Genomic DNA, 60,948 nt, shown 5'->3' on the forward strand with positions numbered 1-60,948 from the left:
GTAATGATGCAGAGCCCCAGAATGCTGTTGGACCGAGTGTCCCTGCAGGGCAGCTGGATTAAATCCGAGTGAAGAAAATATGAGTGGGAGAGGACACTGTGGCCACAGACAGGCAGATGCTTCAGGAGAAAGGGCAGTGGGAGCATGAGCATCACATTCTTCAGCCCAAGAGTAGCACCAGTACCCACTATACGCGGTGGGGCCAGGAAAACCATGTACCGCAAGAGGTTGTAGATGGCCACAAAGCAGACATGATGAGCAGAACTCCTTATTCCATGATGGAAAATGAATGTATGCAGAACATCTGTAAAAGACAGGCTGCAAAGTAGATCTCCCTGGCACCAAAAAGGAGGATGCCCCGCACAGTGGGCAGTGTAGAAACAGAGACACCAAGCTCTGCAAAGGCCAGCATAGTGAGAAATAAGTATATTGGTTGGTACAGAGAGGTGTTTTTCTTGATTACTGCCAATATCAGACTATTGCCCACAAGGGCCACAAGATATGCAGACCAGAATGGGAAGATAAACCAAGTATATAGGGCCTCTAGCCCAGGGAGACCAGTCAGCAGAAAGTATTCTGAGGTGAGTTGACTTCTGTTGAACCTTTTCCTATGTATAGAGTCTGAGAATGTCAACTTATACAGATGCCAGGGCTACAACCTGGAGTGGGACACACAAAGCTTATTGGAGACTGAGAAGGACCTACAAATTCTCCTGTCTACTACTACATGCAAACTTTTATACCTCCTCCCATTCATGACCTCTTCCATTTGGTATTTAATTTTAAATAAAAACGTGGAATCATGACATGCAAATAAGAATATGTCTAGAATAAGAGAATCTGGTAGTTTATTATTCAGAAATCAAAGTAATGTTTGTACTGATTTCACTGTGTGTATTTGGTAGAAAGTGAATGATTCTCATATCTCTATGAAGAGAAGGTATTTTGTTGTTTAAGGAAGACACTGATATAAAGCAGTAATGTATTAGGCAGTCTATAAATCCCCTGTTAGAGCATGTTAGTATTAAGCAACTGATGGGTACAGAGGCTAAAAATAAAATTACTTCAATGTTAGAATAGGAGATAAAGATTTGAATTGCCATTCCTGCCACTCTAAACATTATCAAAGGCTGTTCTCCACTATCAACACAGAATTATAAAGCTTTCTCTAGATTAAACATCTCGAAAATGGGGTCAATTTTCTATGTTCATTCCACAACCTTCAGGATGATCACTTTGGTTTTTACATATGGTGGGGGGAGTGTAGAAGAAACTCACTGCTCTTAAGGTTAGTTTAAAGAAGTATTTTTTCCCCCACTGGAATTTTCATTAATGGAAAGAAGTATTCTGCCCACTGGAAAATTCCTCTCCTTTTATCAACCCACACATTGCAGTGTGGTTAACCAATGCTTACTGTGTGCCTGAGCACAGCGGGCAAGAGTCCCAGAGCATGGTCCCTCAGACCCTGTTTCTTTAACTGCACAGATAATGACAAAAATTTTTATCCGGGATACCCTACCTCAATAGTGCTGATGCCTTCTGAAACCCTGCCTGGAAGAGCAAACCGAGTATTTATACATGAGCTAAAAGAAATAGAACAATTAAGGAGAGAAGAAGAAACTTCTGCATATAAAGAAACTGCATCTATGTGGAAACCATGACAGCTTGGATTGGATGGTCAATCAAAATATCTTCATTGGAAAAAAACATGACAGAAAAAAAATTCTCATTAGAAAAAAAAAAAGATCTGATTCATTCACTGGAAACAAATATCATGATCTAGGGGAAAACGTATTGGAGATAAGGAAGCTAGAGGTACTGGAAGGTAGGATTACAGTTGAATCTGTAGACATTTTGAACATTGCTACTTTGTACTAAGTTATTCTTTGAACCTGACTTTCCATACCTGTAAAAGGGACATAATCATGCATATAATAAATGTAATATTATCATATTAATAATATAATAAAGTGTATAAAAAAGGTTTGTAAACTCTGCAATAATCACCAGCTATAAGAAAGTAATACTGGCCATTATGAGAGACAGTAGATCTCCAGTGAAGACCCACTTCTCAGAGGGATAAACATTAGTGATGATATAAGGGCTCTTTGATAAGGAACTACTGATGATGCTGATGTTGTGGGCTTGATTTTCTTTCTAATTAATATCTGAGGTATAGTTTTCCTTTCAACTCAACCCTTCTGTGTCTCAATTCAGCATTTCTATACTCTAAGTCAATTGGTACCTGTTTTTAGTGTGAAGACTTTAATAGTTCTTTAGCAGTTTCTGTGGATTACTTAAAGTGCACTTTTCATATATAAGTACAGGGGGTGCTTGGATTATAGCACAATTCCATTTCTATGACAGTGACATAACCCGAATTTTGGTATAAGTCAAAACACACCCGAACCTAAGTTATTTACTTATCCTACACAGTTGTAAAATCATAATACATAAAATATAAAAATACAACCAAGCCATATGGAAAAGGACATAAATATACTGCACTGTACACTGTACTGTAGTAACAGAAAAATTTACCAAAAAATGAGTGTAAAAGAAGTTCTTTACCTTTATTCCTGTGGTTGGCTTACACATTTGAAAGGCCATGCAAGGTGGGAGAGAGTGAGTTATTGGGATGAGAAAGCTGGAGAGGCAGGAGAACCTGCAGAAGGTGCTGGAGATACTGGGTCAGGTGAATCAGGATTGCCTAAGGAACATGCAGGAGATGCTGGAGATGATTCTACCTGTACTACAGGCGTTTCATCTCAGGAAGCAGAGGACATAAAGGATACAGGATCTGTTGCAGGCCTCTCTACCTTCTTAAAGAATTGTTCCAGGCTAGTCCGAAAGGTTGATGACTTCTTCTCTTCCAAAATCTGCCTATAGCGTTGCAAGGCATCCATAACAGCTTTGCAGACCTTACTGAATCTATTATCACTGGGGTCTTCAGCCTGAAATTTCACCAACCCATCATCTACCATAGAAAAACCTTCTGCCAAATGCTTGATAGTAAATCTCTTGGGTTCTGGGGTTTCTATCTCTTTGTCTTCAGTCAGCTGCTTCTCCAGCTGAATGAGATCCTCAGCAGACAGCTCTTCTCCATGTGATACCAGTAGCTCTGTGATGTCCTCAGCCTCCAAATTAAGCTGTTTACCCATGGCAACAACCTTCTCTGTTACAGCATCCACAGACTCCTCAAAGCCATGGAAGTCATACACAAAGTGAAGACACAGTTTTTTCACACACCATTTAAGTTTGTTCGCAATCTCAATTTTTTTTAAGTTTTTATGAGAGTGAACGTCGTAAACTCAAAACTTCATATGTCAAGACTGTCGTAAATGAAGACCTCTGTATGTACATTATTTATCAATCTCAGATTTCATATTATGAAATTTGAAACTTCAGAGCACTGCTCATGAAAGATAGGTCTGTAAACTCTGGGGATGATTGCCACAGTTAGAATCTGGGCTCAGTTACTTTCTGTCTGGCTCTTTATTTCTCCTACGATAAAGCAGAAATAATTAGAATATGGAGCCCTATAGGCTTATTTTGAGGTTTAAACAAGTTAATGCGTATGCAGAAGTTAACACATAATATATTTTCAATGAAGGTTACTAATATTGCTGAAATAATAACAATTACATCCTCAATCCAAATCAGGCATTTAATTTTTATCTAATTATTTTTCATTCATACTTTTCTCTCCCCATTCATATGAATAATAATCATCTTTTTTCCAATTAAACCATTTTTCATTGCTTAAAATTTTACATTTTGAAATTATTAACTTTACATTTTTATTATACTGAGCCATTACAAGAATTTGGACTAAAAAATTATCTGATCCTGCTTTCTGATTCATAAGGGACACTGCATCTTACACGTATTTAAAAGTCTGCCGCTTTCCACAAGGTCTTCTGATCATTAAAAAAAAAAAATTTGCCCTGGCCGGTTGGCTCAGCGGTAGAGCGTCGGCCTAGCGTGAGGAGGACCCGGGTTCGATTCCCGGCCAGGGCACACAGGAGAAGCGCCCATTTGCTTCTCCACCCCTCTGCGGCGCTTTCCTCTCTGTCTCTCTCTTCCCCTCCCGCAACCAAGGCTCCATTGGAGCAAAGATAGCCCGGGCGCTGGGGATGGCTCTGTGGCCGCTGCCTCAGGCGCTAGAGTGGCTCTGGTTGCAACATGGCGATGCCCAGGATGGGCAGAGCATCGCCCCCTGGTGGGCAGAGCGTCGCCCCCTGGTGGGCGTGCCGGGTGGATCCCGGTCGGGCGCATGCAGGAGTCTGTCTGACTGTCTCTCCCTGTTTCCAGCTTCAGAAAAATGAAAAAAAAAAAATTTACGGGGGTAATGTGTCATCACGTGAAACTGTCAGTACTGAATACCCTCTGCAGGGTGAACACAGACGAAGTCTGAGAGAGAGTAGGTCTGTCCATGCTCAGGCTGTGGGGGAAGAGGAATGATCTGGGGTTGAACCTAAACTTTGCACTTACCATCTTCATGGACTATTGATTAATGTGTTAATTTTAAAGACATTACAAAAAAAAAGTAGGAAACCAATTCTAAAATATACTGCTCACAAAAATTAGGAGATATTTAAAAATAAATATGAAGTGATAAAAAAGAAGCATTTGATTTTTTTTTTATTAAACAAAACATCAGAAAAGCAAATGACAAGTCAATGAAAGTTGTTCAATTATGCAAATGAAATGCAAAACCAGCTTTTATTTCATTGGTGAAAATGCACTATGCAAAAGGCTGAAAGTACTGGAGTATCTGCACATTCCCTGGTGCCTTAATTTTTGTATATAATATTCCTTGGCATAGCAAAATGGTCTGGTGGAAAGGAAATTAATGGTATCTGAACATCGTCCATCAATTTAAATTAATAAGGGCAACAGTGATTTTGTTCTGTGTGCTACTGTTTAAGATGAAATAAAATTTTTTTATAATCCAAATATGTGTCCTCTTTGAATGTCACACTTCTTAATGTCTATTAAACTCCAATGAGGTTTAGTTCCTTAACTTTATTTCTCTATAAATTCAGAGACACCCTAACTTGTCTTTTCCCTCTTGATCGTTTTTGTGATTTGTTTTGTTTTTGTTATTATAGTTTGGTTTGCTATTTATTTCTTTTCTTTCATAAACACACTAATATTTAATGCAACTGAAAATTATATTTTAAAACAAATATAACGTCCACTATTGTTTTATAACATCTAGCTCAGATGTCAATTCTGTTATGTTAAGTGTAATTATTTTCTCTAGCAGGCTAAATCCTATATTTTAAACATATGACTAGGGCTTAATAAATTTCAAGGGAGAAAGGGAACAGGGTTGACAGAAAAAAAGTTCCACTCTAATATAAAGTGATTTTATTATTTTTTAGTAAGGTAAGGGAGACAGGGACAGACAGACAGAAAGGGAGAGAGATGAGAAGCATCAACTTATAGTTGCGGTATCTTAGTTTTTTATTAATTTCTTCTCATTTGTGCCTTGACCAGGGGGCTCCAGTCAAGCCAATGATCTCTTGCTCAAGCCAGTGACCTTAGGCTTTAAGCCAGAGACCCTTGGGCTCAACCAATGATCATGAAAAGCTGGTGACCCAGAGTTCAAGCTGGTGAGCCTGCTTTCAAGCAGGTGACCTTGGGTTTCAAACCTGGGTCCTCAGTTCAATGTCAATTCTCAATCCACTGCTTGACCACTTACCTGGTCAGACCTTTAATAATTGTTTTATATCCTAAATATGTCAGAGACACTTTTGTGTCCTATGGGCACAGGCAGACATTGCGTTGTGCTGAAATGAGTAAAGTGTGAGCCTTTGAATTTGTACCTTTTACTCAGATCTCAATGTCCTTTTCTTAGGTTAATGATTCAAAGACACACTTTTGTCATATCACCACATTCTTAATCTCAATATTTGAGATTTGATACATTCTCTATCTCAATATTTCTTGCTGTAGTTATAATCTAGGCTTTTAGATTTCTCCTGACTAAATTTTCCTGTTGTTTAGGCTCTGAGAAAGCAGGGACCTTATTTACTGTGTCACCCTGGCTTAGAGTCCAGGTCATGCTGCACTCTGCATTGACTATTCCTGAATCACCCTTGGAACTTTAACTCAAAGCACCTAATTAAACTGCCTGGTTTTTTTTCTGTTTAATTTTACTTGTTCACCATGAATGTAAAAATGGTCTCTAAACTAATTTTCTCTCCTTAATAATCAAAATAATTGTATTAGCTTCAAAGGACAAAAATTTTAATGACAAAACTTAATCTAAAAAATAGTAAGCACTCAAAATATTATTTGATTATACCTCTTTATCACAAGCAGAATCCCATTGTCAAAGAAATCACTTATAGTTTCCTTTAGTATTAACACTTGACCTTCTTTAACTCTCCTCTTCCTCTTGCCTTGTCCCTAAAACTACCTTTGACATTTTGTTTTAGACCAGGAACTGCCTTGGCCATCAGTCTGAGATCTAGTCCCAACTTCATTCTGCATAGATGGTGATCTTGTCCAGCCTTCATTGAGGTAGAATCCCCATATCCAGGTCAGGCTGCACAGTTGCTCCTGTGTTCTGAATTATCACTAAATAATTGAAAGCCTAGCTGTGTAAAACACTCATGGCAGTGTCCTTGACCGTGTTGTATTCTAAGGGCTCATGAGTAGAATACCTGACCGAATCTGGTAGCCAAGGGAAATACTTGTAGATTTCAGCAAATTACACTCATTTAGGTGATGAAAGTATCAAACTTTTCATAGCTTTAATCAACATTGTGTCATGTATGTTCTCTTGTTTCCTAAATATAAAGGTGATAATTAAACAACTACATTGAGATGAGAAAGTCTTTTGTCAAAAATCAAATTTGAGCACAGCATTCAGGTTTTGCAACACACATTTCGAGGTCAAGTTTCCTGTTCTTCCTCCATAGCTACCTCAGCTTGCAGCCTGAGAAGAATTCCATGCTATTTTCTCTGAAATTAAACAAAGATTAAATGGTCTCTGTTTAATAACAGCTTATATGTGTGCAACACTCATGCTTTAGCTACAGCTTAAAATCCTGTCTTGAGTGTATCTTCCTACTTTGTGTAAACATAACAAGCTATTAAACAAGGATTAGAACATATGTTCTATAAATGGAAATCAAAAGGGGATAAGCATGTCATGGGTGAAAGACTAGGTTAAGAGATGAAGCAAACATTTCATAATAGCAAGTTATTTGAACTTATTTTTATTTCTCTGGCTGTTTTCTAATCATCATATTTCAAAGGCCTGGCTAGATAGAGCCATTGTTATTTTTACATTCTGAACAATGCTTAAGTGTCAGTTCTTAGTGATATTTGCCAATGTTATTAAGTTGTTATGTGCTTTATGGGCATCTATGGATAAAGAACCTGGTTTTTAGGATTAGGAAATTTAAAACCATGTTAACTCATTCTTACAATGGTAATAAAAAATGACAATTAAACTATTACTTTATTATTATTGCAGCAATTACACATAGAAAATTTAAAAACGTAGCAATTCAGAGTATTGGATTATGTTATTCTCATCTCAAGAGTCTCTGTTCTGGTAAACTGTGACTCCCAGAATTCCTCTATTTTGCTCTCCAATCTTGGGGGCAGCGTTAAGAGCAGTATGTCTTATGGATACTGGAAGAGTTGCGCATTTTTCAGTTTGTTTGGCTATTTACTTGTTAATATAGAACAACTTCAGGCTCCTTAAATGTGGAATCAAAATGCAGAAACTCTCTTTTTCCTTTGTAAATACTCTTCTCTTGTGAGTTTGATGACCTCATATTCTTATGTAGTTTATTTTATTTTATCCACCTCCCCTCTTCTAACTGTAAATTGCCTTCATTTTTTTTCTGTGTGTGTATGTTTGTGTGTGTGTGTGTGTGAGAGAGAGACAGAGAGAGAGAGAGAGAGAGACAGAGACAGAGACAGAGAAAGGGACAGATATATAGGGACAGACAGTCAGGAAGGGAGAGGAATGAGAAGCATCAGTTCTTTGTTGTGGCACCTTAATTGTTTGTTGATTGCTTTTCATATGTGCCTTGACCAGGGGTCTCCAGCAGAGTGAATGACCCCTTGCTCAAGCCAGCAACCTTGGGCTCAAGCCAGTGACCATGAGGTCATGTCTATGATCCCAAGCTCAAGCCAGTGACCCCATGCTCAAGCTGGTGAGACAGCACTCAGGCTGGATGAGTCCACACTCAAGACTGTGACCTTATGGGTTTGAACCTGGGTCCTCTGCATCCCAGTCTGATGCTCTATCCATTACACCGATGCCTGGGCAGGCTGTAAATTGCCCTCTTCTAACTGAACTTGTAGATGACACGGGCTTTTAGCACTCAGTTCAGAACCATTTTACTTTTTTGTACTTACTTTTCCTACATTTTATTTTCATAAACTTAAACCCTGGCTATATGATGTTGACTCACAAAATTACATTTCTAAGCTCAAAACTTAACTATTCAAATAAAAATGGACCTTATTTTTTGATGTCTTCAGACATTTCAAACCTAACATGCTAAAAACAATATTCTTAATCTTATTTCCTAGTTCTATTTCTTCATAATGCCAATTTTTCTCATTTCATTAAATTGTATCATCATCTGCTACTTAAACTGGAAGTCTATGCATCATCTTTCGTTTGTCTTTTTTCTCTCTGCTCATATTTATATTTAACCCATCAAGTTCTCTAGTTCTATTGTTTTTTAGAAAGTATACATTCTTGTTTTAGATTTTTTTTTATTAATTTTAAGTGACAAGAGGGGAAATAGAGAGAGAGACTCTTGTATGTGCCACAACTGGGATCCACTCAATGACCCCATCTGAAGCTGATGATCTGCTCAGGACCAAGTTATTTTTAGCACCTGAGGAAGAGACTCCACAGAGCCATTCTCAGCTCCTGGGGTGACATGCTTGAATCAATCGAGACATTGGCTATGGAAAAGGAAGAGAAAGAGAGAGAGAGAGAAGGAGAAAAGGACGGAGGAGAAGCAGATGGTCGCTCCTCTTGTATGTTCTGACCAAGAATCAAACCTGGAAATTCCACAGCAATGCTCTACCACTCAGTGTCTTTTTTATTTTTTTTTCCTGAAGTTAGAAGCATGGAGGCAGTCAGACAGACTCCTGTATGGTCTCGACTGGGATCTAACTGGCATGCCCACCAAGGGTGATGATCTGCCCATCTGGGGCATTGCTCCGTTGTGGCTGGAGCCATTCTAGTGCCTGAGGTGGAGGCCATGAAGCTGTCTTCAGCACCTGGGGCCAACTTTGCTCCAGTGGAGCCTTGGCTGCTGGAAGGGAAGACAGAGATAGAGAGAAAGGAGAAGGGAAGGGTGGAAAAGTAGATGGACGCTTCTCCTGTGTGCCCTGACCTGGAATCGAACCCAGGACTTCCACACAGCAGGCTAACGCTGTACCGCTGAGCCAACCAGCCAGGTTCTGAGTGTCTATTTTTTAGTATTGCTCTTTAATGAAAGTATAGTTGACATACAACACATCATTACTTGAGTTTCAGATGTACATTTATACACTTTACAAAATAATTACCACAATAAATCTAAGAACTATTTGTCATTGCACAGTTATTACAATATTAATGGCTATATTTTTCATGCTGCATGTTATATTTATGTGACTTATTTATTTAATAACTGTAAGTTTGTGCCTGTTATTACCCTTCACCATTTTCACCCAGCCCCCCACTACCCTCAAGCGATCATTGGTTTGTTCTCTCTGTCTATGAGTCTGTTTTGTTTCTTTTATTTGTTTTTTTTTTAAGTTCCACATACAGTTGAAAACATAGACATTTGCCCTTCTCTGTGTGACTTATTTTATGTAGCATAATAACATCTGGCTCCATCTTGCAAATGTCAATGTTTTATTCTTTTTTATGACTATTTTTTTGGTTATGTATCTTCAGGCAAGGACAACCAAAAAAAAAAATAGGAGCACATCAAACTTAAAATATTTTGCATAGCAAAAGAAGCCATCAACAAAACCAAAAGCTTACCCACTGAATGAGAGAAGATATTTGCTAATGATATATCTAATAAGGAATTGATATTAAAAGTACATAAAGAACTCAAACAACTCAAAATATCCTGATTAAAAAACAGAGATAGAAAGCGTCGACCTGGAATGCTGAGGTCGCTGGTTCAAAACCCTGGGCTTGCCTGGTCAGGGCACATATGGGAGTTGATGCTTCCTGCTCCTCCCTCCTCCTTCTCTCACTCTCCCTCCTCTCTAAAAATTAATAAAAAAGTTAAAAATTTAAAAAAAAACAGAGATAGGACTTCAAAAGATATTTTTCCAAAGAAAACCTTCAGATGGCCAACATTTACATGAAAATGTGCTCATTATTACTAATCATCAGGTAATTACAAATCAAAACCACAATGAGATGTCACCTCACATATGTCAGATTCATTGGCTGTTGTCAAAAAAGACTACAAAAAAGTTCTCGTGAGGATGTGGTAAAAGGAAGTGCTTGAGCATTGCTGGTGGAACTGCAAACTGATACAACTATGGAAAACAATGTGGAGTTTCCTCAAAAAATTAAAAATAAAACTAACATATAATCCAGCAATTTTACTTTGAGTATCTATCCAAAGAAAAAAATATTAATTTAAAAGATACATGCACCCTCATGTTTATTGCAGCCTTATTTACAATAACTAAGACAGACAAGCAAACTAAATGTCCATTGATTAATGAATAAAGAAAATGTTATGTGTGTGTGTGTGTGTGTGTGTGTGTGTGTGTGCGCGCGCGCGCAATGGAATATATTTCTAGGCCTATTTTTATGTTTCCTCACTTTTATCACACTCTCTCTAAATTTCATCTGAAGTCCTTGAATATCTCAGAACTAACTCCCACCTCTCTTTTCTTCTACCTTCAAGTCATTCTCCACAAAACTGCCATAATTTTTTTAATATCTTATTACTTATCATAAAAATGCAATTTCTTTGCATTGTTTAAATAGTTTGATATTTGCTTACATGGGAACTGTTCATTTTTGACACTTTTCTTTTCTGGTTGTGTTATATCTATTCCATCAAAGAAACATTCTTTCTCATATATTCTCTTTTTCATTCTTAGTACAGGTAACTTTTTACAAATTTTACATCACAGCAAAAATAAGTGATTCCCAGCCATGCAATACAAAGTCATCTCCATTGCATTGTTCTTATTCATTTACACATTTGCTCTATTATCTTATGTGGAAAGGACACCTACAAATACAAAGAAGCCCATATTTTTATTTTTATTGTTGACCAGTCTATCTTGTACATCCCGCATTGTATCTGGTAAGTAATAGTCGTCCAATGGATATTTGTGAAAGGAAGAAATTAATAAATGAACAATTCAACTTAATCCAAATGAGAAAAATGATTTCAATTATGTATAATTCTCTTGATCTCCTGGTGAGTTAATGGGCGCTCTTTGTCACAATCAGAGAACTTTCCTTTTCAAGAGCAAGGCCTATTGAATCACCATATCCAAGGACACTTTTTCATAGTTCAACTTCCACGTATCCAGGAGAGGTATGAAAAATCTAAAAGGTAACAGTATTCTGAAGATCACCTTCATATGTGGCCCAAATTTTTGCTTCATTTTCTATAGATCTGCTGCTTAACATGTGAAACTCAGTTTCAATCCCATTTCATAGACTAGATCCTCTTCTGAGCCCAAGCAAGCCATAATGGAAAACAAGATGGTGGTTCCCGCCTTTGTGGAGCACAACAAACACAGACCAAGCAATTGTGATCCATTTTGCTACAGATTTTAGTAGGAGAATAATAGAAAACAGAAGGAACTATAACATGGGAATATAAAATCATCTTGGAGTCAGTAAAAAGCTTTCTTGAGGAAGCCATTTTAACATTACATTTAAAGGCTTAAAAATATGGTTTTTATCTTTATTTGTTGGCATTTAGGCCCATTCCGTCCTTTTATAGTCTACTGAGAACTGCTGAGCCAAGGTAGGCTACAAATGACATTTCTTCTCTGACAGCTGTCTTCCCAGTAAATTTTATCAATGGAAAACTTTGCCAAAGATCAGAAAATTGAAGGAAGAGAGTTGTGATGGCTGTAAGTCACCTCTGATTGCAGTGAAATAAGGACTCCCAAGCACCACTGCATCTTGGGGTTTTTGATAATGATGGCATCTCTAGGAGTTTAGAAGAAAGTTCAAGTTTATGTGGTCACCCCAGGGTGAAATAAATGTTTTAATTTCTGGATAACATCCTTGATTTCTTTGTATTCTTCTAACAGTCTCCCATTTATCCATTTTGACACCTTCTAAAATTTTTGTAAATGTTGATTCCCTTAAATACTTTTGTTTGAAATACTCAGCATTGGCTTGACCTGTGGTAGTGCAGTGGATAAAAGTGTCGATCTGGAATGCTGAGGTCACCAGTTCAAAACCCTGGGCTTGCCTGGTCAAGGCACATATGGAAGTTGATGTTTCCTCCTCCTCCCCCATTCTCTGTCTTTCTTTCTCTCCTCTCTAAAAAAAAAAAAAGAATAAAAAAGAAAAGAAATACTCAGCATTATCTTCTTCACTAAAATATGACAGAAACAGATGAATAGAAGGTAATTATACAAAGAAATATAAAGAAATTATACAAAGAAACAGATAAATAGAAGGTAATTATACAAAAAATTATGCAACATATTGTGCAAAGATAAGGGTTTACTAAGAAGAAAAGATAATATATGCAAAAAATGAAAGATAAGATTTATTTTTTTCAAGGATATTTCATAACTTCTCACTGAAAAAAATAAGGTCATTGAATGAGAACTCAGCTTTTTGTTCTGTTACCAACATATTTATATCTGAATACTACTCTCCACCTTTCTTCCAGAGACATGACATCATTTGTCCCTATTATTTAGGTATTGAAACTTTGACTTTTTCTTTGTCTCTTGACTCACGACTCTTTCATCTCTTTTCTCTGTCTTTCTCCTCTTCTCCATTTATTTTTTATTAGCATGCGAACACTTTTATCTCATTAAATGTTTTTGCCATCATATTATTCACCTTCTATCATTGTATACATTTTTCTTCTGTTTTTAATGTAAGTTTCTTAGATGGATATTTTATGTTTGTAATTATTATTTTTAAAGACATGAAGATCAGTGAATATAAGAAGGGATAAATATGGATAACAGATACCAAATATATTTTGCACAATTAAACAGTTAAAGAAAAATAAGGAAAAATATGGCAGTGTGCCAGCACTTAATTCTGACTACGATATGTATAAGTGGGTGTCAAAACGCAACATTGTAAAGTTACTCTTAGATCCACAATAAAACAGTGGTAAGCTCATTAGCTAATCCAAAGAATATAAAGAGAAAATACAACTCTCTTTATTATCACAATAGTTTTTCCCTAATGAAATTATTATGGAATTAGAATTATAACAGATCAGAAGAAGAAACAATACATAAATTATGTTGAACATAAAATATTTATGGAAAAATTAAAGAGCATAGTGATTATATATATATATATATATATATATATATATATATATATATATATATATATATATATATATATATTTTGTATTTTTCTGAAGCTGGAAACGGGGAGAGAAGGTCAGACAGACTCCCGCATGCGCCCAACCGGGATCCACCCGGCACGCCCACCAGGGGGTGATGCTCTGCCCACCAGGGGGTGATGCTCTGCCCCTCGGGTCGTCGCTCTGCCGCGACCAGAGCCACTCCAGCGCCTGGGGCAGAGGCCAAGGAGCCATCCCCAGCGCCCGGGCCGTTTTTGCTCCAATGGAGCCTCGGCTGCGGGAGGGGAAGAGAGAGACAGAGAGGAAGGAGAGGGGGAGGGGTGGAGAAGCAGACGGGCGCTTCTCCTGTGTGCCCTGGCTGGAAATCGAACCCGGGACCCCTTGTACGCCAGGCCGACGCTCTACCACTGAGCAAACCGGCCAGGGCCATGATTATATATTTAAAAGCATATACATAAATAGTAATAAACATCAAATTTATTTGATTTTTAACATTGGAGTCAATTCATAATTAATCAAACAAAAAATAAGTAGATGAAAATTGTTTTGTTGTAAAAGAGTTTTAAAAAGAAGCTTTAACACATTCTCTGTTTTGAATGACATTGATAGTCCCAATATGTCACTGTACCTTCCTCAGTGAATCCACTTTGAAAATGGCCTTATAAATTTTCTAGGTCTTGATGCTATAAATAACCGGGTTCATCATGGGCTGGGAGAGCAGAGAGACAGTGCCCATGAGGATATGCACAAGGGACGAGTGTGCTGTCCAAAGCTTTGCACAATGGAAAAGCCTAGCACAGGCACACAGAGGCAGAGCACAACCAAGATGTGTGAGATTCAGGTGTTGAGGGCCTTAAGCCTCTCCCTTACAGAGGCAATGGTCAGCACGTTGCAGAGGATAATAGTGTAGGAGAACAGGATGAAAAGGACTTCAGAACCCATTATCAGCATGATGGTTCACAGCCCATAGATTCTGTTGAAATGTGTGTCAGAGCAGGCTAGGTGGATCATGTCTTTGTAAAGGCAGTAATCATGGGACAGTGCCGTATGGTGACAGTACTCAAATTTCAATAGGTGCAGTGAAGGTGCAGCAATAATGGCAGCACTCTGCATGTCCAGTTAAACCCTTGCCAATGCCACACGATGACCTGTGAGCACAGAGGCATAGCGCAGTGGGAATCGGATGGCCACTAGGTGGTCCAGAGCCATAGTTAAGAGCACAGCTGACTCCATGAAGGAGAAGGAGTGAAGAAAATGCTAATGTAGAACACAAGGCACCAGGCCCACCACCCGGGAATCAAACCACAGCACATCTAGCACTGAGGGCAGCGTGGACATACACAGACCCAATCTATCATAGCCAGGATGGCCAGGAAGTAGCACATGGGTTGGTGGAGGGAAAAATCAGTTTGTACCAGGTGCAAGATGGTGGCATTATCCAGAAGTGCCACAACGCATCCTGCAAAAATAAGCAGTAAGATCCAATGGTGAGCCCATTCAAGTCTGAGAAGCCTTTCAGTATAAATCTAGAGAAGCTCATGTTGGCACTTTACACAGTGGACATCCTCATACTCCATGAGCTTATTCATTCTGACAAAGATGGCAGTGTGGTTGAAAATTAACAGGCCAGTAAGCATGAGCTGCCCTGCTATCACAGGTCACCAGTTCCCTGCTGGCTGGACTGGTCTCTCTGCACACTCTGGAACTCAATGACCCCTCCATGAATAGCTGCCCTCAGAAGCAGCTTGTCCTTTTCCTGCTTTCCCCCTACTTCTCTTATTCCCATCTAATCCTTTTCTTACCTCAATGACATTAAGTCCCAACAAACATATTCCCTACTCTTCTTTTTGACTGCTAGTGAGAGAAGTATTTTTCTTCTCTTAGAGAAAAACCCTATAGTTCAACAGGAGCAGAGCGTGAAGACTCTCAATAATTCTGCTACTCCATATCTTTTTGTATGACCTCTTCAAGCATTTCTTGTAGGAAAATTATCTCTAATTCTTTATGCAAATTGAGGATACCTGCCCCGAGTTGCCTCATTCAGTTTTCTTTTTAAATTTATTTTAGAGAGAGAGGAAGAAGGGGGGTAAGGACATAGATATGTTCTTTATGTGCCCTGAATGGGTAATGAGTAAGCAATCTCTGTGCTTTTGGATGAAGCTTTAAGCAACCGAGCTATCTGGTCAGAGAAAACCTTCCAACCTGCTTTAACTTCATAGTGTCATTATGTTATCCCCTCTTCATGTTCATTCTTCTCTCCCAACTCCACCCTTCTTGAGGAATCTGTGACTCCCTCTCAAGTATCTCACTCCTCAGGCATCTTTTCAGGTTCCCTGGAGATCTCATTCATCCTTTCTCAACATCACACTAATTTGTCCTACAGTCTATATATTTAATTTTTTTTCATTGAATGTATTGAGGTGACATTGGTTAATAAATTTTATAAATTTCAAGTGTACACTTCTATAACACATCATCTGTATATTGCATTGTGTATTTACCACCCAAAGTCAAGATCTCCCGTCACCATTTATCCTCCTCCATACTTTCTTCTGCCTCTCTCCGCCCCCCCTTTCCCTCTAGTAATCACCATAATGTCTGTGTCTATGAGCTTATTTTAATCTTTTGCTGGAAGGGAGGAGTTTAGTCTACATAGTCAAATTTGGTGCCCTCACTCTGATGCTTGAGACTTCTTTCAAGTCTACTTCACAGCATATGGACCTGCCAGCTCTTTTGTCCCCAGAAGTCAAGCCGGAGCCCTCACACAACTCACACACCTTTAACTAACCAAATGAACTTGTGAGAACAATAATTCCCAAACAGGTATTGCAAAAACACTCGTCAGCAAGTTACCATGAAACACAAACAACAATGACAAATTCTGTTCCATGCTCAAACTCACTTATTCAATACTAAAAACATGGGCACAAGAAGAGATGCTCAGAAGATACTCCACTGTTCTGGACCTGAGTGTCTGACACAATATTTGCATTTGTAACTACATCAGTAAAATGAAAATAATAATATTTCCTAATTGAAAATGGATATGTTTTAATTGACATACCATGTGTACAAAACTTTTTGCAAAATTTCAAATATAATAAACAAAAAATACATTTGTTATTGCTGAAAACCCAAAACTGATTTTCTTATAATATTTCCTATTGATCCGATTGAAGAAAAGAGGGAAGAATGGAATAGGAGGTCAAATGAAAGAAGAGAAGGGATTTAAGAAGAAGAGAAATTCTCTGGTGGAACAATAGGAAAGGGCAAACAGGACAGCAGGAAGGATGGTGAATGGAAGATGTAGTCAGACACTGAGGGACTGATATGGGGAGGTATGACAAACGGAGGGACAGTGAGGTGACAAGGACGCTGAGGTCAGTAGCCTAGAGAAGGAGACCTGGGAAACTTCCACAGCTTCTTGTTCAATCTTCTTATCTCAGACACTGGACAGTGAGAATCTATCTAGTGCTGTGTCCCTCTAGACAAGGATTCATCAGGCAGCAGAGTGTGGTGGTTAAGGAAGTAGCTCTGGAATCAGCTCTTCATTCAAACCAGTACTCCCATTTTTATGAACTCTATGATTGTGCACATTCTTGGCTTAATTTCAGATTCTTTACTTGAAAAATTGAGACAATTTCTATACCTACTTTGTAGGTCATAAAGCTATTCATATACAACTCTAAATGTGCAGCCCTACCCATAACCATATTTTGAGACCTGCTAGATGAGTTATCAGAGAGGTCACTGGTTGCCTGCCACTATCCACAAACCAATAAGAACCTTCAGCAACTTACTGGTCCCTTTCTGTCTGTAGCTTCTTTCCTGGTCCCTGAAGTTTTTCTCATTCTTCTCCCAACCTCTTCTGATGGACTCAGGATTTGCTGTACCACCAGCAATTACAAAGCTGTCTGTCTTTCTCCCTTGGCTCTTAGGCCATCAGAGAAAACTCTGTGGTTGGATGCAAACTTGAAAAACACCACAGAGGAATCAATATATTCCCTGAGTTTAGTGATTGAGTACCTGGTATCTTCCATGGAAACTTACTCACTAATAAGTACCACCATGAGAAATTTCACCAATCAGATGATGCTTCATTTTCTTCTCCCAATAGCTGTTGTGATGACAAGAATGTTTATTGGTTGACCCTCGGTCCTTCTTTCTGTGATTCTCCTCTTTTTGCCGGTTTTGTCTCCCTTTGACACTCTTTTCTATCAAGTAGTTGTTCAAGCTACTCATTCAGAAAATATATAGAGACTACTACTGTGGTCCACATGCTTGGATATCAAGAGTAATAACACATAGTATCTACCTTTGAGAATATAATTGTCTTTTTTAGGGCCTAGGAACTTTTAAACTCTTAAATTCATGGTAAGAACTAGAAAATGTTATTGATTAAACAGACTCAACTAGTTTGCTGTTGGGCCTTGGGTCAGGCAGGAAGAGTGTTGACTCCTTTACAAAGTTTCCTCATGGCTGAGCACTGTGAAAAACTATCAGGAAACATTTCCTGGTCACACTAATTTTAAACTTTGGCAGAGGGGAGGGAAGACCCAGAGCACTTGAGCAAAGCAGAAGTAGGAAAATGGGGAGTACACCCCTTTGATGAATGCTACCAGAAAGAGTCTGTCTAGCTTACTCTATGTGAAGAGGAAAAGCTTTCTTAGAAAATAAAAAAAAAATTATTTCTTAGCTTTGGATCCCACTTCATTTATGTGCCCGATAATTCAAATAGTATTTGTTTTTATTATCATTTGGCAGGCATTCTATTTATAATGATATATTGGTAAACACAACATGCATGCTTCCTCCAAGAAACTTAAATTAGTAATCTATTCTGCAGAGAGAAAAAAACTAAACTAAATGGAAACATAATATATAGTATGCTAATATGTACTATTATGTCATACAGCAATCTGTATGTGAGAAATGTTACAATGGGAAACGCAGCGGTCCATGAAGCAGACTGATGAAGCATTTGCTCTAGTACTGGAGAGGGATCCTGTCAGGAAAAATGTCCTGAGGAAACACCTCAGGGCTGAGAGGCCAACATGAATTTCATTTAGTCAAATGTATGGACAATTTTCTCTGATAATTTCAGGTTAACAATCTTTTGAGCAATGGGATTATGACATAGACATGTTTTGGTAGTTTTCTTCCTTGAAGCTTTGCTTCGTTCCATGTGATTGTGCAAGATATCACAGCTAAAAGTGCTAAGAAACAAACACTGACTTTAGGTTAATATCACCAGAGATTGTGGCACTCAGGAGTCCACAGAAATGGTAAAATAAAAAATAAGAAGAGTTAGAGGTGGGGGTCAAAGCTTTCCACTATGTGAACAGGGAGAGAAGGGGTCACATCCTCAGAAGGATCTGGAAGAGTTCTAAATGAATCAACTTTGGGAAGAGTGCAGAAGCAGATTCTTCTGATATGACTTAAGTATTCAAAGGCCATTGCTTAACCAGGGCAAAAACCAAAGAGAAAGACCTTGGCCAGGCAGGGATGAGGGAAGCAGTCATAAGGAATAGCAGCAAGAGATTTCCTAAAGTTAATCAGAACTGGCATTTATCTTTTTTTTTTTTTTTTTTTTTTTTTGGCAATTTCTGTCTTTGGTGCCTTTTTAAATATTTTCCACTTTTTATTTTTGTTTGATTTCATTTTTGTTTTAGTTTGTGCACATTGATGATGACACTTAACAGAGTCATCCTCTGGGAAACTTTTGGTACATTTCAAAATGCTAGTTCTCATATATAAGAGGTAGCATTATAATTTCAGCTCTAGAAGGTCAAGAGCTGAACCCACACTCATGAAAAAAAAAATCATGTACATTTTATTTAGGACAATGGAAAAACTTTTGGGAACAAAGTTTTTGTTTCTTTATTTTTATTTACCTATCAGTAGATATGGAGATTTCAGAATAAAGTGGAGGAAGAGTAGAAATTTGAGAGAGATATTAGCATACAGGCTGGAAGGTGATACCTAAAAAGTGAATGTAGATAGAATTTTCTAGTGTTCAAACCTAGACAAATCTAAAGTTTAAAGGACAAGAAGATAAGGGTCCACTAAAATGGAATAAGAAAAGATATACCAATTAGACAGGAAGAAAATCCAAAAAGTGTGGTCTTGTATGAATTTCAAGAGGAGTCAATCAGCTACATGGAACTTGTGAAGGGGTTAAGGTAATAAGGACTGAGAAGTGACCAAAGGATTTAGCAATTTAGAAGTCATGGCTGATCTTGAGAAGGCCAGTTTCAGTGGAGTAGTTGGCAAGAAAATCTGATTCTAATGTGTTTATGAGAGAAAGAGGGGGAGTGAGAAAGTGGAAGGACCAGGGTGATGCAATAAAATTCCAGGCAGTGATGAAGACCCACATGATGTTTATAAACTTAGAGTGGACCAAGGCAGCAGTTAGGTGTGTTTCCAGTCACTACATTTGTCTGCTTCAATGCAGGAGGGAACTATGTAGAGAGTTGAATTAAACTGGATTAACAAGGTTAGTAAAAGAAGACTGAAATTACATTAAATATCTTTGTCAATTTTCATTCACTGTGCACCTATTGACGGCCTATTCTGAAAATCCCTGAGCGAGGCCTTGAAGATATCCAGGTACATGTGAAATAGACTTGCCTTTATGAAGCCCACATTTAGTAACAAAAATATATTGTTAAACAGAGCTCATCAGTGTGACTATCTCAAGCTAGGAAGGCAGAGTTGGCTCAGGAAGGCTGGCGGCAGGGAACAAGGAAGGAACAGTCAGTCCTTGGCCCCATCTGTCTCCTGAGGTAATGTTGGAATCTTGTGGATATGAAGTGAAATGAATGAGAGTGTGTGATGGTTAGGGAGGTGGGGATACCCATATGTTGATATGAGTCATTTAGAACTGAAATTTGAATCTTAGAAGAATCTATTATTAAATATCTAAATGTATTGTTAAAATTATCAATGCAAGAAGTGTGCCTATTTGTGTATGTGCTAGTGGTTTTTAGTGCATGTAATATTATTTGCACATATATGTCTGTGTGTGTTTGTGTGTGTGTGTGTGTGAGAGAGAGAGAGAGAGAGAGAGAGAGAGAGAGAAATTTTGTTTTTGACTTTGTATGTGAGCATTGTCTTAGTTTACCATCTGCCTACCAGGAGCAATTTTGCAACAGAGATTGAGAAAGCCTATGGGAGAGAAGGACAGGGATTCTTTTAGGGTTCTAGCATAGGCTATTCTTAAGGGACCCTCTATTCAGAATCGATACCTAGCTCTCTGAGCCAAGCTTGTTGGGGAATGAGATTTCTGCACATGTAACAGCCAGGTCAATCTACATGCTGTGTTTTTCCATTGTCAACACCAGGGGGAGCCTTCAGCCCAAAAGTTAGCTTAAGTTCAAACTTTTCCCTGTTCTCAAACACTTTAAGATGAAAGAGGAGAAATTACCACAGATATCATAGATAAACAAAGGATCGTAGTAAAATATTTTTATTTATTTGTTTTTATGAATTTTAATTTATTATGTTAACATGGATTCAAGTGTTCCACACAATATAACACCCTCACTCCACAACAGTGTGCCTCCATTACACCCCTTTGTTCTCTACCATATGACCCAGCAATCCCTCTACTGGGTATCTACCCCCAAAACTCAAAAACATTGGTACATAAAGACACATGCACCCCATGTTCATCGCAGCATTTTCACAGTGGCCAAGACATAGAAACAACCAAAGTGTCCCTCAATAGAGAATTGGATAAAGAAGATACGGCACATATATACAATGGAATACTACTCAGACATAAGAAATGATGAAATAGTGACATTTATGACAACATGAATGGACCTTGAGAACATTATACTGAGTGCTATGGAGTGAAATAAGTAAATCAGAAAAAAGCAAAGAACTTTATAATTTCACATATAGGTGGGATATAAAACTGAGACTCATGAACATAGATAAAACTGAAGTGGTTATGAGGAGGAGGGTGATGTAGGGAATGAGATGTGGGGGAGTGAAGGGGGGAAGGTGTAAAAAGGGACAAACATAAGGTAATTCAAAATGATTTGACTTTGGGTGATGGATATACAACATGATCAACAGTTCAAATGATTGAGAAATGTTTACCTGAAATCGATGTACTCTTATTAATCAATGTCACTGTGTTAAATTTAATTCTCTAAAAAATTTTAAAATGAAGTAGACTTTTTTTTCCAACTCCATCTTCCTATGTCCTTATAACTGCTACATAGCTTTCAAAACTGCCAGCCAGTTCATTTCTTCTTGAACATGAGCTTCTCTCTGTCTCATTCATACATGATAAACATATCCAGTACAACTCAAATCCACATAAAACCGTGAAATTGATGAAGAGAGATTTTTTTATACTTTATCAGGTTTTTATTTTTTATTTTTATTATTTATTCATTTTAGAGGGGAGAGAGAGAGAGAGAGAGAGAGAGAGAGGGAGGAGGAGCAGGAAGCATCAACTCCCATATGTGCCTTGACCAGGCAAGCCCAGTTTTGAACCGGCGACCTCAGCATTCCAGGTCGACACTTTATCAACTGCACCTCCACTAGTCAGGCCTATACTTTAAGGGCAATAACCTCATAGGAGGCAGATCTCTCGGTGAGCCTTTTGTTTTAGTCATATTGACCAAGCTTCAGAATCTCAGTCGCATACCTAAATAAAATCCTTACTCAGCATTCTCAGTCTCTCTAGATTTACAAATTCATTCTGGGGTTCTCTGACACAGAAAATGACTGGAGGCTTAGTTCATTCTTCTTCTATCCCAAAATCTAGGACTGTTAAAGGAAGTCTTCCTTGGATGATTGCCATTTTATTTAACTTTTTTCAGGCTGAAAGAGGTTGGGATTGGCAAAGGGATCCTCTAGCTTGGTCCAGAATCCTTAGGAAAATATTCGTTGTAGTTTACTTTGTCTTTGTCTTGCCACCCTAGTCACCTGCATCTGTGTGACCACAAAGAGCCTCGTATGCTTCCTTAAAAAAAAAAGCCCCACATCTTTTCATACCAAACCTTCCAGAAAGCTCCTCTTCCCTTATATCCTAACCTGTCTCTAGTCATTCTGAATAAGAACCAATTTTTATCCTCATTGTGGAAAATTTTCAGAAAGATCCCCTTTAGAAAGCCAAGGATCAACCCTCCTCTCCCTGCCTTAACCCCACCCTGGGCTAAAGTCAGCCTGTCTTTATTTGTCTGTCTCTACTCATTACTCATCAAGCTCAGAGAAGTTGAACACCTGTCTGTCTCAAACACCTGTGTCACCAAAGCAGGTCGGACATTTTTCAAACTTTTTTTCTAGGCTACTTTATTACCTTTCTCACAAAATCTTACTGAAGAAGAGGGAGTCTTCCTTGGTCTGGTCTCCTTGTTATTCAATCAGTGGCCATGAGTCTGTAGCTAGCATACTGTAACTCACTGTACATTCTGGTATTATGTGTTGTAGGAAGACAACAGACTGGATTTTGCCTACGGTGAGTACATCTTGCAACATGTTGGAGAAATGATGCTAAGATATCAGAAAGCACTTAAAATGTTTTATGAAGTGTTATAAAAACAAACAGTGGTGTTAGAGTACTAGAGGATTGAAAAATATTTGGGAAACAATGATAATTCCAGTGGGAGATGAACAAAATTATAAGATATAGGTAAAGAGAGTAGACCAAGGAGGCACATGTTAAGAGAGTATAATCTATGTAACCTTAAGACTATCAAGGTGAGCCCTGGCCAATTGGCTCAGTGGATAAAGTGTTGGCCCAGCATGTGGACATTCTGGATTAGATCCTCAGTCAGGACAAACAAGAGAAGTGCCCATCTGCTTCTCTTTCCCTCCCTGTCTCTCTTCTCTCTCTCTTTCTCTCTGACAGCCAGTGGCTTGATTGGTTGAAGCATAGGTCCTGGGGGCTAAAGATGCCTCGATTGATTTGAGCATTGAACCCAGACAGGAGTTGCTGAGTGGATCCCGATCGGGGTGCATGTGGGAGTCTGTCTCTTTCCCCTCTTCTCACTTAAAATAATAATAATAAATAAGACTATTAAGGTGTGAATCAGATCTGGATATATGTTCACTAACCCAGCCTTTTCCTTTGTATTTTTATGAAATCTTCATTATATAGCTATGATTAAGTCCTTGGCTATTGACAACTGATTCATCCTCCAAATCCTCTCATCTCCTGCGAGTTCAGGAGCTAGAACTGAAAGTTCCAACCCTCTAACTACATGGCTCTTTTGGCAACCAGACCCCCTATTCTTTTTTTTTTTTTTTAATTTAATGCAGTGACATTGATAAATCAGGGTACATATGTTGAGAGAAAACATCTCCAGATTATTTTGACATTTGATTGTGCTGTATACCCCTCCCCCAAAGTCAAATTGTCCTCCATCACCTTCTATCTGGTTGTCTTTGTGCCCCTCCCCTCCTCCACCCCCTTTCTCCCTCCTCGCCTCATCCCCCCTCCCCGCACTCCCCCACCCTGGTTGCCACCACATTCTTGTTCATGTCTCTGAGTCTCATTTTTATGTCCCATCTATGTATGGGTTCATATAGTTCTTATTTTTTTCTGATTTACTTATTTCACTCCGTATAATGTTATCAAAGTCCATCCATGTTATTGTAAATCATCCGATCAGACCCCCCATTCTTATATGCAGGTCTAAAGGTCACTTCATTAACATAGCCAAAGACACTTTTATGCTCTCATTACTTAGGAAATTTAAAAGGTTTAGCTCTGTGCCAGAAGTGGGGACAAAGACTAAATATATATTTATTACAAATCACAATATTAAAGTGACCTAAAAGGTATAGCCTATGTAACCTCAACCTTACATGAATATTGAAAATTAGAATATTTAATATATACCTATTTCTGTATCTTTTAAGCAGCTGGTTAATTTATGAACTTTGAGGCTTTTATCTAAAACATATCAAATTTGGATTTCCTAATTGTTTATTACCTGCTATGGTATTTCTACTTTTAACACTAATATCACCTTTTGGATATAGTTTGATATAATTGTGTCATTATTTTTAATGGCAATACTTTTTAGATCTTGTTGGCACCATCTTTATTATTTTTTATTTTTATTTTTTAAAATTTTATTTATTCATTTTAGAGAGAGGAGACACGCACAGAGAGAGAGACAGAGAGAGAGAGAAAGGGGGAGGAGCAAAAACATCAACTCCCATATGTGCCTTGACTAGGCAAGCCCAGGATTTTGAATCACAACCTCAGCGTCTCAGGTTGATGCTTTATCCATTACACCACCACAGGTCAGGCCTGTCATCACCATCATTAGAAGTACCTCTAGTTACTCTGGTAATTCTTTATGATGAAATTTATATGCCTAGGCTACAACTCATGCTTTTACAATTTGATCAATTTCTTTACTGAAATATAAAGAAATGATATGCTTTACTTTTCTTTTGAATGTTTGTACTTGATTGAAAATAAAAACTAAATGTGAAAGACCCTGTTTGCTGAGAAAGGTCTATGAGGACTGGAATATTAACATCAGAATACAGTGCAGAGGTCAAAGTCATGTTCTAGTGCCCTGGAGGTACTAGAAATGTAGGGAATTAGTCCAAACAAGTTTCTTACTTCATTCTTCCTGGTAGTCCATAGCTGGGGCCAATGGAAGCAAAAGTTCAACTATTCTGATCACTCAGAGACTATGTAACCGCTGGAAAAGAAAGTTCCTCTGATTGTCCTCTTTCCTGAAATATGATAAATGGCTCTTTTCATTATTAAGCCAGAACTCCAAAACCAATGGTAGTGTGTCAAAGCATTTTCTCCCTCCCCACCTCTCAGGTCCCACTTTAACTATTACCTCCTCTGAGAGCCCTCATTTGTCACAACAGTTTATGCCAGTTTTGGGTTTTTTTAGTTATTCTCTCTCAATTGCATGAATCTTTTTATTATTGTATTTTTATTATTATTTATCTTCCTTATTAAAATATAAGCATTGTAGAGGTAAGAAATATATGTACCAATATATCCTTGGTACCTATTAATTACTAAAATATAAAGGCTTTTCATTAATTAACTAAATAAAATTTATCATTAGCTAACTAACTGAATAACAAAGTAGAATAGGTATTTTCTGTTATTAAATCTCAATGCCCAGAGATATGTGCTTCTCTGGGGCTGAATTTAATTTCCTCATAAATGACTCTGACCTGATGATATTGCCACTTTATTTTAGTCTATGTAGATAATTGTTGTAAGATGTCTGTCTCACTTTACTGTATTGGTTCAAGTCTAGGCCAGCCTTAAAATATATAGATATCTCCATCTAATATCTCCTAGTATCTAATAATCCAAACTTTGAACTTTAGTATCCACTGTAGAAGACTGAGACTGTTAATGATAATAATAACAATAACTACCTTAATAATCATTGCTGTCATTATTACTTTTTAATTCACTATTTAATAGCCCCTATTGTTTATCTTCATTTTCTTTTTCTTTCTCCAGGAGTAGCCTATAGATGATTCTACACAAGCCACAAGATGGCAGGAGTGGTTTCTGAAACAACTGACTCAGGTGGGGCCATCCAGAGGCAGCTTTGTAGAAAGAACTTGTTTACCCCAGACAAGGGATTGGAGGCAGAAAACCAAGGTCTGATCACCACTTTCTTTAGCTAAGTGGAGAAGCTGAGAAAATGTCTCTCCTTTTCTCTCTATTGCCAAGAGCAAAGCCAATGAGGTTATCACTTTTAAAAACCATTGGCTTCCTTAGAGTTTTTGTCTATATTCACTCTAACCAAAGAATTCACATGAGCTAGCAGTGCTCTTAGTGTAACTACATATAGTCCCTGCCACCAATCAACAGGAATATATATTTAAATATTTTCATATGTATCTATGTAAATGTTTAGAAAAAGGTTCGGTGAAATGCACACTAGATTATAAAAAGGGATTATCTCTAGGAAGATAAGAAAATAAGGGTGAGTAGTCTTTTCATTTTATATTTAAATTATAAAATATATATAATATTTCTTTATGTCATAGAAATATTTAAGCTATTTCATGAAAAAATATTAAACTTATTTACTAGTTATATGATCTTGAAAATTTTCTCAATTTACCAGTTTTTACTTTTATCAGCAAAAATAAGATATAAAAATCTGTTTCATAGTTTGAGGCATAATGAATATATAAATCTCCTAATAGTGCTGCTTTTGGCACCTCATCATTGTTAAAATACTACTGCTCATTGGTTTCTACTAACTATTAATAATAATTTGAATTAATAATTGTTAGACCATCATTTTTTGTCTCCCTCCCTGCATGCATGCATATTGTCTTCTGTCACGTTGGCCTCATGCAGGACTAGGTAATGAGTAGGCACTCAGATTATATCTGTGAATCAGTAAATACTTACTTTGAAAAACTGTCCTCCTTATACATCTAATCTTAGATCCTAGTCATATGGCCATACATATATATTTTTGTGTCTTTCCATTATAACATCTTGTTTTCTATCAAGTATCATGCTTTTAAGTACATTTTTACAAAGTCCTTGCTTTTTTTGGCATGTCAAACCCTTCCTACCCTGAATGCTAAATAAGCCCATTTTGATAAAATGTCTAACAACAACTAAAAATTCTATATTATTTACTTATGGTCCAGGAATTATTATATGTATTATATGTACTAATACATTTAATCATCAAAACAATCCATTAGCGTGGATACTATTAGCATCCCCATTTCAAGTTGATGCCATGATTTGACAAAGAGTACACAGCTGATAAGTGGAAACTGGCATCCTAAATCAGACTGATTCCAAAACTTCTGCACTAGATTTCATATTGGGAAGCATGTCACAGTGGGTTTTAGAAAGCTAGCCCGGGTCATAACTGTGCTGAATCAGTTAAGTAATTGGTTAAAGATACAACAAATTTTAGTAAGTTAGGGGCTCCATAGGAGCAAAAAGCCAAGTTGAAGCTTAGGTTACTCCTGAAGTAAAACTGGAAGAGGGGTAGGCAGCTCTGCCTTGGTAGAAGTAAAGCTTTGAAGACTGTCTGACTCTTTCCTAACTGCTGAGTAAGGTCCAGGATATGTTTAGTTTTGGTTATAATTTTGCCATGAGGCACTAAATAATAAAACTAAATTTAGGCAGAATGCACCAGTGAAAGCATACATTTGAACTCATCCATTAAGCCAGTGTCTCTCTCCTAATGCACTAACACATCAAAAATTTTATTTTTTATTTTAACTTCAAAAATCTCTGTTAAGAATGCATTTGTAGCCTGACCTGTGGTGGCATAGTGGATAAAGCATTGACCTGGAACTCTAAAGTCACTGGTTTGAAATCCTGGGCTTGCCTGGTCAAAGCATATTATAGGAGTTGATGCTTCCTGCTCCTCCCCATTCTCTCTCTTTCTCTCTCTCTCCCTGCCTCTCTCTCTCCTCTCTAAAAATGGAATAAATAAAGTCTTAAAAAAATGCATTTGTAGAAAACAATTTGACTTTGGGTGATGGGCACACAACATAATCAGCTTTTCAAATGCTATAGAAATATTCACCTGAAAACTATGTACCCTTATTGATCAATGCCATCCCATTAAATTTCATTTTCTAAATAAAATTCTAAAAGAGAATGGTTTATTCCAGTGAACAATGAAATAACAAAAACTCAGTTAAGAGTTAAGAGAGTTTGCCTATGTATGGCAGAGCTTCTCTTCCACCTGAAACACATTGAGACTTGAGAGACTGTTCGCTGCCCGGTTCCAAGAGGGCTTTATCCTGGATCACTCACTGCAGAGAGAGGTGACAGTGTTTGCAAAGTTTGAGAGGGAAATGGCTGGAGACATGAAGTCTGTGCCCAAGAGATAAGACTTCAGATCCTGGGAGGGGCTAAAAGTTTGGGCCTGTTGTCTCATGGTTCAGATAGCCCCTCACCGTAGCCCTCCCAACCCTGCAGGCACAGGAACTCCAGTGGGTTAATCACTGATAAAAAATTATTTTCCTGAATTTAAAATTTTATCCCAGAAATGTTGGGTCCCAGAAGAACACCTTAATTTCTCTTGTTTTAGCATCCTACCCACAGAGAGAGCTTCCCTGGGGCTCCTTTTCTGATCCCTATTCCTGTCTCCCTGGCTCTCCCTCCTTTGTCATCTACATTTCCTACACTCAGTTTCCTTCCCACTATTCCACTGACCTTTAACTTGTTTATCTAAGGCTTATTCTGTCCTCTTCACTCACTATTTTCTATCTTGACCACTTGGACTGACCTCTAAATTACCTAATCTTTAGCAGAAAGTTTGACAAGCACAGCTCTTATGTACTTTTGTGTAACCACATGAACCACAAACACGCTGATTGCCTGGCTTCTTCACAGATAGTTGATTGATTCTGTCTCCTCTAACTAGTTCCTAGCAGAACTTCAACTCTGTGATGCCCAGTGCTGGTAATAACGCTAGGTCTTTTCTCTACAGTTCACAGTCATGCGTGTATGGCCACAGTCAGAGCCCTCAAAGCCCCAGAGAGGCAAGCAAAGGCCCTGTAAGAATGGTTAAGGATATAAAGTTCATCCTGACCATAAGCCAGTATGTATTGAGAATCTATAATGTTCTAGAGCAGGGGTCTCCAAACTATGGCCCGCGGGCCGCATGCAGCCCCCTGAGGCCATTTATCCGGCCCCCGCCGCACTTCTGGAAGGGGCACCTCTTTCATTGGTGGTCAGTGAGAGGAGCATAGTTCCCATTGAAATATTGGTCAGTTTGTTGATTTAAATTTACTTGTTCTTTATTTTAAATATTGTATTTGTTCCCATTTTGTTTTTTTACTTTAAAATAAGATATGTGCAGTGTGTATAGGGATTTGTTCATAGTTTTTTTTATAGTCCGGCCCTCCAACGGTCTGAGTGACAGTGAACTGGCCCCCTGTGTAAAAAGTTTGGGGACCCCTGTTCTAGAGAATATCAATTTCAGTGGAGATGTTGCCTAGACCATAAAAACTTCCCTTTATTTCATTTTTTTATTCTTTTCTTTAAAGAATTTATTTATTCATTTTTTTAGAGAGGAGTAAGAGTGAGAGAGAGAGAGAGAGAGAGAGAGAGAGAAGGGGATGGAGAAACAGGAAGCATCAACTCCTATATGTGCCTTGACCAGGCAAGCCCAGGGTTTTGAACCAGCGACCTCTGAGGTCCATGTTGACACTTTATCCACTGCACCACCACAGGTCAGGCCAATAACTGTCCTTTAAAGTCATATCTAAATTTTAAAAAAATATTGTATAGTTTAAATGTATCAGATTGTATCAAATGCAATTAGGTGTGATTTATTACAATGTTAAGTCTCATCATGCCTTGGTGTACCTGGAATGGCAGCAAACCCACAGCAGATTCACACCCAGCTCCATGTCAGGGCAGCAAGATGACATATGTATCTCATTAACATTTTAAAAATATGCTTTATAAAAATACTTTGTTATGGAAGTAAAATCATATCCACTCCTGTGACAGGTCAGAATACATTGGGCTGTTTGTTAGTCTATCTCTAAGTGCATCTCAACACATTATGTTCTACCACATAACTGATCAGGCATCTGCAAACTACAGCCCACAGGGTGCATGTGACCCCCTGAGGTCATTTATCCAGCCCCTTGCCGCACTTCCAGAAGGGGCATCTCTTTCATTGGTGGTCAGTGAGAGGAGCACTGTATGTGGCGGCCCTCAAACAGTCTGAGGGACAGTGAACTGGCCCCCTGTGTAAAAAGTTTGGGGACCCCTGGATTACATATTGCCGGGTTGGAACCATGCTTTGTCTATGACATCACTCTATACACTAACCCATGGTTTCCTACTGGCAAACACTGAGACTCTCATAACACTGATCTCAAGGTGGTGGACTTGTTCTCAAGTGACCACCAGTCATGCGGGTTCACTAGATACTTTCATGGAATTATGATATAATAAAAACTTTAATGTCTGGCCCAGTTCATGGCCTTAGTGGTCTGTATAGCCACAGAATACCTCACTAGACAAAAAAGAAATGTTCTTTGGCAGCTAAAATAATACCACAGCTTGAATTCAAGATTATTATCATTATTAACGCACTTGGTTTTATTGAGTGTGTCTTATTTGCCCCACGCTGAGTGGCCTGCTGTGGGAAGGTCAGCAGCAGCAGCAACAGTCTAAGACACCCTTTTGTAGTCTCCTGTCTTATATTTTCTCTCTCTCTCTCTCTCTCTCTCTCTCTCTCTCTTTCTTGGGTATCTATCAACTGTTAAGAAAACATGGAGATCACAATGATTGAAAATCATTCAGTAAAAATCAATATATCATATAACCACAGTAAGATGATAATTCACCAATAGAAAATTAGTAAACCTAAAAAAAAAGATGTCCCTTGAATTTAGCTCCATATACTCAGAATATGTGCTCAGAAAGGAATGGGTAGAATCTGTACACAAGAAGCACTGGTTATTTACTTTGGGGAGTTTCATGTCACACAGTGGTGGGCAAATAGCTTGAAGAATGCCCCAGAGAATCTCTCTCCCTCTCTCCATATATATGCTTGAATAAGAATAATAGATACAAGAACATCATCTACTCTCAGTTTATTATATTAGCAAACCAGACCTAGCAACAGATTAAAAAGGTCAGGCTGCATGATGAAGTAGGATTTATTTCAAGGAAGTAAGGTTGGTGCAGTATCTGCAAATCAGTAAATATGATACACCACATAAACAAAATGAAGCATAAAAATAATATAAACATGCTAATAGATTCAGGAAAAGCATTTGAGAAAATGCAGCACCCATTTATGATTAAGAAAACTCTCAGCAAAGTGGAAATAGAGGGAACATACCCAACATAATAAAGGCCAGATATGATAAACCCACAGCCAACATCATACACAATGGGCAAAAAACTAAGAGCATTTCCTTTAAGATTGGGAATGAGGCAGCAATGTCTGCTTTCACCACTCTTATTCAACATAGTTCTGGAAGTCCTAAGCACAGCAATCAATCAAGAAGAAGAAATAAAAAGCACCAAAATTGGAAAAGAAGAAGGAAAACTCTAACTGTTTGCAGATGACATGATACTGTACATGGATAACCCTAAAGATTCCACCAAAAAACTACTAGTACTCATAAATTATTCAGTAAAGTAGGAGGTACAAAATAAATATCTAGAAATTGCATTTTTATACATTGATAATGAACTATCAGAAAAGGAAACTAAGAAAACAATCCCATTTATAATTGAATAAAAAAATACCTAGGAATAAATTTAACCAAGGATATAAAAGACCTCTACTTGGAAAATTAAAAGACAGTGAAAAAATAAATTAAAGATACAAATAAGTGGAAGTGTATACTCTGTTCAAGGATAGAATAAATTAACATCATTAAAATGTCCAAATTACCCAAAGCAATCTATAGATTTGATGCAATTTCTATCAAGATACCAATGACATATTTCACAGAAATAGAACAAATATTCCAAAACTGTACTGTATATGGAACCATAAAAGATCCTTAATAGCAGCAGCAATATTGAGAAAAAAGAACAAGGTTGGAGAAATCATGCTACCTGATATCAAACTATCCTACAAGGCCATAGTAATCAAAGCAGCATGATACTGACATAAAACAGATATATAGATCAACAGAACAGAATAAGAAAACCCAGAAATAAAACTATACCTTTATAGTCACTTAATATTTGACAAAGGAGGCAAGAATATACAGTGCAGTAAAGAGTGTTTATTCAATAAATGGTGTTGGAATAAATAGACAGATACATGTAAAAAAATAAAAGTAGACCACCCTCTTACACCATGCACAAGAATAAACTCAAAATAGATTAAAGATTTAGCCATAAGGTTCAAAAGCATAAAAATTCTAGAAGAAAACATAAGAAGTAAAATCTCAGACATGTCTTATAACAATATTTTTGCTGATTTATCTCCCAGGCAAAGAAAACAAAAGAAAAAATAAACAAGACTACATCAAACTAAAATTTATAAAGAAATTATACAACTCAATACCCCCCAAAATACCATTCCAATTAAAAATGGGCAAAGAATCTGAATAAACATTTCTTTAATAAATAATATTTATTAAGCTTCTACTTGATTCATTGCATTGTGCTTAGAGCTGACTGATAGGAAATTATAAGTGACAGACTTGAAAGAAGAAATATCAAGTGCCACAAGTATTTCTAAACAGAAATAGGTCTCAGTCTCAGGGGTCTGTCATACACATGGCATGTTACAAAGCTGGCATACTACAGAGCATTTGCCATTATTCCACATTTGCACATTTGGCATCTGCCAGGACCAGAGCCCAGCTCAGCAATGGGTGTGCATGAAAGGAAGGCGCTGCAGGACTTAAGAAAAAACACGTACAAAACACAACATACAGAAAAAGATGGGTACAGGGGACTCCCAGCCTGTAGGACTGAGAGCCCAGATCACTGCAGCCTCATCGTATTTATTGGTCTCTTTACTCATTAAGCAAATTAGCTGAGCCTAGGTTCAGTTGGAGAGATGGGTAATTAACTAATGTCTTTCAGGTATGTAAGGAAAAGGCCATAGGGATCAACTGTTTTCCTAAACAATCTTACCAGTGCTTGCAAGGGCAGCGTTCTGCCCTGGCAGCACTTGGCATTCTAAAGTCCACACAAAAGACTTGTCTCAGGACCGTAGTCTAATTCCCAGCCATTTCCCCACAGACATCCTTTCATCTTACCCAAGATCCCAGAGGTTTTGTAAGTTCTTCCGCTTTTTTCTGGCCAAAAGAAAGGGAATGTGCAGAGGCCAGTAAATCATATATGTCTGGGCAGAACCAAGAGCACTGATCTTGTCAATCGTTAGAGAAATGAATCACCTTTGGGTGGCTCACACAAGGCTTATTGAACCTTGGCAATTTTATTCTTTTCTCTTTCTGTATTGAATCTATAACTACCTACTGCCATCATGGAGAATGGAATCTTATCTGGCCCAGAAGTTCTCCTCACCTGATAAGGAACAAACCCATCCCTATAGCTTACTGTGAATCTTTTCTCAAACCCAGGCCTTTTTCTACCCCCAGCATGAGAGTCTACTCCTTATTTTCCTTTCCCACATAATTGCACACACAGAGCCTATTCTTTATTACTTCTGTGTTTTGCACTCATGAGAAATAACAAGCTTTGTTCACACATACAGTTTCATTCTAAATTAATTTTTTTTTCAGGCTAAGATTATACATAATTTATTTTTGTTCTAATTTGTTCTTTTAATTTTATTCTTCAATTACAGTTCACATTCAACTATATTTTTCAATTACAGTTTGCATTGTATTAGTCTCAGGTGTACAGCATAGGGTTTAGACAATCATATGTTTTACAAAGTGTTCCCTCCTATATTTCCAGTACCCATCTAGCACCATACATAGTTATTATAATAGTATTGATTACATTGTCTGAGCTATACTTTATGACCCTGTGACAATTTTGTAACTATCAATTTGTACTAATTATATATAATTTCTTAGTAGCATCTTCTCATCAAGATTCATAGAAAAACTTCTTTCTCAGTATTAGAAGTTAATTTACTTATTCATTTTAATTTTCTTACTATGTAAAAATTGACCATTAATGTTTTAGATGTACAGTTGTCTTATATGTGCATTAGGCCCACTAGTAATCATTTGAAAATTAGCTCAGACAAGCTCTCTGCTTCACTGATCACTATGTTCTAGGTATGACACTAGTTTCATAGAAGGTATAAAACAGTTAAAAGTCACTGTGTGCAGGAATTCCAGTCAAAATTTAACAATACAAAAAAACATCAGCCAGAAATGAGGTCTGTCAAATTTCTTGGGCCAAGGCACAGAACTCAGTCATACCACAAATGCTATTAGCAGAAGGAGCATATCTGACTACACAATGAACACCAACTAGGTGTATGCTAAGCACCTTGCACTGTTTACACAGCTTGCTATATTTTATCCTTATGCAAAAAAAGGAAATGGCATAAGAAGCAGTTGTATCTCAAAGACATTTTTTTCTGATGTTTGCCCACTTATTTTAATGTGTTTTTGAAGCTATTTTAGTCAAATTATCATGTTTATACTCTCTTAGTCTTTTCCCAGACAGGAGGAAGTAAATATCATGTTCTTGATGGGGGCCGAAAGAATAATTAGAGTATACTACTGCGGATCTGCTTAGCTTTAATGCTGTAGATGACAGGGTTCATTAAAGAAGAGGAAAGGAAATATATGTAGCTCATTATGATGTGTACAAGGTGGGGAACATTCTTCCCTAATTGGTGGATAAATGTCAAACCAAATACATTGACATAAAAGAGCAAGATGCAGCATATGTGAAAACATGACTGTTAAGGACCTTGGACCTCTCTTCTCCAGAAGCAATACTCTTGAAAACCTTAAGAATCAAAATTTAAGAGCAAAAAATTATCAGGGAGTCCAGGAAGACCACTGATTTTCTTCTAATTAAACCTTTATACGTATATCTTTCAGACCTCCTTTTTAGTAAATGACTTCACCATTCACTCCTTTGCTCAAACCAGTTATCCAAAGTCAATCTCATATAGTACTTTACTCATTTCTATTTCCAATATATCAATAAGCCTGATGTTTTTGAGGCATTATTTCAAAATACAGACTTTACTGTTTAAGTTTTCTTCATTTCCACTGCTGCTCTCCAAATCACTATCACTCCTCACTGGGAGTATTGCAACAACTTTCTAACTACTTCCCTTTGTTTTGTCTTGCTTGATTACTCACTCTGTATATAGCAGTCCGAGTGATAATTTAAAAATGCATATCAGAATGTCATCATTCTCTCCTTCAATGTGACTTTTAAACTCTTCAATGCCTTCTCATCATGTTTTTAGTAAAAACATACTTCCTCGTTGGGCCTCTGAGACCACTACCTGTGTCTCTGACATCAATTACTGTCCTACTGTCTGCTCACCAAGCTCCAGTCATGCTATTTTTCTCTCCCAATGGAACATCCTTTTTCTATGTCTTCATATGTTCAGTTCTTCCTTGTTATTCAGGTTTCAGGTCAAATGTCAACTCCTCGGAGATGTGGTCCCAGATCATCCAAACGGCCATACTAAACTGTATGCAATACCACCTCAATCAATCTCCATTCAATGGTGTTGTTTTACTGTAACATTACACTTTATTTATCTAATGTTTCTTATTTATTTTCTAACTTAATTTATAGCCTATAAAATCAATGACTTTGTCTTATTTAATTTCAGTGCTTAAAATGTCATGCCTATTACAGTGCACAAAAATATTGAATAAATTAATATATACATATGTTTATATACATGTATATGTATGTATTGGGATATATGTACATTTATATATGCATAATAGAAGTATATGTAGTGTGTGTTTGTATGTGTATACATATACATCATATGTTAGGTGCTTTACTAGGTATTGATAAAGGCAAATACAACATGGTATCTATATGCAAGAAGTCCATAATCTAGTGGCGGAAGATTCGTTAAAACCTTTTTCAATTATTCCCTCCAAGTAACAACAGAACCCTCATTTAGTATTGGATAGAACAGATTCTGAAATCTATGGCTGGATATTTAAAAAAGGAGATTAAAAAGATTGTTATTTAAATACAAATGGAACACTTGAAAGAAAAAAATTGTCCTAGGGAGTTACTGTAGTGGTCTAGAGAAAAATAATGGGGGATAAGAAAGAAACTCTGTAAAAATAAGAGAAGATAAATTTTTCAAATTGAAGGAGAAACTCTATTATAAGGCATGTCCTTGGTTGTCTTAAGCCTTCATTTCAGCCCAAATGTCTAAGATCATTTGATTTCTGATCTTTGGGGGTTATTGTGAGTAGTAAGTAGTTCTGCCATGTCCAAGAAGAGGCTAGTAAACCCAATGCAAACATTTGTTTTGTTTCCCCATCACTGATCTATGAAATTGGAAAACAAAATGTCTCGTTTTCATACCTAGCTTCTCCTTAGCAATCGTAGTAGCAACTCAGCTTCTTTTCCCACACTTTCTATTTAGACTCATGAATCTTTTGTTGAGAATCCAGAGAAATTGTGCATATGTAGAATAGTGTGGCTTAGGAATCATTACTGTCAATTCAATTATAGCTTTGGTCAGTAGATTGGAATAGGGGAAGGGTTGGATTCACTGAAATCTTCCATGTATGAATTCTTCTGCGAAGTCTGCATAATCAATGGGATTGATTTCTAAGTTGTAATGTGCATCAACATTTTCTGTTAAAATGCAGATGACCATATCAAACTCCCAGAATTTAATTACACAGGGGATGGTCCCTGAAATATGCAGTAACTAAAACAAAAAAAAATACAGTCTGTTCTAACAATATGTTTTGAGAAGCCATGTCTTATATTGTTATTATTATTACTTTTAACTAATTATTCTGAGACAAGATAGTTGGAGTGCTACCTTAAATGTAAAGATATAATTCTGTGGTAACTGAGGAAAAAAGAACATTTCTTCTGGATACCCCAACATGTGGACCACCAGCAGCTCCAGTTTCTTTCTCTTGACTGGTTTTCCTGGATCGGAGGCCATTCACCACTGGATTTTCATGCCTTTCATTTTTATCTATCTCTGTCTTTTTTGGCAATGGCACTTTCCTTCTTCTCATTAAGAAACACCACAATCTTCATGAGCCTATGTGTTATTTCCTGTCTACGCTAGCAACTACAGACCTAATGCTGACCTTAACCACAATGCCCACCATGCTGAAAGTCCTCTGGTTGGACCACAGGGAGATCAGAAATGTAGCTTGTTTTTCTCAAGCCTATTTTATATACTCACTTTCCTTTGTGGAGCCTGATGTTCTGTTTGTTGTGGCCTATGATCATTATGTTGTCATTTGTAGCTGTCTGAGATATACCTCTATACTCACTCATACTCCAGTGGAGAAAATTGGACTAGGAGTTCTGATGAGGGATTTGTATCAGTTGTCCCCCCAATTTTACTACTCTATTTTTTTCATATTGTCATTCCTTTGCTCCTTCTCACGCATTCTTCCTTCATCTGGATGTCATCAAACAGGCCTATGCTGACATCACTTTCAATTGACTATTTCCAGTTGTGCTCGTAGTTCTCATATTTGAGCTGGACTCTCTGATTATCTTCATCTCTTGTGTGTCGATCCTCAAGAGTGTCCTGAGCATTGACTCCAGAGAGTAGAAGGCCATGGCCCTCAACATTTGTGTCTCCTATATCCGCTGTGTCCTAGTTTTCTACAACTCAATGATTAGATTGTCTCTAATTCATCTTCATCAATTTGGGAAGAAGGTGCCACTTGTCATCACCTTATTATGAACTATGTCTATCTTTATTTCCTCCTCTAATGAGTCCTATAATGTATAGTGTCAAGAACAAGCAGATCTGGAGGGGCATTCTTTACCTTTTCACTGTCTATAGAGTTAGAGCCTGATCTCTGACCATCATAACCCCTCACACAAGCTATGAGAATTCAGGTTTGTCGCAGGGGAACAAATAAGTTTTATACTAACTGCCCTTGATCATAGATAGGTAGATGATAGATAGATAGATGATGATAGGTGATAGATAGATGATAGATAGATAGATAGATAGATAGATAGATAGATAGATAGATAGATAGATAGATAAATAGATAGATGATAGATAGATGATAGATATGTAAATAATTGCTCAAGGAAAGCTACAAATTGTTTTAAGGTACCTCTTTAAGTCCAGGTCTTTGACCTAATGTAGTTTTGTTTAATAATAAAAAAAATTGTATAATAAATATTTCAGCCTTTTTGCCACTCAATTTTTGTGATAATGCTACTTTAGGTGTTTATAGGTATGTCTGTATATGACATAACATGTATTTCTTTGAAGTTGGAAAGGTGGCATATAGGAACAGATTTACAAAAACATAAAATTATGAGTAAGTTTGAGGAAAATGGAGAAAATATGGTGTGTTTATTCTTAATACAATCTTTAACTCTCACAAATCTCCCCCCACCCCATAAATATCCATACAACCTGTGGCGACCTCTATCTTTAATCACTGAAGCTCAGGAATTTCCTTGAAAACAAGTACAAATATTCCCTTAAAAAATGTTGTAAGTACTTATCATCACAACCATCTCATTTGTTTCTTCCCCTTCCATAAATAATTATGACTTTAAAATTGTGAGTTAATTTATTTCCCAAGGCAAAACCTACTAATGAAAAAAAAATTTTTTTTGATACATGGAACCATGAATAAAAAGAAGAAATAGACATAGTCAGTGCCCCCTTTTATCTTTGTCCTCATTACTATCTTACTGTGCCATCTGATATTGGTGCCATCTCCAGAGCATCTACAGGGTCTAATTACTCTGTCTGAGTGGATGAGGTAGTCTCCTCTTCATCCTTTTGTTATAAACAAAGCCTAAGGGACTGATGAAGTAGGTTTTCATATATTTAAAAAAAATAGTCACTTTCTATATGTATCTTGACTTCATTTTATAAAGAGTGAGTGTCCAAAGGAATAAAATAATATTATTTTATATTGATGAAATTTTCTGATGAGTTAGGAAGAGTGTTATGATTCAAGGTAAAATATCCTCAAAAAATGGTCCATGTTTTTATTACATCTACATCAGCGCATGGACAGAACCATGTGAGCCAGAAGATGGAACTATATAGATGTTTTGATGTTACTGGTCCTTAGTCCAAATCACTTTAAAGAACTGTATACCTATCCCTTGCTCCTGTGAGTGTTGGCTGCTCATTGCTCACATTTGCAGCTTTCAAGTTATTTATTCTCAACCCAATTGGAATTTCCTCACCAAGATTATTACCCATAGCCCCAAGGAAGAAAGCTATAGACATACACACTGACCATCTTGCCTTTTGAAGTTCAGCTACAGATTGGACTATGTTTTTGCTTATCTCTGTCTCTGTCTCCCATCTTTTTCTCTTTCTCTCTCTTTTGAGAGCATTCATTAATAAATTATGTGCATCTAAATTCATGTTTCAGGCTTTACTTATAGGGGGTCTAACATAAGAAACTTGCAATTCTCATTTCTTTCATAATTTATTAATAAATTTAATTGTGAAAAACTAAAGTCATAAATAGAGATTATTAGTTTATTCATTTTTTAAATATTATTTTTCTTCTGTGAAATCCAAGTAATACAGTCTGAATACTACATATTGAATAAGACTATGTGGTAAGTTATGTCCTGTTTTCAATTGTCTATGACATCAAACATGTTCCTCAGCATCTACTCTACCCACAACTTATTATATTCATAGTAACATCATGAGGTTGGCATTCTTGTCACTAATTTATACGTGGGAAATCTGAAGGTAAAAAGGTTAAATAGCTCATCCAAAGACTTAGAGCAGTGGTAGTCAACCTGGTCCCTACTGCCCACTAGTGGGCATTTCAGCTTTCATGGTGGGCGGTAGCAGAGCAACTAAAGTATAAATAAAAAGATAGATTTAACTATGGTAAGTTGGTTTTTTTAATTTTTTAATTAATTATTTTTTATTTATTCATTTAGAGAGAGGGGACTGAGAGAGAGAGAAAGAGAAGGGGGGAGGATCAGAAAGTATCAACTCCCATATGTGCCTTGACCAGGGAAGCCCAGGGTTTTGAACCGGCAACCTCAGCATCCCAGGTTGATGCTTTAACCAGTGTGCCACCGCAGGTCAGGCTAGTAAGTTGTTTTATAAAGATTTATTCTGCCAAACTTAGTGAAAATCCGACGTAAAAGTTCTTGGTAAGCAATTATTATTATATGCTTTAACTTGCTATAACTCTGCTTTATAAATTTTATAAAGTAAAGTTACTTCCCTACTTCATAAATCACCATTACTATGGAACCAGTGGGTGGTTAGAAAATTTTACTACTAACAGAGATACAAAAGTGGGTGGTAGGTATAAAAAGGTTGACTACCCCTGACTTAAAGTTTATAAGCAACAGAGCAGTGACTCCAATTCATATCTTGTAATTCTAAGGAGAGTATAAATAGTGCTCCACTGAAATAGTCTATCTTTAGAGGACTGTATATTTTGCCCTGCACTCCATTATGCTTATGGAAGCAGCACCTACTCCCTTCTTTCAGGAATTTCTCCTTTTTCTACTCCAGCAATGTTGTTCCTCATAGGAGCATAACTTTTCTATTATATTTCCAAAACACTACTCCTTACCAAGTAAAGCCAGTCAGAGTATTTTTCAGGACTTTTCAAAACAATATCATGAAAAACAGTTATGATTTCATTGTGGTAGAATTAGTACAATGAAATTCTCAGAATTGTTAACAGTGAAGTTTTCCATCAATGAGTGATATCAGCCTATAATAAACAGTTGAGTAAGTTATAAATAAGGAAATAAAAAGTCCCCAAGAATCATCAAGTCCTTGGTTTCATGTTTTCCTGAGGCTCAATGGCAAGGAGTGTAATTCAACTTTCTCTCTGAGTCCACAGCTTAATAAAATCGTCCCTTGTTGTTTTGTTACGTTTTGATGTTTTGGTCAAACTGCTTAAGTTGTTTTTCAGTCACTTATAACCAAAATACTACTAGTAATTACAGCACCTTAGTTACAGATATGTGAATCTGTTCCAGCTAATATTTAAAAACTGAAAAGTACTATTAGATAGAAAGCTTCCTATTTCCTTTAAATCCAGAAAATGAAAACTAAAATATGGCAGAAAAATAAGTCTTGTTGATTATTTGGTCAATGATTTATGAAGTGATAGCCCTTGTTTAAGAAATTCATTTCTTATTTCAGAATAATTAAAGAAATAATTTCATTGAGAAAAAGTTGTAGGGTGAAACTAGAAACAAGATTACTGGAAAAAGGTTAAAGGAGAACTTCAATTTATCTACACAGAAGAAGTAGAAATAGTTGAAATCCACCTAGCCATTTATTTCTTTTCAAAATCCATTTACTCAATTAACACAAGCACATAATTTTCTTGGGTATTATGATACTAGCATCACAAAATTTAGTTTCTATAGTACTCATCTAGGTCTTCTTATAGAAAAAAAGCTATGTAGTATTAGCAACCTTTTTGCAACAGATTCTTCCAAGAAACTTTACAAATAAGTTTTGTATATATGAGCAGTGTGAATTTCAGAGTGGTCCACTCAACCAACATACCGACATATAAGTGACTCTCTTTCCTAAAGGACAATCATTTATTTTTTTTATAATTAAGGAAAAAAAAAATGCATGGAGACAAAGCTCAGAAAAAAAAGTCCTGCCTGACCAGACAGTGGCTCAGTGGATACAGTGTTGGACCGGGACATGGAGGATCCAGGTTTGAAACCCCGATGTCACGGGCTCATCTGGTTTGAGAAAGACTCATAAGGTTGAGCCCAAGGTCTCTGGCGTGAGCAAGAGGTTATTCAGTCTGCTGTAGCCCCCCCCCCCATAAAGGGACACATGAGAAAGCAATCATTGAACAACTAAGGTGCCGCAACAAAGAATTGATGCTTCTCATCTGTCTCCCTTCCTGTCTTTCAGTCCCTATCTGTCCCTCTCTCTGTCTCTGTCACAAAAAAAAGAAAAGAAAAGGAAAGAAAAGAAAAGAAAAAAGAAAAGAAAAGAAAAAGTCCCTACAAGCTGTATCTCTGCCAGAATATGAATATACCCCTTCTTCTCAACTACAAATTATTACAGAACTTTATGGGTAAGAACACCTTCATCGACTAGCCTTACTACAGATATATAAACTGAAAAAAAGATTTTTTTACTTAACTTCATTGTTTTAGCAGCAAGAAGTATAAACTTTGGGTAAGGCTGTGACAGACAAAAAGTGCACTGTTTGAATTTATTAGCAATTGAACTCATTTGTGAGAAAATATCATTTTAAGAATATATATGTCAAGTATTGTAGTGAGTGATCTCATTTGAAACCAAGGAAAGGTAAGTGTCAGGAAATGCTCAAGCTTCATTTAAGTTTAGTGAGTTTACTTGCTCCAGAATTCAGGAATAACAAAATTAAATGTAGTTAGGAGGTCTTCTTTTTGAAGTGAGGAACCAAAGGGACAAAAATGATTTAACAGCATAACTTTATCTCTTAGATGAAGCTACAGTTCTATTTTCTGTCTGCAATAAAAATATGGGATATAGGACATAGCACTGGAGGTTTCACCTCCTTCCCCCAAAGAGGTCAGGAAAAGATATCTCAGAAACCTAATTATCTAGAGCCACAAGAACCCTGGGGAACCATTTTTTTTTCTGTACACATAGCTTTACCATTTACTGTTGGCAGCCTTCAAATATAACATTTGCACCAGGTTCTACATCAAGATCCAGCAATTACTTCTCTTAATTCCTGATGTTCCAGTTAAGATTCTGGTCACATAAAAGATTGGAATGTAAATAAAAAGAGAGGAAAATAAAGGTGGCTTCTCTTCTTGGACCCTTTTTCTTGGATGTTACAAGAAGGTAAATAGGATACTGAGGAAAGCTATTATTTGACCCTATGGTTTCTGTATAGTGTAACAGATTGCAATATATAAGCTTAACTCCCTAGAAAATACTGACTTTCAGAGATAAGCAATGATTTTCTTTTTGTCATGGGTGTTTACTTAAATAATCAAGAGAACCAAGCTGCTATGAAATGTCCTTGTTAGCTCAGAACTATCAAGAATATTTTTGCTACAAGAGAAATATTTTTTAGAAGAGGCAGGAAGGGGAAAAGAGATTAATGTTGAGAGTGAATGTGCCAGGCAGGACCATCATGACACATGTGGGATTCTATATTGCATTTTTATTCCTCTGGGTCCTGTCCTTATATTCAGCATCCTTCCTCTCACATCTTTGTATGTGACCTGTGTGTTAGGTCTTTCTTCTTCTTTTCACCTTTAGTGATTTGACTAATAGTTATAGAACAAAATTGTGTGTGTATGTTCTTTCTTAAGCTTATCCTTAAGAATTTCTGTTCCATTAAAGCTTGGAAACGATAATTGTATCAAAACTCCAGTGGGTAAGACAAAGTCAGGACTGATTAATCAATCATATTCACAACTGGAGAAATATTGGAGACCAGAGAGCCTGATGGTAGCACATATACAGGTAGTTTGTGAGTTACTGGTGACTTAACTGGACATTTGTGAAAAGACAATGTATAGACCAGACAGCTTACACATAAGCCAATTCCAGTGTAAGTATTATTGATAGTCAGTGCCATTATATAAATTATTTTAACCATCACCAAACCAGTCAAGGAGTGCATCAGCATGTTGATAATAAAATAACTAAAATTTTATAAATAATCTCATGATCTGTATGTCAAAATCTATCATTTCTTCCAGGAAAATTGATGTTTAATATAGCAGTTATACAATAAGCAATGCTAGTGTTGAATTGGGAATAGATCCATGTTTGAATTAGAATGGGTTAATTGGAAATTCTAGGTCTGAGAGGCTGAATGGAAATGTGAAAGAAAGAACATTTTGTCTTAAGTTTTGTGTTGAAGCTCAGGTGATACAGGAAAGACATCTGAGCTTTGTTTAGAATAAAAAGGCTAAAGTGAAGGATAAGAGTGTAATAAACCCCAAAAAAGGGTCATAGCTATAAAGAAGAAGGAGCAGGAGAATGACAGGATGGAGATGACCACCAGCTGAAACTTATATACATGATCAAGAAGCAGAAATCATCAGAGATACCCAGCCAAGGTCACAAAAATTAGCTGAGTCATATATAAAAATGAAAAACAAATGTGTAATATCAAAGCCGTTGAAGCTGTATAGGGCTTTTCCATGTGGCAATTTTGTGGCAATATATAATTGACATAATCACCAACTTACCTACATAAAATATCTAAATATTAGTTTATTATTAGTAGTAAGATATTAATAATAGTAATATCAACTTCCTTAGTTTCCTACTGCTGTGCATAATTAACCATAAACTGTATTGTTTAAATCAACACTCATTTATAATAGCACAATTCTGTAGGTCAGCAGTTTAGTAAACTTGTCTGGGTTCTCTGCTTAGGATACCTTAAGGCCAAAATCAAGGGGATGGTTGCACTGGGGTCTTATACAAAGTGTCTAGAGAAAAATCTATTTCTTAACTCATATGTTGTTGGCAGAATAACGGTTCTTGCAGCTTTAAGTTTTGAATCCCTCTTGTAGAATATCATAGAATGGGAATCATAAAATATGGAGTCCTTTCACACTGGATTTTTTTACTTAGTAAGATGCACATAAGTTTACTTCATGCAGTTTCATGTCTTGATGGTTTATTTGTAATGCTGAATAATATTCCATTGTTTGCATGTAGCACAGTTCATTTATCCACTCATCTAATGAAGAATACCTTGTTTGTTTTCAAGTTTTGACAATTATGTGTAGACATAAATTTTCGACTCCTTTGGGTATACTAAAAAGCATAATTGTTACATTGTATATAAGAGCAAGTTCTGTTTTTATGAAGCCTCCAAACTGTATTTCAGAGTGAGTGTATCATTTTGCATTCCTGCCAGCAATGCATGAGAGTTCCTGTTGTTTCACATTCTCATCAATATTTGCTGTTGTCAATACACAGAATTTTGACCATTTTAATAAGTTTGTAAATATCTGCCTTTTTGCCACAATGTGCCCTGTGTTTAACACAAAACTATAAGATTTAAAGAAGCAAGAAATACCAGATGACTGAATAATAGAAAAAAATCTGATTGCCTTTAATTAAAACTTAAGAATTGAAAAAAAGTCACTTTCAAGTTTCTAAATTCTGCCTTCTGGACAGAAAAACAATACTTCTTTGAAGCAGAAAGTTGTGAACTCCATAAAGTTTAAAAATATAAAAAAGCCCAAAGAATTCAGCCCCCTCTTTGGGCTCCTTGAGAGGGGTGGTCCTATGGATTTTTATAGTCATTTCTCCACATAAAGTATTGCAATGTGACAGCCAACTCAAGTAAAGATGTATAAACTCAGAGAGAGCTTACTTTTGTTCCTTAAAAGATCATGAGGTTTGTACCCTTAGTACTCATTTTTATAGGTGCTATCAGTTCTTATTTATTAAATAGATGAACACATAATATGAATGGTGACTCCAAAATGAACGTACCAAATTCTATCCTATAATGTAAAACATATCTAGAATAGAGATGAGAAGAAACTAGAAGACAGGAGTAGAAATGGACAAAGCACCTTGGGTTTTAGTTGAAATAAGTAAGCATTATCAGAGAATTCTGATTCAGATAACCAGTGATTAGAAAACATTGGAATTAGAGGACTGGGATGAGAAATTTGTGAAGAAGGAATAAAAAATGAACACAATTTTGTAAAAGACTATGATTCTTATTTTTTAAATGATATGGTAAAAACAATTTTATAGTCTAGAATTATACTATCTAATACTGTGGACTGTGCTTATCTTGAGTATGGCTTTTTTTTTTTTTTTAGTGAAAACCAAATAATGGATTTTGAAGCATAATGAAATAACATGTAAAAATCTCATCCATGATTTTCATACTGATTACATTTGAAATGATAATAGTTTTAATATAGCAGATTGAATAAAATACATTATTAAAACTATTTGTCACTCTACCCTTCTTGCTTTTTTTAATGTGACTACTAAAAAATTTTAAAGCACGTGTGTGGTTTAAATTATATTTCTACTGGACAAAGCTTATTTAAAGAGACCTTACTTTTGTTTGCTTGTTTCAACACAGGGGTCCACCATGTGGTCCAACATCAGTGCTGCCCCTTTTCTACTGACTGGCTTTCCAGGTCTGGAGATATTTCACCCTTGGATTTCCACTGCCTTCTTTGTTATCTATATCTCCATACTCCTCGGCAATGGCACCCTCCTCTTCCTTATCAGAGAAGACCACACTCTTCATGAGCCAATGTACTACTTTCTGGCTATACTGGCAGCCACAGACCTTGGAGTGACTTTAACAACAATGCCCACTGTGCTTGGTGTTCTGTGGTTGGGTCACAGGGAGATCAGCCATGGAGCCTGCTACTTCCAGGCCTATGTAATCCATTCATTCTCAGTTGTGGAGTCTGGAGTCTTTCTTGTCATGGCCTATGATCGTTTTATCGCAATCTGCAATCCCCTGAGATATAACTCCATTCTCACCAATGCTAAAGTGGTAAAGATAGGTCTAGGGGTTCTAATGAGAGGCTTTATACTTATTGTGCCCATTATCATTACCCTTTCTAGATTCCCCTACTGCAGATCCCATGTCCTCTCCCATGCCTTCTGTTTGCACCAAGATGTGATCAAATTGGCATGCGCTGACATCACCTTCAATAGACTCTATCCTGTAGTCCTGATCTCATTAATTGGTTCTTGGATTCTTTGCTTATACTTATCTCTTACATCTTAATCTTTAAGACTGTTATGGGGATTGCTTCAGGTAAGGAGCTGTTTGCAGCTCTAAACACTTGTGTTTCCCATATTAGCTGTGTTCTGGTTTTTTATGTTACAGTTACTGGGCTAACCCTCATCCACCGATTTGGGAAATATGTGCCACATGTAGTTCATATTATCATGAGCTATGTCTACTTTCTCTTCCCCCCATTTACAAATCCAATAATTTATATTATTAAGACCAAGCAGATCCAGAAGGGTATCAAACGCCTTCTCTCTTTCCATAAAAACTGTGTCTGATTTATTTATTTAGGGAATTCTTCCCATTGAAAGTTGAGTTTCTTGGAAAAAAAATATGTGATGCCATTATGTCTTAGAATGAAAAGAACTCACATTCTTGTCATTTAAAAACATGGAGCCATTATTTGATCCTCAATATTTTTGCCTCATCTCATCACCAATGACATTGACCTTAGTTCTATTGCACTGCTTGGAGATTGAGTTGCTATTTTCTGTCATTCCCTACTCTCGAAAAATAACTTGTCATATTGGTTACCTGAGGCCAATAACATTTAAAATGATTGCAGGATCTGCACAAATATAAGAGACTGAGATAGCTTGATAGAGTTTCCAGCACTGTGTAGGAAACAATTCAACTATTTATTCTATACCTAACAATACATCTTAGGTGATGAAGGATTTTAGACAGCACCCTGATACTGCATGGCATTAAAGTGGATCACAAATTGATGAGAGTAAAGTATTCAGACCAAGAAAGAAATTGCTGCCACAACAATCAAAAGTGAACAAGAACAAGAATTTAACATGCCAATAGAGTTAGATGCTCACCAAAGATTAGTAAGAAGACATTGAGTTGATTGCCTGATGTCTTCCAAGTATTGCAATGGGACACCAAATCACCTAGAGTAAAATAAAGATCCATTTCTTTCACACCTGAGATTTTGTTTCATCATCTGCAATTCATAACCTCTGGATATACTTAATGAAAAAGTGATACAAGTCATAAAAATATTCTAATCATAACATCTATATTTTCTGGAGTGAGGGGCTGATAATAAATTGCTTCTAGAAAATATTATAACTTTATAGTTTTGAAACACAAAATATATTTAATTAAGGAAAGATAACTAAGGGCATCCCATGCATTTTATTTCTTATAGAAGTCGATATGGCCAATACCTGCACGTCAGCGATATATGAAGAAAAGCTATGTTTCACTAGTTTGTCAAAAGGTAAGAAGAGTGAGGGAAAATTTTGTATATTAAGCAAAATTATAGAAAATATTTTGGAAAATGAGATACCAATGTATTTGATCAACAATGAGTCCATGGATATATATTGTTTCTAATTTGAGAAGAATTGTGTGTTCCTATTAACAAGATCCCTGAAGTGATTTTCCATAATTTATAGCCAAGACTCTCTTGTAAAAAAAATTATTTTTCCCTTGAAAATAGTTATTTGCAAAATAATCTTTATACAATGCTAACTTAGATACCCTCCATTGTTGTCTGATCTAATTCTTAATTCACCTAGCTTTTTTTCATTTTAAGCTTTGCATTGATTTAATGAGAGACAAGACTGAATAAACCAACTGACATGTGTAGCCTAATCAGTTTAAATTTTTTTAAAGAAGCACAAATAACAAGAACTTTAAAGCATGAGAAAATGTACACTTAGAAACTGTCAGACAGCATGATTAAGTCTAACATAACACTTGTATCTAATTCAGTGAAACCTGGAGGAGAATACAAAGGCAAACTGTGAAATAGACAAGGTAATTCCAAATAATCATGAAAGAAGACTTGACTTGTATAAAGACTTGTCAAATTGGGCACCTGAAACCTGTATAATTATGTTAACTAGTGTCACCTCAATAAATTTTAATAGAAATGACTTTAAAAGATGTAATAGTCTTGGATCTTTATTTGTTTATTACCAAAATATGTAAGCAAAACCAAGAATAGAGCTACCATATGATCCAGCAATCTCTCTACTGGTTATCTACCCCAAAAAACTCAAAAACATTGCTATGTAAAGATACATGCAGCCCCATGTTTATCATAGCTTTATTCACAGTGGCCAAGATACGGAAATAACCAAAGTGTCTTTTAATAGATGATTGAATAAAGAAGATGTAATACATATATACAATGAAATACTGTGCAGCCATAAGAAATTATGATATGTTGTTGTCATTTATGACAACATTACAGTTGAGATCATTACACTGAGTGAAATAAGTAAATCAGAAAAAGCTAAGAACTATATGATTTCACACATAGTGTGATATGAAACTGAGACTCATGGACATAGATAAAGGTGAAGTGATTGCCACAGGGAAAGTGTTATGTGAGAGGAGCATGGAGTGAAGGAAAAATGAAGGACAAATATAAGATGACAGGAAACAATTAGACTTTGGTTGATCCATACACAACATAATCAGCAGTTTAAATGCTATAGAAATGTTTTCCTGAAACCTATGTACTCTTATGGATCAATGTCACCCTGTTAAATTTAATTTTCTAAATAAAATAAAAAAAGAAAGCATAAAAATCCTAGAAAAAATATAGGCTATGAAGTCCCAGACATGTAACATTATTTTTGCTGACATATCTCCTTGTGCAAGGGAAACAAATGAAAAAATAAACAAATAAGACTAAATTTTGTGAAACTAAAATATTTTCACAACAGAAGGAACCATTAACAAAACAAAAAGACAACACACTGAATAGGAGAACATATTTGCCAATGATGTATCTTATAAGGAGTTACTATCCAAAATTTATAAAGAACTAATACAAATCAATAACCAAAATAAAACAATACAATTAAAAAGAGGGCAAAGGATCTGAATAGATCTAATAAAAACATTTTATTAAGCTTCTACTCTACTCAAAGCATTGTGCTTAGAGCTAGCTGTCTAATAGGAAATTGAGTATGACAGACTTGAAAGAAGAAATTTCGAGTGTGACAGGTTTTTCTAAACAGGAACAGGTCTCAATCTCATTGGCCTGTCACACACATGGCATATTACATAGCTGGCATACTACAGAGCATTTTCTATTATTCCCCCTTTGCACATTTGGCATTCTTTCATCTTACCCAAGATCCCAGTGGTTTTGTAAAATCTTACACTTTTTTTTGTGGCCAAAGGGAAAAGAATGTGCAGAGGTCAGAAAGTCATATATGCCTGGACAGAACCAAGGGCACTGATCTTGTCAATTTTTGAGAAAACGAATAGCCTTTGGATGGCTTACACAAGTTTTGTTGAACTTTGGCAACTTTATTCTTTTCTCTTTCTGTATTGAATCTATGAGCACCTTACTGACATCACGGAGAATGGAATCTTATCTGGCTCAGTAGTCTCCTCACCTGATAAGGAACAAACCCATCCCTATAGCTTACTGTAAAACTTTTCTCAAACCCAGGCCTTTTTCTACCCCCGGCATGGAGTCTACTCCTTATTTTCCTTTCCCACATAATTGCACACACAGAGCCTATTCTTTATTACTTCTGTGTTTTGCACTCATGAGAAATAACAAGCTTTGTTCACACATACAGTTTCATTCTAAATTAATTTTTTTCAGGCTAAGATTATATATAATTTATTTTTGTTCTAATTTGTTCTTTTAATTTTATTCTTCAATTACAGTTCACATTCAACTATATTTTTCAATTACAGTTTGCATTGTATTAGTCTCAGGTGTATAGCATAGGGTTTAGACAATCATATGTTTTACAAAGTGTTCCCTCCAATATTCCCAGTACCCATCCAGCACCATACATAGTTATTATAATATTATTGATTACATTGTCTGCACTATACTTTATGACCCCGTGACAATTTTGTAACTACCAATTTGTACTGATTATATATAATTTCTCAGTAGCATCTTCTAATCAAGATTCATAGCAAAACTTTTTTCTCAGTATTAGAAGTTAATTGACTTGTTCACTTAAATTTTCTTACTACGTAAAAATTGACCATTAATGTTTTAGATGTACAGTTGTCTTATACATGCACTGTGCCCACTAGTAATCATTTGAAAATTAGCTCAGAGAAGCTCTCTGCTTCACTGGTCATGATGTTTTAGGAATGGCACTAGTTTTGCACAAGGCATAAAACAGGTAAAATCATTGAGTAGAGGAAGTCCAGTCAACATTAAATGATACAAAAAAAATTAGCCAGGAAAGGGATCTGTCAACTCTGTTGGGCCAACGCACAGAATTCAGTCATACCACAGATGATATTTGTGGAAACCTATCTGAGTACATAATGAATACCAACTAGGTGTATGCTAAGCACCTTGCACTGTTTACAGAGCTTCATATATTTTATCCTCATGCAAAAAAAGGAATGGCATAAGAAGCAGTTGTATCTCAAAGATATTTTTTTTATGTTTGCCCATTTATTTTAATGTGTTTTTGAAGCTATTTTAGTCAAATTATCATGTTTATACTCTCTTAGTCTTTTCTCAGACAGGAGGAAGTAAATGTCATGTTTTTGATGGGGGCAGAAAGAATAATTGGAGTATACTACTGAGAATCTGCTTAGTTTTAATGCTGTAGATGACAGGGTTCATTAAAGGAAAGGAAAGGAATTATATATAGCTCATTATGATGTGTACAAGGTGGGAAACATTCTTCCCTAATTGGTAGATAAAAGTCAAATCAAATTTATTGACATAAAAGACCAAAATGCAGTAGATGTGAAAGACACTTGTTAAAGTTTATAACATACTTCTACAAATCCTCTAAGACCTCTGGATTTTCACTGTAGAAAACTGCTTAATGTTGTAGTTCCTCCAATATTTTAATTTTTATTTTTGGCAAGAGAGAGAAAGAGAATGAGACAGAGAGAATCACAGACAGGAAGGGAGGGTAATGAGAAGCACCAACTTGTAGTTGCATTCATTTGGTTGTTCACTGATTTATTCTTATCAGAGGTGAGATTCAGCCAGCTCTCAACGGTTCGGCAGAACCAATACCTAATTTTCTGTTGAGTTTGGTAAACTGGTTGGTAAAATGGCACCTGTAATCTAGTTTTTTTCTAAGATGGACACCAGGACAGCCTTCCAATCTGGCAATCACAAAAAATTACATTTCTTACTCTTTTTAAATTTTCATCTCTGCAACAACATATTCTAAGTGCCCTTAAGAATGTCATTCTACCCATAGGTGAATAAAATTTGAGACAGAACTATGCTTGTAATATTTATTTACTCACTTCATAAAATTCATTATACCTTTGATGCAATACTACATTTTAATTCCCTCATGTTTGTTACTTCAGTAAACAAACATATAACATAAAGAGAAAAAGTACCAAATAACCGGGGTGTGTGTGTGTGTGACAAGCTGTCATTTGTTTCAACTTTGTGTTACTCCCAAAATTATCCTAAAATATTATGAGTGCACTGGTGTTCCCAGAACTATGAAACCAATAAGAAGCTAAGACACAATGATCTAATAATAGAAACACAGATTTCAAGGGTTATCTTATTGCCCATTTCGGAAGCCGTGGATGAATGCTCACAACTTTCCTTTGAACAACAGGTTTGTCATGCACATTATTTATCATATTTAATCTGAATAGCCTATACCATTTATTAATTCAGCCTAGACAGTTTTATTTAGTATTGATAAAATGAAGAAAATGTATATTCTGACCAATGTTTATCAATAGTATAAGCACAGTGCTTTGTTTTAAAAAGTTTATAATATAATCACATGTGGAAAAAAAGTTCTTTTGGGAGTTTGTAGACAGACATCTTAGAGCAAACAATGTAATAGTTTTTAATTTTCAGGAAGCACCACATCAGACTCTGGCCAGTTGGTTCAGCAGTAGAGTGTCGGCCCAGCGTGTGGAAGTCCTGGGTTCGATTCCAGGTCAGGGCACACAAGAGAAGTGCCCATCTGCTTCTCCACCTTTCCCCCTCCTTCTTTTCTATCTCTCTTTTTCTCTCCCACAGCCAATGATCCACTGGAGCAAAGTTGGCCAGGGTGCTGAGGATGGCACCATGGCCACTGCCTCAGGAACTAAAATGGCTCCAGCCGCAATGGAGCAATATCTTAGATGGGCAAAGCATTGCTCCCTGGTGGGCATGCCGGGTGAATCCAGGTCGGGCCCATGCGGGAGTCTGTCTGACTGCCTCCCTGCTTCTAACTTCGAAAAAATACAAAAAAAAAAGAAAGAAAGAAAAAAAAGAATTGCCACATCAAATGGAAGACATTGAGCAAGTAAAATCTTTGCTAAGATTGATTCTGTCGATGTATCCAAGATTACAGGTCATAGGCTGGGTAATCCAGCTGCAAACAAAACACATCCCATAAAGGTCAAGCTGAAATACACTAAAGACGCATTGCATGTTCAAGGCATTGTTAACAAAAGCATCAAATATTAAGTTTTGTTAATTGCTTCACAAGGGGTTTTTGTAACATTAATGTATTAAGAATCTTGTACTGTACTCTGGTTCAATCTACCTTGGAATTCAATACAATAATTTGGAACCCTTATTGCAAAAATCATTCAAAATAGCATCATAAGAGTACAAGTTCTTAAAATCGGTATCTTATAAATGTGGCCATGTTATTTATGAAGTACCTTATGATGATACTATGGAAGTGCATAACCTAACACCATTACTGCATAGAAAGAGGGCCACTGACTTAAATTTCATATACAAACTTTGTACTAATCTTGTTGAATGTCCTACTGTTAAGACTCTGTGTTTCAATGTTCCTCAAGTCATAACAACAACAACAAAAGCACAAGTCTTTTAATGTAAATTTCTGTAGAAGAAACTATGCTTATTAGTGTCATAAAGGAAATGATGAGGGAATATAACAAACTGCCTCTTGATAATGATATAAATATTTTATCATTATGCAGACTTTATAATATTTGTTCTTTATTACTTTGCTGTCACCTGTGTAATGTCCCAATAACTTCTATTTTTTTATTGTTTATATTTAAATTTAATTTCTATTGTGATTCTATGTATGTGTTGCCATGTAACTTCCATTGTTGAGACTTTATATTTTTTTCTAATTTGTCCATGATCTGTGATTATATATAATTTTATTCCCTTATATATTTGTTCTTTTTTCTTGAAATAACTTATTTCTAAACACTGATACTGATATAGTTTATACATAATGTTTAAATAATGACATTTTTTTTATTTGAGCAATAGCAGCTTATTATTTTTGTGATGTTTTTGTTTTTTTCCCAGTTTCTGGATTATCTTTTACAATTTTTTCTTTTTCTTTTTATTCTAATTATTACCTACTCTTTATTTTATAATTTCCTCTGGAAGTTGTAGTAATATGTTATAAAACTTTGCATTCTTTTATTACATGTCCTTGCTTGGTTATTGATGCACGCATACACTTTTCAATAAGTTTTTGTAGAATGTCTTATAATCTTCAATAAAGGGTATTAATGACCATAAATAAATATTATTATTATTATAATATATTAAAATAAAACATTTAAAAAATGTTTGCAGTGCCCCTTAAAAGATTAAAAAGGCAACAGAGTTTGACAGATTTTTTTTTAAATATAAAACTGAACTTAGAATCTCATATAAAAATTGGCCTTGGGTGGTACAAAACAGTCACAAGCACAGCCACCCCAACTTGAAAAAAGCAGCACATCAATTATTAAAATAAAAAGTGATAACGACTCCAACATTGAATATAGTCTTTCTGAATGCTAGACAGCACAACAATATAACAATTTTAAAGAAAAATATGAGGGACAAAAAGTTAGGCTGTGAGTATTATACAAAATATGACTTCATAAAAGAGAAAAGTATGTGTCAAAAGAATGGAAACGTTTTCAGATTGAGGCATCAGAGAAAAATAAAGAGGTACAACAAGCTTCTCTAAGAAAAAAAATGAAAGAACATTTTTCATCAAAAGCTCATCACATTTGTAAAGAGAATTTTTAAAAATATGAGCAGGATTCAATAACAAAAGTAATAGATACAATGCATTAAAATATTTAAGTACTGCTTGTAGAATATTTAATACAATTTACAGCATGTCAAAAAGATGTAAAATTTTTAGACATAGTTTTTAGACATAGAAGTGTTTTTAGACATAGAAATAAGCTAGAAGTATAAATTAAAAATGGATTAGATATGGAAATAAAATTACATTCATGTAAAACTGCTGTGAAAGTAGCTGATTTTATTGCAAAGGAAATTAAAAAAGAAATATTAACTAAAATTATTGAAAATAATCTGAAAATATGTTTGATTACTGACAAAGCTTCAATATCTGCAAACTAGAATTTATACTTTTCTTTTTAAAAAGTTTTTATTGATTTTAATTTATTGTGTTTACATAGATTCAAGTGTACTGCCAAATACATAATATACCCCTCAAAATCTCCCTTGCCCCTCTCCTCCAACGCCCTCCCCCATTCCCTCCAAGATTTGCTTTTCTGCTCTCTATAACGCTGTATTATGTATATATAATTTCACTAATCTCTTTCCCTTCTCTGATCCCATCCTCTCATCCCCTTTCCCTCTGTCCACTTTCCTTCTGGGCCCTTTGAATCTGCCTCTGTCTTTATTCCATTCCTCGGTTCACATTATTCATTGGATTCCTCTAATGAGTAAGGTCATATGATATTTTTCTTTCTCTGCTTGGTTTATTTCACTTAACATAATAGTTTCCAGGTCCATATATGTTGTCACAAAAGGTAAGATTTTCTTCTTTTTCATGGCCACATAGTATTCCATTGTGTATATGTATCACTGCTTTTTATTCCACTTGTCACTTGGGCTATTTCCAGATCTTGGCTATTGTAAACAATGCTGCCATGAACATGGGGGTGCATTTCTTCTTTTGAATCAGTGATTTGATGTTCTTAGGATATATTCCTAAAAGTGGGATGGTTGGGTCAAAAAGCAGTTCCATTTTTAATTTTTTAAGGAATCTTCATACTGTTTTCCACAGTGGCTGCCCCAGTCTGCATTCCCACCAGCAGTCAAGAGGGTTTCCTTTTCTCCACATCCTCGCCAGCACTTATTATGTGTTGTTTTGTTAATGAGCGTCATTCTGACTGGTGTATACTTTTTTTTAAAAAAAGTGAGGATTCAGATACATCACCAATAATTTTCATTGAGCTAGTAGAATTGGAAAAACATGATGCAGAGACAATATATTCTTTAGCAATGGAAAGTTTAAATAATGTTGGGCTTGCTCAGAACCACCTAGAAAACAATTTAGTAGGATTTGTTCAGTGATGTCAGCATTAAGCTTGGGAGAAAATCTGAAGTGAGCAGTAGGATAGCAAAAGAGTTTCCAAATATAATAATATGGCCCTTATTTAAACCATCACCTCCATCTTGTTTTAGATGATTCAATAAAAAAAGTAAAGCAAGTAAATAATTTTAAAATATTTATTGACAAGATATATATATATACCATTTTTATCAATCTAATAAGAACCAAATTGAACTTACCAAAATATCCACATGACTTAAAATTTAAATTATAAATATTGGTAGAGTTTTGAGACCAATATGGGCTACTTATAGTTTAAAGTCAACCCTAGCTATGTAGCATGCTTTTTCAATACTACATCACTATTTTTATTCAAATAAAAAGTACTTAGGTATAGCTGCTCATCTTGAAAATATATATTTTATAACTGATTGGCATTGATGAATGGTTTTTTAAACAAAATTTCTCTTCTTTAAAATGCACTGCAAGCAAGAACTATAAACAAAATAAATGCTGAAAAACTTATGGTAATATCTATTAAAGCATTTCAAATGCTTAGAAAAGGGCCCATATGAAAAAAAGATGAATTATTATTTCAAAAACCTTTAAAATATAAAATTTATATAAAATCATTGACTTGTCAGACTTTCTCAGAAAATAATTTTAGAAAACATCATAACAAATTTAAAAAATGACTAATAGATTGTGAACATTTAAAAGCAAGTTGTAGCCAATTTCAAGATGGGAATAAATTACAATTTCTTAATTTTGGGGAGCCAGATTACTGGAATATTGAAGAAGTACTAGTTTCATAGAAAGTAGCTGAAGAACAATTGCTCATATTCAATGACACTTATAATTACCAAATTAATTAATATCAATGATTATCAAGATTTCATGGAAAGTGTTTTAAAAAACCACAAGAACTATGCAATTCTTAAAAGTGCTCAAAGAGCTAAAAATATTGTCAGAACAATTGCTGTAAGTTCAGCCAAAGCAGAAAGAGGTTTCTCAAAGATGAACATAATATGTTCAGTGAAGAGAAGTAACATAACTGTTTGTAATATATCAAACATAATGACTATTAGTCTAATCAGCCTACCTTTAAAGGAATGGAATTCTACTACTACATAAAAGATGGTTAAGGATAAATCACACAGTGAATGATGCTCAGATAAAAGCAAAGAAAATTGCAAGTGAGGGGCCCTGGCCAGTGGGCTCATGGTAGAGCGTTGGCCCAGCATGTGCAAATACTGAGTTCGATTCCCAGTCAAAGAACACAGGAGAAGTGCCCATCTGCTTCTCCACCCTTCCCCCTTTCCTTTCTCTTTATTTTTCTTCCTAACGCAGCCAAGGCTCCATTGGAGCAAAGTTGGCCCAGGCACTAAGGATGGCTCTGTGGCCTTCACCTCAGGTGCTAGAATGGCTCCGGTTGCAACAGAGCAACACCCCAAATGGCAGAGCATAACCCCCTGGTGGGCTTGCCAGGTGGATCCTGGTCAGGTGTATGCAAGAATCTATCTTTGCCTCCCTGCTCCTCACTTCAGAAAAATACAAATAAAAAAAAAGAAGCAATATGGAACTATCTTAAATAACAATTTTACTGTTTTTTTCAGGTATTATTTAATATTTTAAAACTTTTTTTATAACATAATCTAGTTTTGTGTACCTCTTTTATTCTTAAGCTTTTTTGTGACAGAGACAGAGAGAAGGACAGATAGGGACAGATAGACAGGAAGGGAGAGAGATGAGAAGCATAAATTCTTCATTGTGGCACCCAGTAGTTCATTGATTGCTTTCTCATATGTGTCTTGACCATGGGGCTCTAGCAGATCCAAGTGACCCTTTGCTCAAGCCAGAGACCTTGGGCTCAAGCTGGCGAGCCTGGCTCAAATCAGATGAGCCCATGCTCAAGCTGGCAACCTCCGGGTTTCGAACCTGGGTCCTCTGCATCCCAGTTTAATGCTCTATTCACTGCACCACTGCCTGGTCAGGTTTATTTAAGTATTAAATGTATGAAATAATAAACTACCTTATTTTTTTATCCATAAGTTGCACCTAGTGTTTTAAGGAGGAAAATAAGAAAAAAAATATTCTGAACCAAATGGTATGTTAAAATATTTAATAAAATATACCACAATAATATTTCAACAATGTAAACTCACTAGCAGTATTAACAACCATTGGCACTGCTAATAACAAATGAGAAAAAACTTTAATATTCAAGTACTCTTCTAGTTGTCTGGAAACCCTAAGAACTCATCATGGCTAGTGTCAAAATTTAAGAAGTTCAGTTGCTCACAATCGCTGGTGTCACTTTTTTCTCTATTTTCATATATGATACCATCTTCAGTGCCATCTAAGACACTGCTAATGCCACATTTTTTGAATGACCTAACCCGGTTTCATTCTTCACTGACTGCCCTGATGTTTTTACCCACTCACAAACTTGAGTGATATGAGTCTCTTCATTTGTCCAGTTGGTGTCAGATCATGATTACCAGCAGCCATTCATTTGTTCCACTCTTCTCACATAAAGACTTTAAATGGTTTGTTGATGGAAACATTGAGAGGTTTCAACTGGCTGGTAAAACCCCCAGGAATTATAACTAGATGAGTCTTTACTTCTTTAAATTTTTTTTTGTGTGTGGTTTTGCTAATATGTGATCTAAACTTGTCAAGCACTAATAGAGCAGCAAATGACAACAGCGCTTCACACAGAGCTCCAGCAGCTGCAACACAGCCCTCCACCACTGCAGCAAGCCTCCCCCATCTGCCCTCAATGATGCCAGATGAATGCGTCCACACAATTCTCGCCTTCCCTCCTGTGCTGCATGGAACTGTGGAAACTGGAACCAGGAGATCACTCAGCAGATGCCAGTTCTGCCCACCACAGTGGTGGGTATGATTATGCTACTGCTGGTGCTCATTCTACATATGTTTACCGGTGCAACACCCTACAGCAGCTAAAAAAATGAACATTTTCTCCATAAGACATATGGGCATTTTTCCCTCCACTTTTGGGTGAAAAAAAAGTGTGTCTTATGGAATGAAAAAGATGATACTTTTTGATATGTTGTTTTTTAATACTTAAAATGGACATTAGGGCAGAGAACTGGTTGTTAAATTATTTGAATCCCACCACTGCTTCCTATATGTGCCTTGACTTGAGGGCCCCAACCAAGCCAGTGACTCCTTGTTCAATTCAGTGAACTTGGGCTCAAGCCAATGACCTTGGGCTTCAAACCAGTGACATTTAGGCTCAAGTCAGCAACCGTGTTGCTGGTCATCATGTTGATAATTCTACACTCAAATCAGTAATCCTATGCTCAAGGTAGTGAGCCTAAATTCAAGCAAATGAAGCCCACACTCAAGCCTGCAACTTTAAGGTTTCAAACCTGGGACTTCAGCATCCCAGGTCAAAACTGTATCCACTGTACCACCTCCAGTCAGACAGCTCCTCCAATTGGCATGATTTTTAATCATGCCATTTTTGGCAAATCCTTTGACACTCTCAGTCTATGAACCTCATCTGAAAGTAAATGAGACTAATTAACTTTGTCTTGCGTTGTGAGGATTAAGTACAAAATCATCAGGGAGTGGATTGTAAGTGGTGAGATCCTATGCATATGTGAGGGTTTGTTGTTGTTACCTCTATTGTAATGGGCCATCCCCATTCTGTATGGCAGAGGCAGGCTAGTATCATTCACACTCAGATATGTTGAATTATTTTCCAATTTGCTCAAATTTTTGGAGAAGAGGTGGAAGATAGTAAAGTTATAAGAAGGTTTTTGCCTGACCTGTGGTGGCACAGTGGATAAAGCATCGACCTGGAAATGCTGAGGTTGCCGGTTTGAAACCCTGGGCTTGCCCGGTCAAGGCACATATGGGAGTTGATGCTTCCAGCTTCTCCCCACCTTCTCTCTCTGTCTCTCTCTCCCTCTCTATCTCTCTCTCCCCCTTTCTCTCTCCTCTCTAAAATGAATAAATAAAATTTAAAAAAATAAGGTTTTCAATGAAAGTTACTGAAATGAATACCTAAGATCTAGTAAAAGGTTACTGGTGTTTGTGTATGGGTGGGTGGGGGGAGGGTCAGAGAAAGGATGAAGAAAGTATTGGAGCACTTTCCTAAGTGCAGACAAGACCAAAATGAAGCCTGAAGTATTGGGCTTCTTATGAAGGTGAGGGCAGTGCCTTTGGTAGAGTTCAGAAAAGGAAAAGCAGAATGTAAAAAACAAAATAAAATAATAAAAAGAACCCACTTTGTTTTGACAAGAGTGAGTCTAGATTGCCTATTTTCACAACTCTATTCAGTGCTATTTTCTATACCATACTAGAGTAGAGACCAGAGAGGGAGGACAGAGCTAGAGAGAATAATATGCAGTGAACACAGCCTTGATATGCTTCCTATGCTCCCAAGTTTTTAATAGAATTCCCACAGAAGTTCTACTTTTTATTTTTTAATAACTGATACTGGGATGATTCACTGGCAAACCAAAATTTATATGACTTTTGTGTCCATGTAAAAACTCTGATGGACCAAAAATACAGTAGATCCATCAGTTAATCCCCAACACCAAGCCAACTCTATGTGTTCTCTCTCCAAATAAGGTTGACCATGTAGCCCCAGCCAATTTTTTCTTTCTTGTTCTTTATTCTTTGTTCTATAAAACTTCTTGCCTTCTGCTCCATTTAGCAGTCCTCCAAGTTGAGACTATTTTATGAAGGGTTAAATAAAGTTTGTGTCACCTAAATTGTCTTTTAAAACAATTTTTAACATTGTAAAGATGCATAAATCCAAGACTGTTGCCTCATGACCTTGAAAAGTTTGTCCATCA

General features: G+C 36.4%; 1 protein-coding gene and 3 pseudogenes across 1 annotated transcript in view; 2 read left to right on the forward strand and 2 right to left on the reverse strand.

The window, feature by feature from the left end:
- The window catches only part of LOC136388022 (olfactory receptor 51I2-like), a 3,447-nt gene extending 286 nt beyond the window's left edge, over nucleotides 1–3,161 (reverse strand). Inside the window, 3 exon segments of the mRNA XM_066360081.1 lie at nucleotides 1–247; nucleotides 250–652; nucleotides 2,820–3,161. The exon segment at nucleotides 1–247 is cut by the window's left edge and continues 286 nt beyond it. Coding sequence (XP_066216178.1) covers nucleotides 1–247; nucleotides 250–652; nucleotides 2,820–3,161 — 992 coding nt within the window.
- An 11,005-nt stretch (nucleotides 3,162–14,166) lies between these two features.
- On the reverse strand, nucleotides 14,167–15,117 carry LOC136388824 (olfactory receptor 51L1-like; annotated as a pseudogene).
- Nucleotides 15,118–37,040: 21,923 nt separating this feature from the next.
- Nucleotides 37,041–37,979, forward strand: LOC136388825 (olfactory receptor 51B5-like; annotated as a pseudogene).
- An 8,232-nt stretch (nucleotides 37,980–46,211) lies between these two features.
- Nucleotides 46,212–47,149, forward strand: LOC136388023 (olfactory receptor 51B2-like; annotated as a pseudogene).
- Nucleotides 47,150–60,948: the final 13,799 nt, after the last annotated feature.

The sequence above is a fragment of the Saccopteryx leptura genome, chromosome 1, assembly GCF_036850995.1.
Source record: "Saccopteryx leptura isolate mSacLep1 chromosome 1, mSacLep1_pri_phased_curated, whole genome shotgun sequence".
NCBI classification, from domain to species: domain Eukaryota; kingdom Metazoa; phylum Chordata; class Mammalia; order Chiroptera; family Emballonuridae; genus Saccopteryx; species Saccopteryx leptura.